This window comes from Clytia hemisphaerica, unplaced genomic scaffold (assembly GCF_902728285.1).
Source record: "Clytia hemisphaerica strain Z4C2 unplaced genomic scaffold, Clytia hemisphaerica genome assembly, whole genome shotgun sequence".
Lineage (NCBI taxonomy): Eukaryota > Metazoa > Cnidaria > Hydrozoa > Leptothecata > Clytiidae > Clytia > Clytia hemisphaerica.
In genome coordinates this window covers 757908-829996 of record NW_027104506.1, presented here as the reverse complement: position 1 = coordinate 829996, position 72089 = coordinate 757908, and the positions used below count along the sequence as shown (strand labels likewise).

At 33.4% G+C, this 72089-nt stretch overlaps 2 protein-coding genes and 1 long non-coding RNA gene across 3 annotated transcripts; all 3 read left to right on the top strand.

The window, feature by feature from the left end:
- Nucleotides 1-20726: 20726 nt before the first annotated feature.
- On the top strand, nucleotides 20727-54309 carry LOC136821858 (uncharacterized). The gene is made up of 28 exons (XM_067078101.1): nucleotides 20727-20870; nucleotides 21677-21736; nucleotides 21868-21924; nucleotides 22183-22269; nucleotides 22400-22486; nucleotides 23036-23113; nucleotides 23394-23450; nucleotides 24926-25012; nucleotides 25307-25363; nucleotides 25696-25755; nucleotides 25941-26176; nucleotides 28571-29195; nucleotides 29369-29456; nucleotides 32237-32764; nucleotides 32947-33002; nucleotides 40800-41084; nucleotides 41665-41703; nucleotides 41863-41907; nucleotides 42330-42659; nucleotides 43689-43736; nucleotides 44250-44309; nucleotides 44425-44658; nucleotides 45580-45813; nucleotides 46735-46971; nucleotides 47893-48129; nucleotides 51358-51594; nucleotides 52517-52750; nucleotides 53606-54309. The coding sequence occupies exons 1-28, from the start codon at nucleotides 20744-20746 to the stop codon at nucleotides 54217-54219; spliced, it is 5124 nt and encodes a 1707-aa protein (XP_066934202.1). The 5' UTR covers nucleotides 20727-20743; the 3' UTR covers nucleotides 54220-54309.
- Nucleotides 54310-56033: 1724 nt separating this feature from the next.
- On the top strand, nucleotides 56034-67020 carry LOC136821857 (zonadhesin-like). The gene is made up of 10 exons (XM_067078100.1): nucleotides 56034-56494; nucleotides 57419-57651; nucleotides 58574-58807; nucleotides 59730-60101; nucleotides 60887-61120; nucleotides 62042-62278; nucleotides 65521-65754; nucleotides 66045-66131; nucleotides 66439-66485; nucleotides 66760-67020. Exons 2-10 carry the CDS (start codon nucleotides 57597-57599, stop codon nucleotides 66874-66876), a joined length of 1617 nt encoding a protein of 538 aa, XP_066934201.1. The 5' UTR covers nucleotides 56034-56494; nucleotides 57419-57596; the 3' UTR covers nucleotides 66877-67020.
- A 385-nt stretch (nucleotides 67021-67405) lies between these two features.
- Nucleotides 67406-70896, top strand: LOC136821841 (uncharacterized). Its single transcript, XR_010848808.1, has 3 exons — nucleotides 67406-67563; nucleotides 67892-68084; nucleotides 68865-70896. It is a non-coding gene; the product is annotated as an uncharacterized lncRNA (long non-coding RNA).
- The last annotated feature ends 1193 nt before the right edge of the window (nucleotides 70897-72089 follow it).

Here is a 72089-nt window from a genome sequence, read left to right as displayed (position 1 = left end):
AACAAACTTGTTTTGTAGTTGAAGTTAGGGTCATGGCATCAAATTCCAAATCTTTTGTGACTTTTTTCACATCCTTAATCGACATGTTAATTAGGTTAGATGCACGGACTGCATTTTCAATTGCTATCACGATCATCAAGTGATTTCTCGCAGCTATTGCATATTTTTGAGAGAACTGGCTGCAATTATCATCGTTGATTTTGTTCAAAACATCAGTAACATCTCGAACCGGCCGACTTTTTCCGTATACATCCATATCAGAAGGTGTAATAATCCGGCTTGATTGCATAAATCTGAAGTTAAAAATGAAAGATTGTTTGACTTTCACTTCATTGAGCACCCTAACAAATTACGTGTGCCGAAAACAAGAAATAAATTATACAGTAAAACATTTTTCAACAATTAGCCTCCGTCTCGGAAGAGGACTGGGCCTGAATTTGCGGACGTTTTCACAGTTTCACTTTCGTTTTCGGCTATGCGACAGCGTTTTCAAGCAGAAAGCAGAGGAAATCTGTGAAATTATGGCAGGGAATGCTAACCTATTTTTCCAGTGTTTCTCAAGATTGGAGCAAGATTATTGTTCTAGAAAGTTAATAAAGGCCTAATAGTTTCAGATTAGTATGATTTCATCAGAAAAAACATTTACACCAAAGCTCCTTATTGATATGTGAAGGCTACCAAAAATAGCAATGTCCTCCATCAGAACAACTTTAACATAATGGACAAGGACAGTCAAGAAGTCTACTTTGTTGAAAATTTGCACAAAATACTTAGAGAAAATAGTACTATGGAAGCCCATTCTATACTCCTAAATGATAGTTGAAAGATCAGCAGTTGAGAGGGTTGATTAGAATAGAACTCAAAGCACACAATAAAGTATTTGTATTTGTCCAGAAAGAACTGGCATGTTGTTTGCTTTGTTTTGGTGTTTAAAAATATGTACTTATCAGTCCTAAAAAAATACAAATTGCAATGAGTCTGCTGGTTAAATGTTACTATATTTACAAGAAAAGATTACTGAAAAAAATACTACTGTGTGTACTACTGATGAACTAAACTCAAAAACTAAAACTTTACCATAAATTTACATTACGACAATTTAAAAATCTATCTTTAATAGCAACAAAGAAAAAAACATGGCTCAAAGTTTTAAAAACAGAGCTAGTCAGAGCTTCAATTCAGTAGGTATAGAGCTTTCAAAATTTGAAAACAGACACTGCATTGGTATTACTACAAGACATACTAACCACACGGTTTTTTCGATTCATGAAAAAAAATAAAGTATATATCAAAAAAAGGTTCTCTTTTTTTTGGTAATCAATTCCAACAAACAACAATCAATATAACAGTTTGTTGAAAACCATCCCACAGTGTAAACATTATCAACCAACTAAACCCACACCGCCAAAATTGTAAAAATAAGTCAATATAATTTCTATCAACAATTTCTCGTAAAATGTTTTTTTTCCAACATTCTGATACCAATCATGGCTGGAGGCATCATGTGTAGAGTGACTGTGTGGTATTTCATTGCTTTTAATGATCACGATACCAAACATCAACCAAACAAAACTGACGCAAAGCCAAATCTGTCGATAAAAATTTCCATGAAAATTATAATTGAAACTTATCTCGTAAAATGCTTTTTTCAACATTCTGGAGGTGTTCAAAGTTAGAGGTATCATATGTAGAGCCAAGAAATACATGAAAAGTCATTTGCTATCCCATTTGCCATGAGATATATGAGTCAACAAATCAAACAAAAACCAACAAATCATGTCTCTTCACTTTCATGTCACATCGTGTTTATATGGAGTATCAGAAAGCCACAAGAAGAGCCATCTTCCTTTATTATGGAGTGAAATGATCTACCAAATGATGACCTTCATCAAATCAAATCTCTTGTTACCTTTAAATTGTTAACTTTTAAAAGTCAAAGCTCATTTCTTTGGTAATTAATTAATTATTCATTCATTGTTATCGTTCCTGTTACTTGTCATGCTGTGTTTTAAAAAAACTCACTTTCTCATCGGTGAAACCCTTGATACTCTTTAAAAACTTTCGAAGTGGCTCATCTTAGATATTTGAAAGACTTTGATTTTCATTGACTACCTTAAGGGAATAAATTAAGGCAAGAATAAATTATAATTATCAAACGCAAGAGGGGGAAGTAAGTACAAAAATGAAAGTACAAAAATTAGCATCAAAACGTCATTAAGTATCAGCATGTCATCAAGTGTGGATATTCTAGTTCATGTTTTGTCAAAATTCATTACAATATAATCACAAGAAAAAGCAGATTTTCCTTGGTTTAACAATCTGAATTTGTCCTTCAAACTGATATTTGTCCTTCAAACTGATATTTGTCCTAGACGGATGAAAGTTGTACTCTTCGAGGATTTTTGACCAGTTACCAGCCCCGTGTACCTTAACACCATCCAGCAATTGTTGTTCTTCGCTTTTGGTGAATCGAATTCTTCTTGTAAGATCGATACTTGAGTTTTGAATTGAATTATCGATACTTTGAGCAGTTGTGACATCAGATTGACCTAATTAAGAAACAATTAAATTTTGATTACTACGACAAACTGCCTAAAAAACATCCTCAACCGGCCTACCACTATTTTGGGGACAAAAGGCTCACAAAGGGTAGTGTATGCAAAATTTCAACTGAAAAGCAGTGATTAAGATACCGTATTAAATTCAAAGGGCGGTGGTATAGAACTTTGGACTCAAAATGCACTAACTACTAATTATAGTAATCATGACCCCCTGGTCCTTTGAGTTATTTTATGGGTCCCATCTTTTTGATATTGTATTCGATAAATTTATTCAAACCTTCCGCAAAACCTGTCTATTCTAAGACAAGAAATTTAAAAAGGAAGGAAAAACTATTTTTAGACTTATCGAGCTTACTATCTTTCTTAGAGGTTTTTGTGGTTGTTTCTGAACATTTTTTGGTCGATACGTCACTCTTTGATGACTTTGATGACTTTGATGATGATGATTTTTCATCATTCTGAACAGGTTTTTTGTTCGTATCTTTTGAAAGATCATCCAATGTACGTTTTCTACTGAAAAAAACACGATAATAATAGCTAAAGTGTTACTTTTTCAAGCCTGAGAAACGAATTCTTTCTAATACTCAATTAAAAACCTCCTCGTGGGAAATTTATGCTATTGGAAAGATTACAACATATATGAAAGAAAATTTATACCTAGGGATACTCATTGTAGAAACACTGGAATTTGTGGAGTTTTCGTCAGCAGATGATTTTTTCTTGGAACTTCCGAAGGGAAACTGGCCTTTAAACATAACATCTTGGATAAGACTATTAGAGAGAATTTAAATGACAAGTATGTTACAAATAACCATAAAACGTTCCCATCTTTTTGATATTGTATTCAATAAATTTATTCAAGCATACCTCAAAACCTGTCTCTGCTAAGATAAGAAATTTAACAAGGAAGAAAAAACTTTTTTTAAACTTACTATCGGGCTTACTATCTTTCTTTGATGTTTTGGTGGTTGTTTCTGGACATTTTTTTAACTTTGGAGATACGTCACTCGTTGATGACTTTGATGATGATGATTTTTCATCATTCTGAACAGGTTTCTTGTTCGTATCTTTTGAAAGATCATCCAATGTACGTTTTCTACTGAAAAAACGATAAAAACAGGCCATTCCAATATCTATGCGTGAAACTATGAGTGCCTCCTCGTCGCTACCCTCTTGCGGGGGCAATAACGACAAATTCGATTTTCAATTAACGTATGTTTCCGGCTGAAATTGCTAGATATATGCCGGAAAACGGGTTATTTAGCATTTTCTGAAGATTTCATCATTAATAGACCATATTGCATTTAGATAAAAACGATGCATTGTGGGATTGCTATGGGAGTATTACAATAAAATTTCGAGGTTTCTATTCTAATACTCCGATAACAATCCCAGAATGCATCGCTTTTTCTAAATGAAATAAGGTCTATTCCGTCTGATTTTTTGCACAAAGATGTGTATTAGCGATGGCCAAAACATGGCCGAGTCCAACTTTTTAAGAAAAACTGTTTTCTGGCCGAAAATGACAGGAATTTGCCGCAAAACGCTGTTTTGGCAAATTTTTATTGGGCTTTTTTTTTTTTTTTCACATAAAATATACAATAGCAATTTTTAATGTTTTCAAATCATGAATTTTTTGCTCTATTATTTCACTCGCTCTTTCATTTGTTTTCTCGATTAATTGTGCAGACAATATGTCTGGAAAAGAGCGTGCAACAGAATTTTTATAAATGAAAACCCCCGAAAAACCTCATAATTCATCGCACTTTTTAATTTTTCAGAGATTTCCCAACTTACTGCCATAATTCCAAACTCAGTTAAAGAAAGTGTTGAGACATAATGTCACAGAGAATTGGTTTCAAAAGATCTAAAAATGTTCCGATCGATGTTTCTCCAGTTTAAGCTTGCGTGGCTTCACCATCGTCTCCAATTCTGTAAGCCTGTGTCGCTTCTCCGCCGTAAGCTTGGGTAGAAGCACCGGCGTATGCCTGCGAGAGTCTTGATATTCTGAGGTGTGCCTCTGAGCCGAATCTCAGCCATATACTTACCCTTTCTAAACTGGCCCGGTAATGAAAATGAGTGTAAACAGGCCCGATATGTACTGTTTTGATCTTTCTCGATTAAAATTTGTGATACATAAATATCGGGCCATTTCCTACATTGTTATAGATAAGTTATTTTAAACTCTCCAAAGCTCGTTGATCCATGTTATAAATGTTGAGATAAAATAAACAATATTTTTAAAGATATGACGTTTTAAAGGTGACCCGGTAAGTCATGGTTTACATATATTTACATGGTTTTTCATACTCCATATTGGCGTCATCATTGATATGACAAAAATGATACAAAATAACTTAAAATGACTGCGTAAAATTAATTGTCAAGAGACATAAACAATAGACTCACGAAAAATCATCACCGTCAACATTCATGCAGAGCTGAATCACTCACCTGTTCATTCAAATCAATATCGACGCATGCTGCTCAGGCAGAAAAAACGTGTCAACTACAAGGAGCTGAGTTCATCCAAAGACGAAATGGATACTCCTCATCTTGCACCGCACAACACCTCAGTAAATGAAGAACGCATTGCCATCGAAGTAATGTGTGACAAGATTCCAGATCTCATCAACGAACATTAATTCGAAAACGTACAACTAGAGGACTTCAGATCGTTACCGGCAAAATTCGAATTAATGCGTAAATCAATCCGTACCAAATCACGCAGAATCGTGTCATCGGGAGAAGCCTTATCGGACGATCTCCAACTTACAATCAAGACAGGCCTGGATCAAATCACCAAATACATACAGGACTCTAAAGAATACAACTCCAAAATCACTGTCACCAAGGAAAAGAAACGAGTCGACGAGTTCATTGCGCACAAAGAACAAACACTGGAATTCAACATGCAATGGGCCAAAGGAGCCATCGATGAACTGGAACTGAAGTTTAAAAGGATCCCTGCTGATTCAGAATCAATCGACTTCCTGAATTGGCGAAAAGAGATACCGTCAAACGAAACAAAGCTCAACAAGATTTCACATTCCTACAAGGAATGCCTCCAAACATCTACCACTAATGCACTGATCAAAACCACAATCAAACAACTTTGTGAGAGATATTTCAAATTAGACATTTTACGTCAAAATTTTATGAACAACTTGAGCATTGAAATAAGTAATCGTAAACTAGACGTACACTCAGAATTCAAACGAAATAAACTGAACATTCATCTTGACAAATTCACTGGATATGATTCCAAATCGAAAAAGTTCATTTAACATCAACTCCTAGGAGCTATCTACCAGATCTGTTAGTCAACAATTACCTTGCTGATCCAGCATATACCATGGTCAAAAACCTTGAGTCGATTGACGAAATTTGGAAACACCTCGAACAAGCGCTCGGTGACACCAGGATGATGCTCAAGAAAAATTTCAATCAATTCAAATCCCTTGAAATTTCAAAGAAAAATCCAGAGAAACTCGTATCTGATATCGGCAATCTCATCAGCATGATGCAAGAAATGGCAGCTCTAGCTAAAAAAACATGATATCGAGGAACACCTTTATTATGGAGACACCCTCACTCACATTCAAAATCTTCTTGGTGATGGCAGAACGACGCGATTCCTTTCAGAAACCTATGAAGAAGACTTCACACCCAGAGAAACTTTTCGAATCGCAAGAATCGCATCAAAAGTATTCAGTCCGAAAACACGTCTTGGTTTCCGAGGAGCACAAGGAGGAGCCTGCCCATGTCGAGTTGCTCGAGAAATTCGAAGAGAGGTTCTTCAGAAATCCAGATCTTCCAAGCTTTACGAAAAACATCAGTTTATCATCTCACACTGAATCGTTCCAAACCGTTGACGAAGATGGAGACAGAGGTATCTATATGCTCCAAGAAATTCAAATCAATCAAAACAAGCTCCTCATTTTCTTTGATAATGGTTGTAATGACTTTGTTGTCAGCCAAAAAGCAATCAAGCCACTTGGATCAAATGCAATCAAAGCGTCGTCAAAATCAGTCATTCTTGGTGGTGTTGGAAACAGTATTACAAAATGAACACTTGGCCGTTATATCGTCAAGCTTCCACTGAGCAATGTAGAAATGGTTTCGTTTACCGGACCCTGCATCCCAAAAATCACATCAACATTTCCAACTTTTTCACTCATCGAAGCTCACAAAAACATTGACTAATCGTATTATTCACTTCAATCGAAGTTCTAAACTTTGTCAGTTTATTTCCGTGCACAACACCAACTGATTCATTTTTAGGCCTGGCTGAAATGACGCAAAGTGAAGATATTTGATTTGTGATTGTTGCGTTATGTAAATTTAGCATATCATATTTCCTGTGCAGATAAACATAAAATTCAAGACTCTTCTAGTGCAATTACATTGTCCTTTCAACGTATAATTATAACCTATGCGGAATATTTTTTTCTTCGTCGGTCATGTTACAAAATATGTAGTTGTCTGAAAAAAATTCTGAATATTGTGCATTTACAATCACCAAATGATTTAGCAAATATTGATGGACTGCGATGCGATAGACATTTTTTCAGCTAAAAGATCTCAAACAGGCTGACACGAAATTAATTGAGGTTTATACTGGTAGTCTTAACTGAAAGAAATTATACGGATCGAGTGATTGATGGTGTAAAACCCACCAAAGTGTTAATGTACTACTCTATAAAATATAAACGTAAGATAATGTAGAAACAACAGGATTGTTGACATTCCCACTATTTCTTTTGTCCTAGAGAAATATATCAAAAGAATATACTAATATAAACTAAAGAATGCAGCTCCAGAGCTGTCCTTATAAGCAAACCAATGACAACAAAAACAAAGCCAGACAAACCAACTTCTATCAAAAACACATGGCGACATGCCTACTTTTACATGCCCCTATGGCAGCATTTTTATAAATGCTCCGAAAACACTTTCAAAACGCTTTTATCAATAAGCACCAGTATTATCCAAATACTGTAAGTAAATTTCATCAAAACCATCAAGTATCAAAACAAGTCATCAAAACATTCAAACAATACACTTTCCACATTCCAAAACATTCAACAGCTTTTTCGCATCTGCTCCCTGTTTTGTAAGAGAGTCAGCAAGTTGGGACTCACTAGGCAACCATTTTAACGATACAATTTTTTTTTGGAGGGACAATATAAACATCACGTTCGATAGGTTTACCTTGTAAGAACGCAGCCTTGATGTTTGTAGCGTCCAGTTCTTACTAGCCACGATGGAAAGAATTAAGCGATTGCTTTCTTTGCTACCAGTTGGCGAGTCAGCAGGGATTGAAGATCCCTCTTGAAAACCTTTCACAACAAACCTTGCTTTAGGGAATGTTTCACCATTAACAGTTTTACGAGTGCAAACCTATCTGCCTGACAATGTTTCTTGGCCGACATCATCAACTTCAGTGTATGCTCCATACTTTTTCCACTTTTCAAGTTCTTGTAATTTAGCGTCTCTGAATTCATCAGGAACGGAAAAGGCTACGGAAACACAAATCTCATCTTTGGAAGGATCGATATTGCTAGATAGTTTCCACTCGTCCACCAAACTCCAATCGATCGAATAAGTTGATTCGTCACTTCTGACATTCAACCAGTTTTGATGGACTCCTCCTTTCTTTCCAGCCGGTCCTAGAACTTTAACGGTTTTCCATTGACTGGTTTCTGGACATTTGTATGACACGGTCTATTTGGCAACATAATTTGGTCAATGATAACTGGAGCAGTTTTGTGTCCGTCAGCATCTTGAACCACGTCCTCAGTTGGCTTTTCGGCAGTATTTTCAATACTTTCATCAGGGATTGGAGCTTCGGGATCAGTTTGGGTCTCAATGTTTTTTATTTCCGTTTTTTCATGTTTCTCAGAAGTCTTTGGTTCTGTTGTATACTGCAGTCTACATGGATGTACTCGACGAACAACACTTCCATGTCTTAGCATAACAACCTTTCCGTCTACTCCAATTACTGTGGCGGGTCCTTGCCATCTACGGTCATCGGGCAATTTATAAAAAACATGATCACCATATTGATACACACGATCACAATATTCACGAATGGGATGTTGTAAGGCTTTCCTGAGTTTCGAGCTTGTCTGGGCATGAATGAAAGCTTTCCGAGCAGAAGCAATAGCATTTAGATGGGTAGCAATGTTTGGACTAGTTGTGACTCCTTCAAGAGCAGGCAAATCGTCATGGAGTGCTGATGGTAATCTTGGGTTTTGTCCAATGGCGAGCTGTGCTGGGGTAAAACCATGTACAAACATGCACGTGTTACGGATGGATGTGGCATATTGCAGGGCAAGAGATTCCGAGAGCTTTGGATTGTCCTCTAGCATTTTCTCCATCATAATGTCCATGGTGCAATGATTTCTCTCGTTAAGACCGTTAGCCCACGGGCTTTATGCTGCGGTATGTTTGATCGATATGCCAAATTGATTTCCAAGTTCTCTCATTTCATCATTTGCAAATTCTCCCCCGTTATCCATATGAAATGTATTTGCAGCTCCAAAAATTGGTAACCATAGTTCAATAATTTTTGAAATAACAACATGCTTTTCCTTTGATTTGACGAAATCTGCTCGAGTGTAACGCGTTACCATATCAATGAGGTACAGTATATCTTTACCGTTTCTTTCTTTGAGATCAATGCTGACAACTTCATTAAATTTCATTTTATCGGGAGTAAACAAATTACCGACAGCTGGTTTTGGAATCGATGGTTTGTAGCGTTTACACACTTCACAGTTCTTGGTGTAATTTTCAAGGATGTTCAAAAATTCCTAGTCAGGATCATTCAAGCCACTCAAGACTTTTTTCATAAATTCGAAAGTTGGATGGCAAAACTGTCGATGAATTTGTTTGGCTGCATGCGTTTTTTGCTCTCTGGACATTTCTTTGACGGAAAACATAACATCAACTACTTCAACGGGAAATCCAGGTTGAATATTAATACACCAGTGACCAGACGGAGCATTAAACAGCTCTACATTGTTCTTAACCGAATTTATTGTAATTTCTGCAGTGTCATCACCTGTATTTATCAAAACGTTCCACTCTTTCATGTTGTGTTTCCCAAGAAGTAGTGGAAGATCGGTTTCAACAACATCAAATTCGATGAATGTTATTTGATTTGAAATCATGATAGGTGCTTTGATTTTCTTTATCGATTTAAAAACTCGTCCACCACCAAATTTGAATTTATTACTACTACTCTGTTCAGTGACCTTTTTACGCATACTGTCACTCATTGAATCAAGAAAGCAATCAGTCCATACAGATCCTGCAACATTCTGTGGGCAACCTGTGTCTAGGATCATGTAATTCAAAGCTCCTCCAGCAGATGTGTCAGCAGATCGACATTCAATGATGTTGTCGTTCTCGGTTTTACTCATGGATGCAACAAATGTATGGTTTTCATCTGAAGAATTGTCTCGATTTTTCTTCTTTTCACGATGCGGGCAATCTCTTGCAAAATGTGCGATGGATCGGCAGATACGACATGTTAACGGTCAACCATCCGAGTTTAGTGGATTAGTGCGAATTGGGGAGCGTGGGGTATATCGGTTGTTTGGTGGCGGTTTATCCTTTGATCGATATTGTTTCCATGCCACATACGATTCATATTCTTCAACGGATGTAAACAATGTTTCTGTTTTAACATTTACAGCTGCAGATTGCTCCGGTTGCGGTTGGTTACTCGAAACGGCAGATAACCCAAAATATTTCTTTAGTGCTTTCTTAGCTTGTTTATACATCTCATTTGGTTGGTCACCGTCAACCTCTCTCATAGCTAATCTTAGGTCAGAGTCATTTAGTTTGGCCCCACAAAGAAGATTCAGGCCATGAATTCTATCACCCAGGTTCATGTTGTATCTTTCCATTCGAACTTTGTACTTTTCATAGTGCATTATATATTGTTCAATTGTTTGTTCTTCTTTCCGAGAAAGAGTTCGAAATTCCTTCCATGTTTCAAATGCGGAAGTATTATCATCCTTACAATAGTAAGTCTCAATCAATTCAATGACTCTCTCCCAGCCATTATCTCCTTTCATTTCATTAGTATCAAAGGTGTCAAAAACCTGGCGACGAATTTCACTATTGTTCGGTAAGTGTAATGCCAGTTGTAAACCATGAACATTTTTAAGTCCTGCAACTCCTGCAGTAGCCTCTTTCCAGGCTTTCACTTCACGTAACCATAAAGAAAACTCCTTGTTTTCTTCGTCCCACTGAGGTGGGTTTAGAAAACCACTACTTGCCATCACAACCAACGTCTGCTACCATGAAAGAAATGATACGGATCGAGTGATTGATAGTGTAAAACCCACCAAAGTGTTAATGTACTACTCTATAAAATATAAACGTAACATAATGTAGAAACAACAGGAATGTTGACATTAACTTCATTTGTAGTCTGGTAATTAGGAGATTTTAGGAGAGTTCATCAGTCATATTTTGGAGGGATCCTATAAGATAAACCCAAAATTAAAAACGTACCTCCTACTTTCTGGTTTCCTTCCAATTGAATTTCCTTCGTGTTTTCCAAGCTATCACTTTGGAGCGTCAAAAACGCTAAATTTCTGGTTTTCTTCGCTGCTTTTTGTTGTTGTTATTCTAAGCTATGACTTTGGAGCACCAAAAACGCTAAATTTCTATTCGCGTGGTCGATCTAGCTTAAAAGCTCACCCGCAAGGCGATCTATTAGATGTCGCCACTTGGTTGCATCGTCCCGCTTTTTTTTCTTGCACAATTTTGTGAAAGCTCGATCCCCAGCCGCCTCGTGAAGCAACAAAGCTCCCTTCGGGAGCAATAACTGATTCTTGTAAGTTTTACTTTTCTCTGGTAAAGAGTACTCTGTACATTTATCCTTCTTTTATGTTACGGAATTGGAAATTGGAAATGGTGCTTCAATCTTTCTTTTACTAACATATTTGTGATTGACAAAGAAAACCACGAGAACTTTTAAAATCTTTATTAAATAAACCTGACGTAACCAAAGGTGTTTAGAAAACAAATAATATCACATTCGCATCCATTCGGATCGGTACCATTACAATTATTTGATTGTTGGAGAACGAAAATAAATATTCAAATCAAAACAGAAATCGAATCTTAAAAATAATATACGAATGTAACTCGATTCGTAACACCCTGGGATTTCAATACAAAACTATTCATTTGAATGTTGTAAATTGAAATTCGTTTTGATTTTTTTTTTACTATACTTGTGATCATGGTGCAAAGAAGACACCAAAACGTCAAACAATGAATAAAATTAAATTTTTAGTTTTCACTATTTTTATCAAAACTATTCAGCTCATCCATAACCACCTTTGCAGCGTCTGGACGACCAATCACCAAAAGTGCAGTATATAACTGTTCCTTCGTAGGGTTTTCCCCCGTAACATAATCATCCAAAAACGATCTTTCGAGGATTCAAGCGTATATAACCAAGCTTATCCGCGAGGTGCATGTAATTTGAACCCAAGTAATCCGTACCTTTATCTTTGAAGATCCAATTTCCAAAGTCAGAATCACTGAATATCAATGAAATTGGAGCAGCAATTTCATTTTATTTTATTTTATTTTATTTAAGGGCTCTGACCATTGGGAATTTTTTTTTACCATGCATAATATATCAGTTTCTGCCTGATATAACCAGCAAAACTACGACATGTTATACATGTTCTGTTAGACCATTATTCAAGATTCTGAAAATTTAAACTTTATGTAGAAGAAATGTCTGTCGGCTTACCCTGGAGTGACATTGTTTATCATATAGATTCGAATATGATCTCATTCAATCAGGGGTAAACTCTGAAGGGGGACTGACCATAACGGCCGACGGAACCGCGCCGATAGAGTATGAAAAGTGGACTCTGTTAAATATGATTTTTTGATAAAATTATGACCCTGTAGAACGAAAAATCTTTCCCAATTTGTAGTAATGTAAACTTGACATGTTTTATGTGTAACTCTTTCTAAAATCCATGAATCTAAACTTGGTCCTCGTTTGATGCCATGTTGAATCTTTTTCGCACGCTTTACTGAACTTTTTTTGAAGTTGCTGTAACTTTGTTTGTCTTTGAAATTTCTCTTGTGAACCTTTCTTTCTGCCAAAGATCTGGTAACCCTATATCATGCATCAACTTGACTCACCACGTGAGACATGTAAGACAATATTATATCATAAAACTCTTCAGTGTCCAAATACTCAAGTTTTAATATTATATCACTATCATAAGAAAGCGTAGAACTTCTTTATTCCACAGTTTTTTTTCTTTGTGTTTTTTCAACATCTTCCGTCAAGACGCTTGTGTCGTATTTTCTTAGTTGCAAAGGTACTAGAACACCCCAAATGTTCAAAGAAATGATTTATGATTTTAAAGGGTGTAAAGTTTGGAGGTTTTGACCCACTACATTTGGGTTAAAACATAGTATTTATGTTGCCTTAGCTTCTTTCTTCTTTCTTAATTTTTTTCACAAAGGGAGGGGTGAGAAGCACTTCACATTTTTTGGGGGGACCTGTGTAAACGTTGTCAATTTAACAAACAATGGATTAGCTTCAAAGTAAATTTCAATTTTCAACTGTGATTGTTTTTCATTATTGCGCCTCTTTTGATCGGTGTTTGTTCCGTCTACAGCTTCCTTCATTACATCTTTTGGTTTATTTTCAATATTGAAATATGATTCACTTGTATTTTCATTTTCTATTACTCCTTACCATCTGAGGGTTTTGTTTCGGTAGATCTTTGGCTGCATTCTTGTATGTCTTTTAACATTACATTCGGCTAAAGTAATAAAATCCAATAGTAATAGCGACCGTCTTTCAGCGAAATTGTGGGGTTTGAGCGTCGTTTTGAATCATGCGATCCATAAATCTCACTGCTACTTTCTTATTACGTTGATACCGTTCTTGGCATATTGAACATCGAAATTCTGCATCTTTTTCATCCAATGGTCGTCATCTTTCTTTTACTAACATATTTGTGATTGACAAAGAAAACCACGAGAACTTTTAAAATCTTTATTAAATAAACCTGACGTAACCAAAGGTGTTTAGAAAACAAATAATATCACATTCGCATCCATTCGGATCGGTACCATTACAATTATTTGATTGTTGGAGAACGAAAATAAATATTCAAATCAAAACAGAAATCGAATCTTAAAAATAATATACGAATGTGACTCGATTCGTAACACCCTGGGATTTCAATACAAAACTATTCAGCTCACCCATAACCACCTTTGCAGCGTCTGGACTACGAATTACCAAAAGTGCAGTATACAACTGTTCCTTCGTAGGGTTTTCTTCCGTAACATAGTCATCCAAAAACGCCTCTACAGGATCTTTCGAGGATTCAAGTTTCTTTATGAAAGCGTATTTATAACCAAGCTTATCCGTGAGGTGCATGCAATTTGAACCCAAGTAATCCGTATCTTTATCTTTGAAGATCCAATTTCCAAAGTCAGAATCACTGAGTATCAATGAAATTGGACCAGCAATTTCATTTTATTTTATTTTATTTAAGGGCTCTGACCATTGGGAATTTTTATATTTACCATGCATGATATATCAGTTTCCGCCTGATATAACCAGCAAAACTACGACATGTTATACATGTTCTGTTAGACCATTATTCAAGATTCTGAAAATTTAAACTTTATGAAGAAGAAATGTCTGTCGGCTTACCCTGGAGTGACATTGTTTATCATATAGATTCGAATATGATCTCATTCAATCAGGGGTAAACTCTGAAGGGGGACTGACCATAACGGCCGACGGAACCGCGCCGATGGAGTATGAAAAGTGGACTCTGTTAAATATGATTTTTTTATCAAATTATGACGCTGTAGAACGAAAAATCTTGCCCAATTTCACCCTCAAAGGTGACAATGGTCGAACGTGCGCAACGTACGGGGCTCAACTTTAGTATTTTTTAAATGATTTGTAGGCCCGGTTATAACATTGATATTCCAAGTTGAGTCGAAATTTTCAGCCAAATCTGAACGACTCTTGACATCTCCAGACTGCCCTGAAGTTGAAGCTCTCTGTTTAAGTCTTAGTATTAAGTATAAGTTTAAGTCTCTGCGAAATACCTGGGGAGGAAAGTTAAAATTTTAAGAAAGTGAAAAGAACATCTCTAGATATTCACTCAAGGATGTAAGTATGCAAGTACTTCAGTTTAAAGAATTATTTTACAAGATTTTTCAAGTCTGACTGAAGATTGTTGTTGTCTTCATTTTCTGTTGATGATAAAATCTAAAGGAAAATTTCTTTGTCAATGTATTTTAACTTTATTAGAATAAAATAGAACTTTCCATAAAAATTTGCCACAGAAATAACCTACTTTCCAAAAAAACTACTTCCCTTTAAAAATTACCCTACTTCCCTTAAAAAAATTACCCTACTTTTCTTTAAAAATTCTCCTACTTTTCTTTAATCAATTACTCTACTTTCCATAGAAATTTGCCACAGAAATACCCTGCTTTCCAAAAACACTACTTTCCTTTAAAAATTACCCTACTTTTCTTTAAAAATTTACCCTATTTTCCATAAAAATTTTCCACAAAATAACCTACTTTCCAAAAACACTACTTTTCTTGAAAAATTACCCTACTTACAAAAATGTTGCTACTTTCCGTATAAAATTACACTATTTTCCTTGAAAATAACACCCCTTTCCTCAAAAATTTACACGACTTTTCTTTGACAAAAATACACATCTTTTCTTTGAAAAGAATCGCACTATATTCGTTTTCATAAAATGCAAACCTTTCCTTTTGATCAATATCAGCCACTTTCCTTTGATTATGCATGTGGGATCTGTCAAGATCGAATAAATATATACTTCTTTACAACAATAACCGATATTAAAATAATTTTTCCTCTTAGGCACTTCTTTTTAGTTCATATCAAATTCACTACTTTATCTTTTTTATAGAAGACGATATATTACTGACTTAACAAACGGATTGAAGTCCCCCCCCTCCGGACAAAAACCTCCCGACCCCGGTGGTAAAAATTGGGTGCCCAGGCTGTCTCAAAATTTTTGCTGAGCTGTCGTAGAGGAAACTGTAAGGGCCTCGAAAAATCCGTTCATTATACTCGACTTAGGTTTTCGTTTTGATAAGTGCCTGAAAGGAGCTAGTCTTTATTTACATAGAAACCTTCTACTGAAAATAATACTCAATGCACCTTCGTATTGTTATCTCTTGCTGCACCCTCACAGCACCATTCATAAATTCTTGCTGCACCCTCACAGCCTAAAATACAATAAATTCCTGCTGCACCCTCACAACGTAAAAATACATAAATTCTTGCTACACCCTCACAGCATAAAATAAATAAATTTCTGCTGCACCCTAACAGTGTAAAAATACATAAATTCCTGCTGCAGCCTCACAGCGTAAAATATATAACTCTGGCTGCACCCTCACAGCATAAAAAAATATAAAAAATACTTGCTGCCCCTCACAGCGGAGAAATAGAAAAACACTTACTCACATCGTAAATACATATATTCCTAATGTACCCTCACAGCGTAAGAGAAGCCTTGAAGCAAACTCAGTATAAATTATCCTTACTTCTATTCGTTCAAAAACTAGCCGGTACCCGGCGTCGCACCCGCCGAGTAGGTGTTGCTTACGCACGATAAAGCCCTTTGGATGGTGGAGAGGGTAATAAAATTTGATTTATGTCAAAAAACGAAAAAACGCATACTTAAAACTGTTCAAAACTCAAAAAATCGTTTTTCATGCTTTGTGACGTGAATTCGGCCCTGAATGACGTCATCTGAAGGGTAATAAATTTTTTACCTAACTAAAATTCTTCTTTTATTTATCCAAAATATTCTCTTGGTGATTTCCGATTTCTGATCCGATGAGGTCATCTATTGCTTAAATCCTTCTCAAACACGGGATATTGTAATTTTCAGGTTTTGGTGACGTCATCGGACCCAAAACGCCTCAGTTCGAATATATCTACTTTTGAAAGTCTCTTTCTAGTCATAAGCCCGATGATTTAGAGAAGCTTATCTAGCCACATAGACCCTTTTTCACGTGTTTGACATCTGCGTAGACTATTCTCTTTGATTGCATCACAAGATGCGAATAACAGTTCTCATCAAATAAAGCACTACATCTTCTTGTAATGAAAAAGTGTACATACGTATGTTTCTATAGAAATACTCAGCTTGCTGTGTCGTAAGACCACATCGCAACATTGAGAGGAATTTGTACGTCAACGGCTCCAGCACATCCATTTGATATGTAAAATGTATTTTGATAAAATGGTCTTTTACTGTTTCATTCATACGGCTGATCACATTCTGAGGCAAAGAATCTGAATGAAAGAAAACAAAAGAAAAATTGATTTCCAAATCTTAGATCTGCTGTAATTTGATAATTTAAAAACAGCTATTTAGTAAAGTAAATGAAAGTAAACAAAAGACCTTTAAGTACTGGTACAAAAAGACATGTAGCCAAAATACCATAGAAATCAATTTTGAAACCCAAGAACTTTGTTTGAAATTAATGACATAATAAAGCAATAAAGAAACGTACAATTTACGTGAAAGCCAAGATCTTTTTTGGTTATTGCTTTACCGTCAATCTCGTATGTTTGTGTTGATTTGCGATGGAAAAGATTATGTCGCCATGAGAATGTTTTGTTCTCTATTATTTTGACCAACGCTCATTTTATCTGGGGCCAGTGTTGATCAAAGGTTTCAATGGTAGTTTCTTTCAATGCAGTGTCACACCTCTTCATGTCCTCCTCGGACTTTTCAGATGCTATGGAAGATTGATTTGAAATATCAACGGCTCAAAATTTAGCTTAAAATATTCTAAAAGACTAGAAATTAAGAGATCGGATTAAGTTAATGGAAAGTATGGAGACTGCTCAGACTAAGATTGTGCATACAAAGGGGTTTTAATAACGCTAATGAAAATTTGTTGACAGAATCAATTTTAAAGTAACATCACTTACCCTCGAACTGATCAGAAAGGCCTCGTGACGGTACATCATTTTTTTCATGTTCTTCAGTCGAAGGAAGTCGAGTGGAAGGGGATGGTAACGTCGTGTCCTCTGCAAGTAAAAGAAAATTTTTATTTAAAAAGCTCTGAGTACTCATCAAGTCAACACAGTGACGGATGTTAATCTAGTGGATCGGAACTTTTCGAACTAATACCCACTACCTTCCTTCCTATTCTTAACCGTTATTGGTTTAAATGGGAGAATTGACACAAAACATGACCACTTTAGGTTGATTAAACATTCGATCCTAAAGTACACGTTTTTTTTTTTAAGAAACACACTTTTAAGAAACATGAGGCTCAGAATGCCTAAAAACTAAGAAACATCTAAGAAACATGCTGAGGCTGAAAATGAAAAAATGACATTTTTAATTCGTTTTTTTAAGAATAACCTTCCAATCAAAACATCAAAAATAGGCTGATTATGTCAAAAAGTTTAGAAACATGTAAGAAACATTTAAGGCTCAAAAGGCTGATTTCTTAAGAAACATTGAGGCTGCTTGGTAAAACTAGTTTCTTAAAAAAAAACAAAAACGTGTAATCATTGGGGCGATTTCGATGCCTTGACTACTTTAGGTTTGTCATGCATCGTTGTATGATACTTCGAGGGCTATGTATTTCTTTGCCATGCAAACAGAGTGGACGCAACCCCTTTTATATTGATCTGATATATTTCTCAATTCTTTTTTCGATATCTGAATATTCTTGGTAAGATACTTGATGCGATCTTTTACTCAGTGATCGTGTTAACTTGGCTCGTTTAGAGCCGACATCAACTTGGTTTTTGAAAGTCTTAAATAGTTTGTCTTTCTTCAAACTGTTCTTTGTGTCTTCATTGTCCGATATTTGTCTTTGATTGATGCATTTGTCTTTGATTGATGCATCGTTTGGAAGAACAAGGATTATTTTAATATCTTTGCCCAATAACCTGAGCCATATTTCTTTCATTTAATATTTTAACTCTGAGAATTTCCAAACAGGATGTTGCTCTTGGTATTTTCCGTATATTTTCCAATTAGATATCATGATCTATAATAAGATTACGAATTTGGTGCTGTCGCGCTAGATCATCTGACTGCACATGCATCGAGCCTTCTAGTTCTACTCTGTTCCGTTATTTTGCTCTTCCTTTGAGTCTAAACTTTCCTGACTTTTCTTCTCGTCTATTGGTTTTCGAAATGTCGTTTGAGCAGCACAAAAAAAAACGATTCCTATCAGGGGTTCTCTTAGACCAGCTTTTACAATGTCTTTATAGTACTGTGTGTAGTTTCAGATTCAAAACATAACGCTCGTGATGACAATCAGCATCAAGAAGAACCTTTACATTTCTCATTTTGAATAACTTTGTCTTCATAGACTCGATCGAGGATTAAATTTACAGTTTTAACTAACGGTACATTAGTGAAGAGTGATACCACGTCCAGTGAAATAAATGTGTATTCGTCGTTATCAAGAAGCTCCTTTGCTCCACTTGTGTCATTCTTGTTCATGCTTTGAATTTTGTAGTTTTACAAGATGCATATTTATGGAGTTACTTTTTTGCTTTTTATTCAAATGGAATCTTCATTAAATGTCAAGCTCTAATAGCATCATCGTGATCAATGTGCAAAACTTTCATTCTTTGTAATATTGGCCAACTTTTTTCATAGAATATTTTGAAATTAAAATCACAAGTGTGAAGCTCAGGGATTGGTCGGTGAGCGTGATTTATAAGGAAATGAAATGGCAGTTCCTTAAACCTCATACAATTCCAAATCCTTGGTGATAATAACATTTGGTTGGGCTTTCTGTATTCCATTGTGAAAAGTAAAGTATTCAATTTCTTTTTAATCAGATCCTCTGATTTGGTCTTGATTTGGATTATTTCTTAGTTTTGCGCTGGCATGATGTTATCGCATGCTATGTTATCGCATGCTTTAATGTCTTTTTGGAGCTTGTGGACTTCTTTGATTTTACATTCTGTATGTTTTTGACTTGAGTCAAACCTTTTTAGCATGTCTGGTGATATTTTTACACAGTTTCGACATTGAAATCACCTTGCTATGTAGGCGAGGTTAAGTTGAATTTGATAAATTGTTAGCTCAGAGCAAGCAAAGTCGATGGCATGTCCTACATTCTAGCGTGTCTTTTTCTGAAGATTCTGGGCTTGTAACGCAATTTTCATGCTGCATGTTCCATTATTCAGTGTTGATTTGTCCTTTTTTTGCTTTGATTTTGTCGCCATTTTCATTTTCTTTTCATGAGCATGACCGTTCAGATTGTCGTCAAATCAAATCTATTAGTTCGAATCACCCATTCCAACCTAAAAGTCATTCCTTAAAAGGGCGTTACTTGTTGGTAGAATTAGATAACACTTAATTAACACTTAAGTTCTGTAAGGATTGAAATATCATAATAATCGGATTTTCTCTGCTTTTATTCGTATATCTATTTTTATTTATTAGAGCAGTACGAAAGATCTCATTATGACTCATAGTTCTATATTAAATTAAAATTATTTGTTTTACCATAATTTATTGCTGATGATAACACATACAATAAGATGTCAAAATATTCTTTATAAGATCGAGATAATTTCCTTGAATTTTGAATCTTAAAATACGGAAATGCTTTTATTCGGTTTTTGCTTTGTTTTATTTTATATCGAATTTTATGGCAAAGATGGTTCTTGATTTTACCAAAGATAGGCAATTTTAATATTTCTGAACCTCAAAAATTAAGATATCCAATTACCGAATATACCGGAAAATATCCATTGGTACCTTTTGTATCTTATATAAAAAAGCTGAAAGTTTTTTTTCCTGTAAAATGCATATTTACAGTTAGTTACTTCAGTGGCTCTGTTTAAACAATTTATATATATATATATATATTGCAGAAATTTCTAGAATTTCTAACAATGAAAAATATTTAAAATTTTTGTATCTATTTAGCCCATCAAATTTGAAAAAAAATCATTGTCTTTAATTTTTATAGTTATCTCTAAGGAACCCATTTGCGACGTTTTAATAAAAGCTCATCAAAAGCTTTTTTAGTTGAGGTTATCATTTTGGTCTATGTAATTTTTATGCATTTTTATTTTATAGAAAATTAAAAAGAATATAGCAATGGATAATAAAAAATGCATAAAATGTGGTAGAAGGTGTGAAATTAGCAATATCCGAAAGTTATGTGCAAGTTGTAACCAGCAAAGGACACCAAATGTTAAGCTAAAAAAAAGAACAAAACTACAAGGTATTTTATCTTTTAAATATAAAAGAGACAATTCTTCTGCGTTGCCCAATATTTTATTCCACCTGTGTGAACACAACTCAACCCTCGTTTTCTTGCATACGTGACGTAATCAAACGGGGAAGTTACAAAAACAATGAGAAAGAGAGAAAGATTTTTCAAATAGTTTAATGTTTCTTTCGACTCGGTTGAAAACGTTGGGTACTCCATTTTAGCACCCAAATTTGGGTGTCTATTTACTTGGGTAATTAAAATCTGCAGACCCAAAAATTTAATTATAATTATGATAATATACAATATAATATACAATAAAATTTATGAAACCCAGAACAGATTGATTAGATGATCTCTTTTGTAATTTGAAAAAACATTGATAAATGTAACACATGCGTAACTATTTAAATTATATACGCCGCTACTATTTAATCTTTACCCTATTTAAATTACTATTTAATATTTTGAAATAATAAACTAACTTGACATTGCTACATAGTGTTTCATGCTATGTAATCGTCAGGCGATTCGGTTGCGGCTTTATTTTGCAACCTCAAAAACATAATATGCTATGACACATTATTACACATTACATTTTGTGCTATCTTATCTCACATTATAAAAAATGGAACATGCCAAAAATTTTCCTAGCTTGTTCTTAAGATGAGATGTACCAAAAAAGATATTCAAATTTGGGTGCCAAATTGGGAACCCAAAGTGTTCAAACGATCCGTTTCTTTCCGATAGAAGATTTGCATGAGATATTTTCTGTTATTTACGACAATAATTAAATCTTTCAATGCTCATTTTTTCAGAATATACAGAAGACAGCAGTGACGATGATTATATCCCTCCTTCTGCCTCTTCTGAGAATGGTAAATGAGTAGTTTTGGTCATTCTGAAAGGAAATTCTACATCTAAAATTAGTCATTGATGTAACATCTGTAACTTTTGTAAGTTTGATGCTTGTAATAATAATTTAAAACTTTAATTTTATTTTTTTCAGAGTCTTCAGACAACAGTAGTGACGATGATCGCATGCCTTCTCCCTCTTCTGCAAGTGGTATATAAATACTTTCAATTTGAAATAATACACTTAAGCGAATTCCCTTGATTAATTTTACTTAAGTTTGTTTTCGCCTTGTCCTGATTGTTATTTTCTGACGTGTAATTTATTTCGTCATGGGGAAAACGGGACGTTTTGCATGACGTTTCTTTATTTTTTTCGTTGAAGTTAGCTTTAAAATATTTAGTTTGCAACAATTTTATGATATTTCTTGTCAAATATCAATGTATAATTTCTTATTTTTAAACACTTTAGCTAAAAGGGCTAAATTTACAAAGAAACCATGGACAGACGATCAAGTAAAGAAGAAAACAAGTGAAAAGAAACTATTTAATAAAAAAGGTATACTACTTGAGCTCATTAGTCTGGAGACAAAATGGCATTTTTCTCTATGGTCAATTTCCAAGCCAAAAAATTGTAAAAATGCTAAGAGCAGTGACGATGAGTGCATCTCTTCTTTTCCCGCTTCTAGAACTGGTAAATGAGAAGTTTTGTGAAAAAAAAAACAGTGAGGACAGCAGTGATGATGATCGTTTCCCTTCTACTTCTTCAGGGAATGGTAAATAAGGACTAATGTCAATTTGACATTTTACATTTAATCGTATTCCTTTGATTTATTTCACTTAAGTTTATTCTTGCGTAAAACATGATCGTCATTTTCTGGTTTGTACTTTATTTTTTCAGGGGAAAACGATACGTTGTGGATGATTTTTTGACGTTTTTAACCTAAATTCTTTCGGCTTTTGAATTCACATTATTCTTAAAACACCCCGATAAAGCTTTTCGAGAGCTTCCCGATGGTATACTAATAAAGTTTACTAAAATTTGGTCTCTCTTTCTTCACTTTCTTTAGGTTAGGCTCCTTGACTGTAGTACTTAAAAATTGGCGCACTGACTTCACAAAATTTGTCTTTAATTTTAACATTCCTAATTTCAATCTACATATATGATAGAGTATTTTTTTAAAGAAGCCAGAATTTCTCCAGAAAGCAAAGATTTTTTTGTTAACAAGCCTACTTTGAAGGTTAGCTCTAAAATGTTTAGTTTGCAAAATTGTATGATATTTTGTCAAATCTCAATGTATGATTTCTACTTTTATTTGCTCAAGCTAACAGGACTAAAGTTACAACGAAGAAGAAGAAAAGAAAGAAGAAAACAAGTGAAAAGAAACTATATAATAATAAAGGTATACTACTTGAGCTCATTAATCTGGAGACAAAATGACATTTTTCTCTATGGCCAATTTCCAAGCCAAAAAATTTAAAAAATGCTAAGAGCAGTGACGATGAGTACATCTCTTCTTTTCCCGCTTCTAGAACTGGTAAATGAGAAGTTTTGGTCATACTGAAAGGAAATTTTAATATTTAAAAGTGTTTCATCGGGATATGATAGCTGTATGCCATGAACCAATTTTATCACGTTTGATGTTTGTAATAATAATTTAAAACTGCCATCATAATTTTTAGAATCTTCAGAGAACAGCAGTGATGGTGATCGTATATCTTCTACTTCTTCAGGAAATGGTGAGTAAGCACTTTGAATCTATTCGAAATTTTACATTGAAACGTATTTCCTTGATTAATTTTAGTTAATTTTTTTTCGCCTAAACCTGTTTGTTATCTCTCTTCTGGCCTGTTATTTCGTCAGGGGGGAATCAAGTTGTATTGAATGACGTTTCTTGTTTTTTTGCGTCAAAAAGTGCTAGAATTGACATTCAGTAATATTGGACCAGCAATTCTTTATTTATTTTGGACAATATATTTCGAATAATTTAATATTCATCTTCCGGTCTAAAAATATACAGTGTAAAAAAACAGTAAAAACCATTTGATTAGCAACAATATTTTCATCACATCTACATACAACAACGATACTCTAGAAATGAGACATCACTAAAAAACAAATCACATAAAAATTGAATTTGTCAGAGGCATCACTAGGAAATTAAATTTTAATTGTTAATGTTCTGCTTTTATATTCGTCTTTTGTATTGAGACGTGGTTTTAATTTGTCTATCCACAAAGCTTCAAGAGACATTAGACATTGTTCTGACTTTATTGTTCTATCAATTATCGACACATTATCCATTGACAGTTCTGAATTGCAACTTTGAAAATGACTGCCCACGGGAATTTTCTCGTTTTGGTGCTCTTTAATTCTGGTAAGTAATAAGATGCCGGGCAGTCTGCCCAACATAGTTCAATTGGCATCGAGGACACTCAACTTTGTAGACTACCATACTTTTGAGCTCTTTTTCAACCTGTTGTTTCACAGATGGAAGAACATGTTTCGTCTTTTTCAGTTTTTTAACAAGTTTATATGGTGCATTCATACTCTCAAGGATTTCTCAAACTTACCTGTCGCATTTCCACAATACTGGACAAAGAAGAGTGTTGGTTTTATTCCTTCTTTTTCGGTCTTTTTTTTTCAGATTTCGTTTCTAGAATCTTTGAGATAGTACTTTTGATGATTTCATCATAGAACACAGCCGGGTATTGATTGCGTTATAGAATCGCGTTTGCTTTTATAAGACTTATGGATGTTTTCCCACGAATTACAAATGTTAAATATACGATGAACGAGATTAGAAACAACGTTTTTCTTGTATCTAGTAAAATAGACATTTTTTGACGGTTTTTATCTAAATATCCTCAGGTAGAAGAATCGATCATGTCCACAAACCACCTCTATATAGACATTTCAGAAACTTTTTGATGGTTTATCTTAAGTTAGATCATTCTTTCGGGACTTGTTTTGGGTTAGGATCCTTTGCTTGAAAGCCGGAAAATAGGCTCAGCGACTTCACAAATTGGTCCAAAATTTTTCACTTCTTCTAATTTAAATCTACATAGTATTTTTGATAAAACAAAATTAAAATTTTTTCTTAGCAAGCGTAGTTTTATTCAAGCTCACCTCGAAAATGTCTAACTAGTTTAGAAAAGTTGTATAATTTTTTTGTCAAATGTCGATGCATGAATTCTTCTTTTAAACATTCAAGGTAAGAGGCGAAAAGTTACGAATGAACCACGTCGAGATGATCAAAATAAGAAAAGAAGAAGGGGACAAAAACCATACAATAGAGAAGGTATGCTACTGGAGGTTATTGTATTGAGGATAAGATGTTATTTTTTAAAATTTCTAATGGAAAATAATAAAAATAAATATATTTTTTCAATTTAAATTGTAAAACGCTAAGAACAGTGACGATGATTAGTTTCTCTTTTTTTTTAAACTCTGATGGATAGTTTTGGGCATTCTAAAAGGAAATTTTACATCGAAAAGTATGTCATTGGGATATGGCAGCTGTATGGCATGAACCAATTTTATCACGTTTGATGTTTGTAATAAAAATTTAAAACTCCCATCATATTTTTTTTAGAATCTTCAGAGGACAGCAGTGATGATGATCGTATCTCTTCTACTTCTTCAGGGAATGGTAAATAAGGCCTAATGTCAATTTGACATTTTACATTTAATCGTATTCCTTTGATTTATTTCACTTAAGTTTATTCTTGCGTAAAACCTGATCGTCATTTTCTGGTTTGTACTTTATTTCTTCAGGGGAAAACGTTACGTTGTGGATGATTTTTTGACGTTTTTAACCTAAATTCTTTCGGCTTTTGAATTCACATTATTCTTAAAACACCCCGATAAAGCTTTTCGAGAGCTTCCCGATGGTATACTAGTGAAGTTTACTAAAGTTTGGTTGAAAATTGTATGACACATTGTGAAATATCTATGTATGATTTCTTCTTTAAAACAATCAAGCTAAGAGGAGAAAGATTGAAAGAGGACCAGAAAACGCGAAGAAGGCAAACAATATAGAAGGTATACTACTTGAGCTCATTGTCTCGAGCTGAAACTGGCGTTTTGCTTTATAGATAAGTTCCAGACCAAGAAACTATAATTGAACACTTAAAAATAAGCATATTTCTTTCAATACCAAATTGTACAATATTGCTTTTTCATAATTTTTCTTTGAAAGCTGTTTGCTTTACTATTTCTTATTTTAGTTACTGAAGATATTATCAAACATTTTGGAATCAGAGATCCTTTAACTCGGAACAAAAAGCAATATAATTTTAAATGCCCATACAAAGATTGTCCCTACGACAACAGAGATTTAAAAAGGCACCTAACGACAGTACACACCTGGACTGAAGAACGATCAAAACTGGAAGTGTCTTGTCGTTTAAAAATGTTCAAATATTTAAACAAAAGAAGCAAGACAGGAGTCTACAAACCTCGTGTAAGAATTTTTTTCACGAAGATAAATGTTCTCATTGACCCTGTTTCTGAAACGGAACACGTCTTTTCCTAATTAAGAATTATTTTTTACTTCGATAAAGTAGAAATTTAGCTTTTATGTCCTAAAAACCCCCTCTTTATTCGTCAAAATAAGCTGGCAATGGCAGATGTTGCTAAGTCAGAAAAATATGTCAAACTCAAACTCAAGACCTAGCAATGGAAACCCCCTTACTCTTAAAATTGTTGTCTTCTAGCTTCTACTGTTGTTTATCCCTTTAATACAGCTATCTAATTGAAAATCTTTAACTACCATAAGTTTGTTACATCAGTTGATGCTGATAGTTTTCTTTGAGATCCTTTGCAACTTCCTTGTTATTGATGATTTTGATTTGGAGGATGAATATCATGGTGATAATTTTAAATTCGTAGACGACACTTGATTTTGGAAAACTTGGTATTTTATCTTTCATATTTGTAAAGTAACTTGCTTATAGAATATATCACTTTCAAGTTTATTTTTTGTCCGGCTGTACTGATCTTATTTTCAAGTCTATCTAGAAGTTGCTCTCATTGCTTTCTTGATCCAAATAGTTATTTCGTTTTCCCGATCGGTATCACGTTCTTTTGCACAATGTTTTGAAGAATTCGGATCTTGAAGAAAATTATCAACATCGACTGATTTAACGGACTTATTGAAGTTAGAAACAAGTTATTTGACCAATATACCGAATGTCCCGTAAACATAACGTAACATGAAATTAAATGCCGATATCCTGAGCAATCTTTTTAGAAAAATAATGAAAAATTTGAAAAAAAGTTACTCGTTTACTAAAATGTACAGTAGGTTTCTTGTTTTTGAATACCTTAAAGGAAGAAATTTTGGCGGGAACTTGATTTTGCCCAATCCGCCAAATCAAGTTTCCGTTAAAATTTATTTTTTTAACATCCGCCAAATTAAATTTCAGCCAAATTTATGTATACTTTTTCTTAACTCAAGTTTGTGCTATTTCAGGCCATAAAACAGGTTTTTGGCTCATTTAATATCCTTTTTTGGCAAAAAGATCCTTCATCAGCCAAATTAATTTTTTTTCAGTTGTCCGCCAAATTAAATTCCCGCGAAAATTTCTTCCTTTATCTGCAAGTTTTAAAAGCCTACATATGGTAGCAAAAAATACAAAAATGAGGCCGAATCATAATTTTACTTACCAAGACTAAAGTTGTTTACAATGGAAATTTTATTCGATTTTCCTAATTTCAAACTGATTGAACAAAAAAAACGTCAGTTTATATCTGAAAAAGCTTATCAACCATATAAAACAGACAAAATGGCAAAAATATAACCTGTGCAAGGAAGAGAAATAATTCTTGAATTATAAACAGGAACAACCCAATCACAACTAAACAAAGAGAAATCCAGTAAGAGAGTAAGTAAAAGTAAAAGAAATAAATGGAAAATGGAAAGATGAAGACCTAAGCCTGGGATTAGGTTTGGCCATGTGTGAGCATACCCTGCTAATCGAGTGACCCGTCATCCAACCAAGAAATAGAAAGTGCTGATGCCTACACAGTTAAGAAACAAAGGAAATAGTTAAGAAAAATTGGCTGATAACTCGATGCACATCATAGGACCAAGTGGCCTAAAGTCTACTATTGGCTGTACTTGTGTTGTTGATGATGTTGATGACACTGAGTCCAGTAAAGTAGACCAGGGGCATTTCGCAGATGCCATTTTTCAGTTTCGTTTTCAAACGTTCACCCAAACTTTATGTAAGAAACTAGCCCCTACATCTTTGATCTCTTTCTAAATAGGACTGGGTCGATACAGTCATTTTTCGAAGGTATTGGACTGGTATATCGTCAAATACTACCAGGCCATTTATCAGCGTCATCCAATCTTTCAATAAGCGGTAGAAGGGTGAAAAGGAAAATAAATAAAATTATAAAATTAAAATTACAAAAAAAAATATAAATATATAAAAATATAAATATATAAATTCACAGAGTGCTCAAGAAAGAAATCGAGCAAAAATAGGAATTTTGAAATAATAAACTTATTGCTACACGGTGTTTCATGCTATGCAATCGCCAGGCAATTGGGTTGCAGGTTGTTTTTTGCAAAATTAAAATTATAATTATAATTAAAAAATTATTGTTTTAAAGACATCTCTAAAGCAGTCAGTTTATTAATGAATACACTTCGTTTATGGTATACTGCTTTTATCTCATATAAATTATGAGAAATTTTCGACAGTCTATTGTGCGACTGTCATCATTCAGCTCGACTGATGAATCTGAATTGTAACGACAATTTTATTGACGTCAATTTTAATTTCTCTGAGCCATGTTTGATTTTTTGGAGACCTTATACATAATAGCCTAACTTAATCTTTCATAGGTTTGTAAAAAATGCAACATATGCGTGGAGAGGTTCACAAAGCATCTACAAAATTCACACAAGAAACAAGTACAAAAGGAAAAATGCATCAAGAAGCTCACCAAGCGTCTCTCTTCTGAGCCCAAGATAACAATTATTCAACACGAAGTACGCAGTGACCAGACATCGACATCTAGTGACTCTGATTCTGAGAAATCTGAATCTTATGAACTTGGAGGTTATATGTCTGTCATCAAAAACTCAAAAAAACTTTCAGAAAGGAAGAAAAGAGAACTGAAAATACAAAAAGGAAACTTCTGCTTTTTATATGAAACATATGATAAACTGGCTACCGACTTTATAACTTGGGTAACATTGATAAAGACAGAGAAAGGTGCCAAGCAAGCCGCATCAAACTTGTCTAAAGTTTGGAAATGTATAGATTCTGAGCTGAGTTTATACCCAAATATGTTAGCAGATTCGGCGCTACTTGAGGATAAATTCTTCCTCCCCCTTTTCATTAAAATAAGGAACAATAGTAAAAATGGAGTCCAAAATAATGACTTAAAACCATCCACCGTAATGGGTCGCCTGTCAAGTATCAAGCTGCTCCTTGACTTCGTAACATCAAGACGGCTTTACATAGGTATGCTTTTATTTTGAGAGTTTGATGTTGAAAAGAAATTTTGTGTAAGGGCTAAAAAGATACAGAACGTGCAAGAAATTTCCCCGAGGCATAATGAGAATGATAATTCTTCATGTCAGCAAACCAGACTGAATCGAGTTTTATTTATCAAGTTTTACATTTTTTTTATTCAGGATTGACATCTCATGCTATTCAGATCATAAGACTCAAGCTGAAAGAATTTCATGACAGACTAAAAATCTATCATAAGGCTAGAGAAAGGTAAAGTTTGGTTTTAATTTGTTTTCTTTTTTTCAGATTTGAAAATAGTGTGTGGACTGTACACTTCCATTTCTAATCTTTTAAATGTTTGTCAAACGTCAAGTTAACATCGAAAATGTCCAGTCTAGAAAATACAAGGCAAATTATATATCATTTTCTGGAAACTCCAGATAAGCAACGGGTGTTATACGTTTTTCAGTCCTATCAACTTCTATAAAATAGCTCCTCACTCGATGAAGGCAAAAGCCTAACTGAATAACTAGTAATCTAAGGCTCTATTTATACTACAATGATTAAAAATCAATTATGTCATTAACTACCTGGTTGGGGAAGACAATTTTTACATTGTTAAATTTCTTTTGTGTATATAGATTATTTCATGACAAATAAAATTCCCCAACCAGGTAGTTAATGAGATAATTGATTTTTGATAACTTTAGTAGTATAAATAGAGCCTTAGATTCCAAGGCATTCAGTTTAGGCTTTTGCCTGCATAGAGTGAGGAGCTATTTTATAGAAGTTGATATGACTGTTTTTATATTGAATCTTTTTCACGCTGATTCAATGTCCATATGAAAAGCTGATCAGATATTATTGTAGCTTTATTAGAAGAACTGTCGGCAATTTTTACCGATGATTTCGCTCAATCTCTGCGGAACGCTAAGGTTTTTTCAACAATTATGCACTTTTTTTCCCTTAAGTTAATATCAATACAAGATGTCTAGGGGAATTGGTAAATTAAACTCATTTGAATAGCCAATTCGGGGCGGCCCCAACCTCTATTTTGACAACGATTCATATGAAGATAAAGTGACACGTTTATTTCTATTTTTTCACATTGTAGTACGTTCTCATAAAACGCAATGTTAGAAATATGACGGTACTATGTTTTTGATGTAGATATTTTGCTGAACCCTGTTTTTGGGCCACTCGAAAAATGTGACCCAACTGTGATTGAATGAAAAGCCTGCAAAAAGAATAATCTTCAGAAAACTTTATTATGGGAACGAACACATTCCCTAAAATAAAAGACAAGTCACTACTGTACCACAGATTTATCGATGATATTTTCCTGATATCAACATCTTCGACAAGCGAACTAGAAACCTTTCTACGTGATATCAACCAAATTCATAACTCCATCAAATTTACGACCGGAACATCAAAGACCGAAATTAACTTCCTCGACACTACAGTATAAATAAAGAACAACCGTCTCTACACCAAAACGTATAAAAAACCATCAGGCAGAGCATCTTATCTCCATCACACATCTTACCACCCCTTTTCCTTAAAAAAGAACATTCCCTACGGACAAGCCTTAATAATGAAACAAATCAACACGAAACAACAAGAATACGACAAATCGATCGAAAACTTAAAAATATCCTTCAGGAAAAGAGGTTATAAAGAGAAAGAAATCACAGAACATTTCCATAGAGCATCGACCAAAGATAGGAACGATCTACTCAAAAAGAAAGACCCGAAAATAAAACCGGACAGAGTACCCTTTATAACTACCTACAACGACGCCCTACCCAACATAAGACAAGCGATCAACAAAACGTGGAATATATTACAAATTAATGATGAAATCAAAAAGTCATTCTCCGAAGAATCTTTCATTGCATACCGTCGAAACTCTTCTAAGAGATATAATAGGACAGACAACAATCATCAATGACAAAGTCCGCAGGAACCTTAATAAAACAACCCTAGGTAAATGTACCCCATGCCTCACACCCCAAAGGAGTCTATGCTGCAAACAGGTAAAAGAAACAAAAACATTCACCAGCAACACCACCAGCAAAGAGTATAAAATATACCATAAAACATATTGCCGTAGCATCTGTGTTATCTACTTGATGGAATGCCGTAAATGTAAAATACAATACGTAGGTAAAACGAAAACTACATTCAACGTAAGACTGAACAAACACCGCTCGGCAACAGCACACCCAACACCAACCTCCATACCAGCCGATCTACACTTCGCTAACCCCCAGCACAACTTCCTAAACGATGCGAAATTCACCATCATTGAAGAGATAAAGCGAAAGTCAAAACTGATCGAAGAAAAAGACAACATCCTATTAAAACGCGAGAACATTTGGATCACCAAACCAAAGACCTTGAAACCCCTCGGATTGAACCAAGAACTGAACAACGTCTGAACCACCCCAAGCGCCAAAATCTATTGACCCTTAGTACCCAAATTCGACGTCACCTCCAGATGGCTTTTAATTCTAGTAGAAAATGACGTCATTAATTGACGTTAAATACTTTTTTTAATGTATAAAATCGAGTTTTTTTAGCAAGAAATACACCTTGAGAACGGCGATCAGCCGAAACTAATCGGAAAATTTGTTTATATTTATTGCCTTTTCTCCTTCTTCTCCGTACAATATATATACTACCAACCCTAGTCATATATGAATACTGAAAACTAAAAGTGCAAAAAATAAATAAAATGAAAAAAGGAGAAAAATGGTGTTGGATGTATTTCAATTGCCATAAACGATTTTTCTGAATTTTGTCTTTTTTCAGCATTAATTTTTTTAAATCATATTTGACTATAATATATTTTAAGTGGACTATTATTATCATTAATTTTATCGAAGTATTCTTATAAACTTCCTTTTCAAATATTAAAGTAAAACAACCTTATTACTTTTTCAATTTCACATACACACAATTAATATTTTTTCAGGACTACTTTACAGGTTACTTTTTAACGACCGAAGAAGTAAAGAGCTAAGTTTTTAAACTTTTAATCTTAGATTCATGCAGACATTCAAATCAAATCGAATACTTACCCCGTCAGATATGGAAGTGTATGGGGGAGCTCCACAAATTCAGGAAACTGTTAGCATCCTTAATGAGATCAATAAAGATAACAGTCACCAGTATTCCCAAAAAGAGGCTGTATGTGCCAGAAATCATCTAATGGTTATCATAACGGTTGGAAATGCTGCCCGTGCTTCTAACCTGATTAATCTGTCTGTTGAAGATGTAGAAAATGCTGTGCGAGAGGAAGAATTCGATGCTTTTGCAATTGCATCTATTAATTACAAGACAAGTCTTTTATATGGAATAAAGAAATTACTGCTGGGCAACGATTTGTTACAACAATTGAAAAACTTCATTGAATATCTGAGGCCCAAAATAACCATCAATGACCCTGCTGATAAACATTCACAGCCCGTCTTCACCTCTTGTAGAGAAAAAGGTCCGATGTCTCACTCCGCCATCTCAAATGCCATGACTTCTATATTCAAGCTGATACCAGAATTTGCATTGCAAGAAAGGTAAGTTTCCGTTATTTTTACATCAATTACTTTCGAAAGAATGCTTGTGCCAATCACTTGTGGCATACCTGCTTTTCATCTAGGTTCATAAAACAGGATTATCGACCTCGTCGATTCAACAAACATTACTTTGAAATTTAGTACAATCTATTTATTTCAAAACTTTTTTTTTTTATTTTAAGGTTTCAGAGGATATCACCAACGAAGTTGAGACATTCTGTTGCAACTCAGCTTGCAGGTAGTTTTTACTTCCCTAAGAAATCTTTTAAGCACGTTTTTTAACTATTTAAGTGAATGTTCTAAAACCATGAGTTCCATAAACATGCAAACGTTGCATACAATGCGTCCATAAAAAACGAAACAGAAAATGGTATATAAAAAAATTCTCATGAATTATTTTATTTGTCATCATAATTTGGTTTTAACGGTTTCTTAATTAAACGTTTTAATGATTGTGTTAATTATTACTTTCACAAAAAGAACATAAAAGAGAAAAGTCATGTCATCAGCTCTCAATAAATATACGCTTTTAATTACATTGTTAAAAACACATAATTACAAGCTATAAAAATAATTTATGAGGATTTTTTTATATACCATTTTCTGTTTCGTTTTTTTATGGATGCACTGTATAATTCCTTCGAACTACAATACATATCATGACCATGGGTGAATGAAATACTGAAAAAGTGCTGATGTCAGCGATAAGACCATTTATAAATTTGGCGCTCTCAGCCAAAAAATTTTGAATGCAGTATACTACATACTTACAAAGTTTGAAACACCTTACTAGAATTATCGTAAAGATATGACGTCTCAAAGTTTTGTCTGATTAGCCTAATTTGACGTCATGGAGAAACTTTAAACCCGGATAACTTTCCGTAGGAAAATGATAAACAAATAAATAATACCCTTTCCAACTATGGTAAGATTTTTTCGAAATTTCGAAGAAAAAGTTACCGTTGCTATGGTAATTCATAAAACCGTTATTTCCGTTGCTAAGGGTAACTAAGGCGTTTTAAATTTTGGCGCTTTCAGCCAAAAGTTTCTAATTTTACCCATGACCCTCTCTGCAAAATTTCAGAACTTTGACTTAATTTGCAGTTTTTTAATGATTTTTTTATGACCCTAAGCCTCTACACTGAAAGGGTGAATTGATGTTTGAAAAATTACAAGCAGTCAAATGATTTTTGAATTTATCAAGCCCTATTGTTTCTAAAAAAGAAACTTAAAGGGACATACCGTCAGTTAAAATGTAAACATTGCACACGGTGCGAATCAAAACAAAATTCGACAAAATCAAAACACAAAAGTCACGTGTCAAAACATTAAAAGTCATAAATGGTAGGTTTGTTCTCGCGTGAAATTTTGTATCTCTATTAATCATTTACATACCTTATGAAATTAAATGCAATTTGAGTTATAGTATAATGTTGTAACTAAAAGGAATTCTAGACCATTCACTTTGGTGTTATGTACAAGACTGAATATTTTTCAAGTAATAAGGGACTGTCAGGGTAAACCCCAATATAACAATAATGTACCATACTACCGGGTGCACCAAAAGAAGTATACAACTTTGTCGAGATATCGTGAGCTTCAGGATTTTTTTTTTTGTTCATTCTTTTTTTATTGTATAGAGGATGCTCTAACTTGAATTTTGAGCTATCATACATTAAATTTGAAAAAGTAGTTCGGAAGTTATAACCAAAAAACTGACTTTTTTTCCACGTCGAAATTTCAAAAAATCATTAAAAACAGCGAGCAAACTTTTCTCTTGACACTTACCTTCTTTACTCATGAAAATACCAAAAAATGCAACTGTGTTCATCAAAACTTACGGAATTTAATAGTATGGTAAAACAAGCTATTCCCACGTGGGATAATATTTTTGGAAAGGCTAAAAAAATTTTTTGGAAATCTCCAAGAGAGGAGGTTTTGATGCTATGTATGTGTGCTATGTGAGAAGACCTTTGAAAAAATAGATCACCATTTCTAGACTAGTTGCTCAAAGAACTTGGGTCTGCATTGAGTTTGCTGGTGTTGGAAATGTTCATGACGTGCAAATAAGATGGAGAAACTGTTGGCAAAATAAAAGATAAGAGAAACAGGAATAAAAAAAACAATGAAGTTGTGTTTTTTTCATTTTGTCTTATTTATAGCGTGATTGCTGTTTTTAATGATTTTTTGAAATTTCGACATGAAAAAAAAGTCAGTTTTTTGGAAATAACTTTCGAACTACTTTTTCAAACTTAATGTATGATAGCTCAAAATTTAAGTTAGAGCATCCTCTATATAATAAAAAAAGAATGCACGAAAAATTTAAATCCTGAAGCTCACAATATCTCGAGAAAGTTGTATACTTTTTTTTGGTGCACCCGGTATAATCAATTTCATTTCTCCTTTTCTCTCTTTTTTTCGCTCTCCCTCTCAGCTGTTTAGTGAACGTTCGTTCGAATACGGTTCGAATAAAAGAAATGTCATTTCAAAAAGAAAAAGGGTGGAGAGCGATGTTGTGTTTCGTAATTTTTTTCATTCCAATTCCTGAAAACATAAACATAATTTTTGGTTGGTGATACATGTAAAAGCAAGAAGAAAAAAGTATAAACTGCAAGAAGAAAATACTATTGACATTATATTGTGCGTGTACAACAAATCTATCTTCTGGGATGTCGTGTGTAAAAATACATGTTGCCGAAAAGATTCAAATCTTCGTAAATGCACAAAAACAGTACAGAAAAATGCTCATGTGATAAAATAAAAGAGGTGCAGTTGTTGGTCATTCTAAAATCAGAGTCCCAGTTGTAGTAAGTGTTTTCTTGTTTATTTGCAGAAAAAAACAGTCCTAAACATTTCAACTTGAGAGAGAATCGACCCTTTAGAAAAATATTTGTCAATGAGAATAAATTGTATTCACAGAGCTGACAAAAAGTCTTAAAATGGAAAGCACAAGGTAAAAACAAAATACCCAAATAATTTGCATTACACAAACCTTTTTATAGCTCAAGAAGTATTGAAAAATACATCCTGAAACTCTGAAACCATCAAGCTTAATAAGCCTCCTCTCTTTTGAATATATTACCCAAGCAAGAAATCAATGAGCAAACATTTTCCAAATCAATTAATAAAAGTTTAGAAATTACTCCAGAAATTCGCATATTTTCGACGCCATCTTGCAAACATGGAATAAATTTAATCTACAACATAAGCGTTTTCGGCTGGAAAAATGAAGCGTGTAATCTATTGACAGCCGATAGGCCTATAGCATGATCGTCATCAAAATAGATATGGCTGCAATTCCTCGATCCTAAAAACTTAACAACTGGGTGCGTTTACATGTAAATTTCAACCCGGGTTGACTTCATCCCGGGACGAAACTTTTTTTGTTTACATGTGGCTTTCAACCCCGGGTTGAGATGAAAAAAAATTTCAACCCGGCTGAATAATTTTCATCCCGGGTTGAAATTTTTTGCTCTTTTGATGAATGAAAATGAATGGGATGTCCCTTTAAAAATGACTTTAAGCAGGACTTTAAATTTTCTCCTTTCCTTTTAAATCGTGGCTCGTGACAAGAAAGGAGTAGTTTGCGATATATTTTTAAACACTATTGTCCTCCCGTATCGTTTTTGATAGTGCTATGAATTAAAAACGCACAACGGAAACGATTGAGAACTTTGGAACAAACGAGCCATGAACGAAATATGGCAAGAGAACGCTCTCATAGAGAAAGAGATGGGTAGGTGAAAACCTTCAATAATCATATACGTTTATAATAGAAGCTGTTTTATAGCGTTAAATTATGACATTTTACAGATTACAGTACTATGTACTATAACAAGTAATAATTCCAAAATAAAGAATACCCACTCGAATCGTAATACCCATGTGAAAGTTTGAAATATCCCGCTTATGTTTTTTTTAAAAGAAAATCAATTTCAACAAAACTAAACGTTCTAACTTTTTAATACGTCTAAAAGCATTTCAGGCCTCTTTTATGCATCTCGAGAAGATTGTATTTATTAAAACCATTTAAAATATCGACCTTTAAAGTTCTAAACAAACGAGAGGAATGAAAAATCAGAAAAGATAATGAATTTATTGCGAGGGTGTGATATGAAAGAAGACGAACAACTTTCGTGGTTTATGTTTTTTTGGCAAAATAAAAATCTGTCATACAATTAATTAACCAGGAATGATATGATTTTTTGTGAAATTTTGGAAAGAAACACTTTGAAATAGCACGAACCAACTTCCCCCCCTCAAAGCTTAAAGTCATATCATATCATTACTAATTAATACAAAATTACAAGCTTGATATATTAGGTTCTGAACAGATACTTAACATGAAAAGCTATTATCTGTTATCTGTTCTAATATAAAAATTCTAGACCGAAAAGCGTAAGTTGGTCAACTTTCAGCTTTTTAAAATGGAAAAGTGGTTGAAATGCTAGAATTATTATAAAACTAGGTCACTGTTTCAACAGTGATAGCGACCGCTTCAAGAAGGAGTATGACATTTGTTCAGTAAGACAAATTAGATAAATGTACTCTTTAACCTTTAAATTTATCAAAATCAAGATAGATTTTATCTCCCCTTCAAGATTTACTTTCCGTATCTGTATATATTTCTTTGCTTGAGATGGGCAAGCACAAATAACGAGAAAAACAATCAAAAATAACGAGAACATACTTACATGTTAATAAATTTTCAACTTTTCCGATAGTACGCTTTCCGATAGTATATTTCACACTAAATAATTACTTACAAGGAAAGAGTAGTTTGAGATATATTCTTTTAACACTACAGTATTGGGATATCCCACTATTGTTTGACGTTATTAATACTGTAGTCCTCCAGTATCATTTTTCCTTAGTCCAAAAAGCGTCAGCTGGAAATCTTTTATCTGTTCTTAGTGCAATTGCATGACCGATTTTATTTTGCTTGTGCATGCGTCCTTATATCCTTCAGCGGGTTATTATTCTGTAATACCCGCTCGAATCGTAATACCCATGTGAAAAAGTTTGAAATATCCCGCTTATGTTTTTTTTTCGAAAAAAAAAAATCAATTTCAACAAAACGTTCGAATCTTTTAATACACTCTTCTCGACATGCCTAAAAGCATTTCAGGCCTCGTTTTCAAAATATTTTCTCAATATAATTATCGCTTGTGAACGTTTGCGCCCGGTTTGGGCTTTTGTTTTAAATTTGATAATAGCCTTTTGGGAATACATTACGTCTATGCAAATTCAATGTTGAAGTAATTACCTTATCGGGGAAAAGTGACGATGTAAATGGTGTAAATGGTTCCAATGACAACCAATGTCAATTTGCTTGATGTAAATGGTCAAGAAGTATTTCAAAGAACGATAAATGATTTCCATAGCTGTGTTAGTATAGGGGTAGGGGTATGTAAATGGTGTCATTTGTGTAAATGGTGTAAATGGTTCCAATCACAACCAATGGTAATTTGCGTGGTGTAAATGGTTAAATAATATTTCAAAGAACGATAAATGATATGTATAGCTGTGCTAGTATAGGGGTAGGGGTATGTAAATGGTGACAATGGTGTAAATGGTGTAAATGGTTCCAATGACAACCAATGTTAATCCGCTTGGTGTAAATGGTTAAATGATATTTCAAAGAATGATAAATGATATGTATAGCTGTGTAGGTATAGGGAAAGGGGTATGGAAATGGTTACATTGGTGTAAATGGTGTAAACGGTTCATTTATCGTTCTTTAAAAATTATCGTTCTCTAAAAAGATATTCAACCATTTACACCAAACAAATTACCATTGGTTGTCATTGGAACCATTTACACCATTTACACCAACGTCACCATTTACATACTGCTACCCTTACACCAACACAGCTATACATATCATTTATCTTTCTTTAAAATATCATTCAACCTTTTACATAAAGCGAATTACCATTGGTTGTCATTGGTTGTCATTGGAACCATTTACACCATTGTCACCATTTACATACCCCTACCCTTATACCAACATATATCATTTATCGTTCTTTAAACTAGTATTTAACCATTTACATCAAGCAAATTACCATTGGTTGTCATTGGAACCATTTACACGATTTACACCAATGTCACCATTTACATACTCCTACCCTTATACCAACACAGCTATACATATCATTTATCTTTCTTTAAAATATTATTCAACCTTTTACATAAAGCGAATTACCATTGGTTTTCATTGGAACCATTTACACCATTGTCACCATTTACATACCCCTACCCTTATACCAACATATATCATTTATCGTTCTTTAAAATAGTATTTAACCATTTACATCAAGCAAATTACCATTGGTTGTCATTGGAACCATTTACACCATTTACACCAATGTCACCATTTACATACCCCTACCCCTATACTAACACAGCTATACATATCATTCATCGTTCTTTGAAATACTATTTAACCATTTACATCAAGCAAATTACCATTGGTTGTCATTGGAACCATTTGCACAATTTACACCAATGTCACCATTTACATACCCCTACCCTTATACCAACATATATCATTTATCGTTCTTTGAAATACTATTTAACCATTTACATCAAGCAATGGTTAATTGTATGACAGATTTTAATTTTGCCAAAAAAGAACACAAACGATGAAAGTTTTTCATCCTTTTCATATCACAACCATCGCAATAAAAATTCGTTGTCTGTTTATATTTTTCGATTTTCCACTCCTCTCGTTTGTTTGCTACTCTAAAGTTCGAGGTTTCAACGACTTAAAGCAATTAAAGAATTCGAACGTTCTATTTTGTTGAAATTGATTTTTTTTAGAAGAAAAAGCACCAGCGGGGTATTTTAAACTTTTCACAGGGGTATTACAATTCGAGCGGGGTATTACAGTATAATAACCCGCTGAAGGATAAGGACGCGCAAGCAAAATTAAATCGGTCATACAATTATTTGTGAAATCACCTCTAGCTGGAAGATCTGAACAGATACTTAACATGAAAAGCTATTATCTGTTATCTATAAAAATGCTAGACCGAAAAGCTTAATTTGGTCAACTTTTAGCTTTTTAAAATGGAAAAGTGGTTGAAATGCTGGAATTATTAGAAAATTAGAAAGTACCAGAGGAAATCTTTAACCACATCTTTCACGACTCTTGTTTTTATTATTTAAACTAAAATGCGAAGAAAAAAGCAGATATTTAACAAATTCCTGTTTACATGTCTTTTGAACACCCGGGTTGAAATCTCAACCCTGTCTTTTAGACCGGGTTGAAAACTGCCCCGGGTTGAAATTCAACCCGGGTGTTACATGTAAACGAGTAAGGTAATTTGTGTATTGACCGGGTTGAAAATTTTTACTTCAGCCCGGGTTGAAATCACATGTAAACGCACCCAAACTTTAGACAATAGAAGAGAATAAGGATCGCGATACTGGGATATTTATATTTGTTTTTGACATCTGTGATAGATAATTTCAACAAAAAACCACTGCTTATCTTTTTGTGTTTAAAAATACACTACAATATGTATTAACAGTTTGATTAACGTTTTATTGTTAAAGTATGACATCGAAACGTCATCTTGTTTCGAAACTTTCAGACTAGACGATGTTTGAAAATAACTATGCAATGTGTGAAAAAATGCTTCGATCAGACCTCACGCTTCTTTCAGATTTCAAAATAACGACCATTTTGGTTTATAATTTTGGCTGAGCAAATATTATTGACAACAGTTTAGAGTGATTATTTTACACACCATTCATCATGTATATGCCTGCAAGGTCCTTCTATTTTTTAACGACATAATCTAAGTTGTCCGATTTTTACTTGGGTGGTATGCTCCGAAAGATTCCTTAGCTTTTAGGCAGCTAAAAATTATTTCCATAGAGGGCCACTAGTAACGAAGTAATTTCTCAAAACTGTCATGAAATCCCTTTGATTGTACAATTTCAATTACACTCCTTATGAAATAGATCTTTGTATTCCAACCCCAATTTGACAGAATCGATATCTTTGTTTCTTTTGTTTTTTAAGGTATTGAGAAAGAGGATTTAAAGACAGTTGCCATGCAGTTCATGAAAAACAGGCCATCGACTACATCGAGGTATTATGTTTGCATATGGGCGCAGAGAGAGGCGTCCCGACTTTCCATGAAATGTTATGGGGCTTTTAATATCTCCGACACAGCTTTAAAAAATGCAAAGGTTCCCACGCCCGATGAAACGAAGAAATGGTTCACTCAGCACAAAGCTGCCATCAAAGCCGACTTTGGAGAAGAAATCGAAGATGAGGAACTAATGAAAGAAATATCAAAAGATGGTATGTTTAATCAAATTAAATGGTGTTTGATACGTTTGCCGTCAATGGCATGGTGTCAAAACAGTTCCCGACATAATTGGGTAGCTTGATAAAGCAAAATGTAACGTGTTTTATATTATTTCCTGAAATGGAATTTATCCAAACTCCATAAAAAACATTGACATTTTGAATTAGGAGAAATGTTTTTCTTATTTTATAACGTACCGGGTGTTTCAGAAAAAACGGAACAAGTCTGATTTAAAACTGTGAAAAATCTAGAAATGCTATCGACTTGATATTTTCACAGTTGGAAAGGGGAAAGGCTAACTTAAATTTGAGCGACTGTGAAAGAATTAAGTCGATAGCATTTCTAGATTTTTCACAATTTTAAATCAACTTTGTTCCGTTTTTTTTTTGAAACACCCGGTAGTTTAAAAAGTGTACATTGGTAAAAGGGAACAACGCGGTCACGCGGTTCTATCATTTTATATCAATTTTAATGCTTTTGCAGGATATTAGATTTAATTAGCAAAGTAAACGGTACGATAACAATGACAGTTTTCTACATTTTTTCTGATCATCCTGACTTTTTTTATTTCAGATGGACTTGATGCATTAGATGACGAAGAGTATCTGTTAGGTAATGGTAAAAAAGTTATTAATTCTTGTTGCAGTTCTTTTGATAACTGTTTGGTTTCATGAGTAACAAAACAAAGGACAGTTTCTTTAAAAATAGGCACTAAGGTAAACATAAAATAATATACTTCAATTGGCGATAATGTTGTCAATTTTTTTGTAGATACTGACAGCTGTAGAGAAGATTCACTTAAAACATGTAAAACAGGTATGCCTCTTTAATCCCTCATTCAAAAGGTTTATTTAATTACCCTTTGATGCAGCAGGTTATGTTTATGTAAGCTTTTGAAAAGAATAAAGAATTTTTGTCATTTTCATTATTAAAGTTCCGCTAACTTTCATTATTAAATTTTTCTTTACAAAGTGGGAAACGAAGTCACATACGATTTAGGGAGGCACTTTTTGATAAAATCAATAAACCAAAAACTAATTAAACTAAAAAAATTTCACTTTTAAGCCTGGGAGTTTTTACTATGTTTAGCACACATCAAGTAAATAGAGCACTAAAATGGCAACGTGTCTTACAATTATATCATTGTTCCATTTTATTTTATATTTTTTACTGTGCTATAGTTTTTGACTTGCTTTACTCATTTTTATCAATAATCACTCTATTTTAATATAATTTAGATGACGATAGCAATGCTGCGAACAACAAACTTGAAAAACAAAATTCACAGAATGACTGGTATCGTCCTCGAAATATCAAGCGAGAAATTTTTTTGAAAGTTGTTTATTTATGTTCCGGATGTATCACTGGCACCGAAAAAATAAGTGAATCTGTCTGGAACAAGAAAAGAACGGATTTTAATGATGACGAATTAAAAAGAATTGGCTGGCCTACGATAAATGAACTCTTAAAATCAATGAGAAAAAAATACAACAGAGAAACCGATCATTTCTCATTTGATTCACTCTTGCAATGTTCTACAGCACACGTGAAAGATTTGCTGTATCAAGGTGCTCTTTTATGTTCGATTTTGTTATGCCATCTGTTAAGAAGGACAGATATCTAATTAACAAAGTGGTTTGTTTTAGGTGGAAGTTTTAAGCAAGATTTAACATTCAATTATTTAAGTATCTCCTTTAACCCTTTCAGTCCGAGTATTCCACGGCTAATGTCCCAGACCGAGTTTTGTGATTTTCACCTACATGTAAACAATGAAGGATATCTTGATGCCAAATCGGTTTTTTTCGATCAAATTTGTATCCTTTTTTTCTCGTAGAATTTCTGTACACTAAAATCATCCCAAACAAGTCTCTCAATCTTCTAAAAACGCTGCCAATGTGACCATCAAAATCAATTTTTATCGAAAATTTCGACTTTATCGACATAGATAAATGCCTAAAAAAATTATACATAGATCGAATGGCCAAACTTTGAAAATATAGGTTATCATCTACCATCTTGCAAAGAATTAACGAATATAACTGTCAAATTCACCCATAATGAAGATTTGAATTTCAAAAATTAACCATTTTCGAGATAGGTCCTTTGGCACGGAAACAATTTCATGTATTTTACATTTGATATAACTTTAGATAGAGGAACACTATTGACATGCGGTTTTTTGTATGGTGCGCCAAAATCTCTCTATTTTTATTTGAAATAGCCCCTAGGCTTTCTAGGGCAGCCAAAACTTCGAATCTTAATATAAAATACACCCCCGCCTAGCGGTTTCGTGGGACACAGAGAACTCACCAGGGTACCCGCACAGCGGGTGCGTGGGACTGAAAGGGTTAAAAACATTTTCCAATCTCTTCATGGAGCCCAATTACCGCTTTTCACTTCATTTTTTGTTTTCATTAAAAATTTTTACAACCTCCATTTTGCAGATTAGGTAGAAGTGATCAATTTACAAATCGAAACGTTTTTCGTTTTAAATACTAACTTATTCCATTTAATTTAATTCAATGGGTTTCAGCTTCTTTCTCAGCTTGAATGCGTTATGATAATTATAATTACTGTTCTAACACTTTCTTCATTAGATGATCAAATCACTCGATCAACAAATGACGATTCTATTCTTTCTCTTGGTAAATTTGAATTGAGATTTCAATTTAGTTAGCGGTAATTTTCTTTGTGGGATGGACATTCGAAAACAATTTAGAAGAGAAATACTCAATAGCCCTAAGGAATTTGATAAGAGACACGGTGAAGAAGGATGCTTGTATAAATAACATTAAGCCTATAATACGATCTAAAGAACGAATATTCTGTTTCTTTGAACTGTTTTGAATCATATTTATTTATGATCTTCTATTCACATCGTGCAATATGGCTTATTTTTCTAGATCTTTTATTTTTGCTGTCATTTTCACTCGACTAAATTCTCGTGAAAATAAGAAAAAAATAAAAGAACTCGAAAAATAAATCTGCTTTTGCGCTATTCACAATATGATAACAAATTCATATCATAATACAGTCTACAAGAATATTATCGTTCTCTTTTTGGCCTTTCTGTGCAGACATCTTATTCAATTTTCTGAAATAGTCCTAAGTATATGAAAATATCTTAATAAATTTTCTTTTCATTGAAAACCTTCCAGCCGAAGATAAAGAAGCTATTGATTTTCAAGTTCAAGATAAAGAAGGTGATCCTGGAATTGGTAAGAAATCGTAAAAAAATCCCTAATAAATGTTGGGAAAACGTAACTTCCACTCAACAATATCTTTCCAACGGTACCAAATTTATTAAGATTGAAACATCTCTCTTTCTCCTAGAAAAGACAAAATTGCTCTTTGATGCAGCCCTTCCGGAAGAAGATTCGTCGTTTTCAGATTTGCAAACTGTCTCATCTCTTCAAAAGAAACCAGCTTCCATCAATACAAAAAGTACAACATCTCACGAATCAACAAAATCAAACAAAGAGCTTTCGTCTCCTATCCAAAAAGATCAAACAATGTCAGAAGAATATATGTTACCTTTTAAGAAGAAATCGTCTTCAAATGAAAATAGTACGTTTCCTTTTCCACTTGAGCCATCTTTATTAATTACATCTGCTGCATCTCCTTTAGAAAGCAAAGCAACTCGGCGAATTAATTCTTTTTCATCGACCCAACAAGAACAATCCCATCATAGTGCTGCACCTAAAGGTAGTTATTACTAAACTTTTGAAAAGCGATAGATAGTATCATGACAATTGTGCAACACTTTTCAGTCATTGTGAAATGCCTTAAGGGAAAGTATGGCGGATTTGGTGCATTTTGTTTCTTTTCTCTAATGGTTCGTCACTAATTGACGTTTTACAGAATTTATCATGTTTCCTGTTGTACTAGAAAAATCATTTTCAATTACAGATCCTGATTCTCCTTCAGAAAAAATATCAACTTCGCCAATCAATTCTTTCTCATCGATCCAACAGGAAAAATCATGTCAAAGTTCTTCACCTAAAGGAATAAATTTTTAAAAAGCGATAGGAACATAACATAAGTAGTGTTATTTAACCCCTTTTAAGGCTGCTCTACCCACGAGAATAATAAGATGAATTCGACTAGAATTTTCTGTTTGAACTGTTATTCTTGTGCAAACTACACGCAGGAATTGAAAAAAATGTAAATTAGATAATACTTGAAGAATTTTCTAATATCCCTTTATAATGTTGAATTCTTCTTCAAACTACCCATGAGAATAAAAACCACGTGTCCTTTTAAATGTCCGGTAGAAATCAATCATATACTCCACTACAAAGTCTTGTTCTAAGATTGAAGTTTCATTCTTGTGAAAATGGTAATTATAGCACTATTATACAAGAAGTTCATTTCATCTTCATTTTTTGAAGTTTTTCAAATAACTTTTTATTTAAAATTATTCCACTCAACAATATCTTTCCAACGGTACCAAATTTATTAAGATTGAAACATCTCTCTTTCTCCTAGAAAAGACCAAATTGCTCTTTGATGCAGCCCTTCCGGAAGAAGATTCGTCGTTTTCAGATTTGCAAACTGTCTCATCTCTTCAAAAGAAACCAGCTTCCATCAATACAAAAAGTACAACATCTCACGAATCAACAAAATCAAACAAAGAGCTTTCGTTTCCTATCCAAAAAGATCAAACAATGTCAGAAGATTATATGTTACCTTTTAAGAAGAAATCGTCTTCAAATGAAAATAGTACGTTTCCTTTTCCACTTGAGCCATCTTTATTAATTACATCTGCTGCATCTCCTTTAGAAAGCAAAGCAACTCGGCGAATTAATTCTTTTTCATCGACCCAACAAGAACAATCCCATCATAGTGCTGCACCTAAAGGTAGTTATTACTAAACTTTTGAAAAGCGATAGATAGTATCATGACAATTGTGCAACACTTTTCAGTCATTGTGAAATGCCTTAAGGGAAAATATGGCGGATTTGGTGCATTTTGTTTCTTTTCTCTAATGGTTCGTCACTAATTGACGTTTTACAGAATTTATCATGTTTCCTGTTGTACTAGAAAAATCATTTTCAATTACAGATCCTGATTCTCCTTCAGAAAAAATATCAACTTCGCCAATCAATTCTTTCTCATCGATCCAACAGGAAAAATCATGTCAAAGTTCTGCACCTAAAGGAATAAATTTTTAAAAAGCGCTAGGAACATGACATCAGTAGTGTTATTTAACCCCTTTTAAGGCCGCTCTACCCACGAGAATAATAAGATGAATTCGACTAGAATTTTCTGTTTGAACTGTTATTCTTGTGCAAACTACACGCAAGAATTGAAAAAAATGTAAATTAGATAATACTTGAAGAATTTTCTAATATCCCTTTTAATGTTGAATTCTTCGTCAAACTACCCATAAGAATAAAAACCACGTGTCCTTTTAAATGTCCGAACTGAAATTAATCATATACTCCACTACAATGTCTTGTTCTAAGATTGAAGTTTCATTCTTGTGAAAATGGTAATTATAGCACTATTATACAAGAAGTTCATTTCATCTTCATTTTTTGAAGTTTTTCAAATAACTTTTTATTTAAAATTATTCCACTCAACAATATGTTTCCAACGGTACCAAAATTATTAAGATTGAAACATCTCTCTTTCTCCTAGAAAAGACAAAATTGCTCTTTGATGCAGCCCTTCCGGAAGAAGATCCGTCGTTTTCAGATTTGCAAACTGTCTCACCTCTTCAAAAGAAACCAGCCTCCATCAATACACAAAGTACAACATCTCACGAATCAACAAAATCAAACAAAGAGCTTTCGTCTCCTATCCAAAAAGATCAAACAATGTCAGAAGAAGAAGATATGTTACCTTTGAAGAAGAAATCGTCTTCAAATGAAAATAGTACGTTTCCTTTCCACTTGAGCCATCTTTATTAATTACATCTGCTGCATCTCCTTTAGAAAGCAAAGCAACTCGGCCAATTAATTCTTTTTCATCGACCCAACAAGAACAATCCCATCATAAGTGCTGCACCTAAAGGTAGTTATTACAAAATTTTTGAAAAGCGATATATAGTATCATGACAATTGTGCAACACTTTTCAGTCATTGTGAAATGCCTTAAGGGAAAATATGGCGGATTTGGTGCATTTTGTTTCTTTTCTCTAATGGTTTGTCACTAATTGACGTTTTACAGAATTTATCATGTTTCCTGTTGTACTAGAAAAATCATTTTCAATTACAGATCCTGATTCTCCTTCAGAAAAAAAATCAACTTCGCCAATCAATTCTTTCTCGTCGATCCAACAGGAAAAATCATGTCAAAGTTCTTCACCCAAAGGAATAAATTTTTAAAAAGCGATAGGAACATGACATCAGTAGTGTTATTTAACTCTTTTTAAGGCCGCTCTACACACGAGAATAATAAGATGATTTCGACTAGAATTTTCTGTTTGAACTGTTATTCTTGTGCAAACTACACACAGGAATTGAAAAAAATGTAAATTAGATAATACTTGAAGAATTTTCTAATATCCATTTTAATGTTGAATTCTTCTTCAAACTACCCATAAGAATAAAAACCACGTGTCCTTTTAAATGTCCGAACTGAAATCAATCATATACTCCACTACAATGTCTTGTTCTAAGATTGAAGTTTCATTCTTGTGAAAATGGTAATTATAGCACTATTATACAAGAAGTTCATTTCATCTTCATTTTTTGAAGTTTTTCAAATAACTTTTTATTTAAAATTATTCCACTCAACAATATCTTTCCAACGGTACCAAATTTATTAAGATTGAAACATCTCTCTTTCTCCTAGAAAAGACAAAATTGCTCTTTGATGCAGCCCTTCCGGAAGAAGATTCGTCGTTTTCAGATTTGCAAACTGTCTCACCTCTTCAAAAGAAACCAGCCTCCATCAATACACAAAGTACAACATCTCACGAATCAACAAAATCAAACAAAGAGCTTTCGTCTCCTATCCAAAAAGATCAAACAATGTCAGAAGAAGAAGATATGTTACCTTTGAAGAAGAAATCGTCTTCAAATGAAAATAGTACGTTTCCTTTTCCACTTGAGCCATCTTTATTAATTACATCTGCTGTATCTCCTTTAGAAAGCAAAGCAACTCGGCCAATTAATTCTTTTTCATCGACCCAACAAGAACAATCCCATCATAAGTGCTGCACCTAAAGGTAGTTATTACAAATTTTTGAAAAGCGATAGATAGTATCATGACAATTGTGCAACACTTTTCAGTCATTGTGAAATGCCTTAAGGGAAAATATGGCGGATTTGGTGCATTTTGTTTCTTTTCTCTAATGGTTTGTCACTAATTGACGTTTTACAGAATTTATCATGTTTCCTGTTGTACTAGAAAAATCATTTTCAATTACAGATCCTGATTCTCCTTCAGAAAAAAAATCAACTTCGCCAATCAATTCTTTCTCGTCGATCCAACAGGAAAAATCATGTCAAAGTTCTTCACCTAAAGGAATAAATTTTTAAAAAGCGATAGGAACATGACATCAGTAGTGTTATTTAACTCTTTTTAAGGCCGCTCTACACACGAGAATAATAAGATGAATTCGACTAGAATTTTCTGTTTGAACTGTTATTCTTGTGCAAACTACACGCAGGAATTGAAAAAAATGTAAATTAGATAATACTTGAAGAATTTTCTAATATCCCTTTTAATGTTGAATTCTTCTTCAAACTACCCATAAGAATAAAAACCACGTGTCCTTTTAAATGTCCGAACTGAAATCAATCATATACTCCACTACAATGTCTTGTTCTAAGATTGAAGTTTCATTCTTGTGAAAATGGTAATTATAGCACTATTATACAAGAAGTTCATTTCATCTTCATTTTTTGAAGTTTTTCAAATAACTTTTTATTTAAAATTATTCCACTCAACAATATCTTTCCAACGGTACCAAATTTATTAAGATTGAAACATCTCTCTTTCTCCTAGAAAAGACAAAATTGCTCTTTGATGCAGCCCTTCCGGAAGAAGATTCGTCGTTTTCAGATTTGCAAACTGTCTCACCTCTTCAAAAGAAACCAGCCTCCATCAATACAAAAAGTACAACATCTCACGAATCAACAAAATCAAACAAAGAGCTTTCGTCTCCTATCCAAAAAGATCAAACAATGTCAGAAGAAGATATGTTACCTTTTAAGAAGAAATCGTCTTCAAATGAAATAGTACGTTTCCTTTTCCACTTGAGCCATCTTTATTAATTACATCTGCTGCATCTCCTTTAGAAAGCAAAGCAACTCGGCCAATTAATTCTTTTTCATCGACCCAACAAGAACAATCCCATCATAGTGCTGCACCTAAAGGTAGTTATTACTAAACTTTTGAAAAGCGATAGATAGTATCATGACAATTGTGCAACACTTTTCAGTCATTGTGAAATGCCTTAAGGGAAAATATGGCGGATTTGGTGCATTTTGTTTCTTTTCTCTAATGGTTTGTCACTAATTGACGTTTTACAGAATTTATCATGTTTCCTGTTGTACTAGAAAAATCATTTTCAATTACAGATCCTGATTCTCCTTCAGAAAAAAAATCAACTTCGCCAATCAATTCTTTCTCGTCGATCCAACAGGAAAAATCATGTCAAAGTTCTTCACCTAAAGGAATAAATTTTTAAAAAGCGATAGGAACATGACATCAGTAGTGTTATTTAACTTTTTAAGGCCGCTCTACACACGAGAATAATAAGATGAATTCGACTAGAATTTTCTGTTTGAACTGTTATTCTTGTGCAAACTACACGCAGGAATTGAAAAAAATGTAAATTAGATAATACTTGAAGAATTTTCTAATATCCCTTTTAATGTTGAATTCTTCTTCAAACTACCCATAAGAATAAAAACCACGTGTCCTTTTAAATGTCCGAACTGAAATCAATCATATACTCCACTACAATGTCTTGTTCTAAGATTGAAGTTTCATTCTTGTGAAAATGGTAATTATAGCACTATTATACAAGAAGTTCATTTCATCTTCATTTTTTGAAGTTTTTCAAATAACTTTTTATTTAAAATTATTCCACTCAACAATATCTTTCCAACGGTACCAAATTTATTAAGATTGAAACATCTCTCTTTCTACTAGAAAAGACAAAATTGCTCTTTGATGCAGCCCTTCCGGAAGAAGATTCGTCGTTTTCAGATTTGCAAACTGTCTCACCTCTTCAAAAGAAACCAGCCTCCATCAATACAAAAAGTACAACATCTCACGAATCAACAAAATCAAACAAAGAGCTTTCGTCTCCTATCCAAAAAGATCAAACAATGTCAGAAGAATATATGTTACCTTTTAAGAAGAAATCGTCTTCAAATGAAAATAGTACGTTTCCTTTTCCACTTGAGCCATCTTTATTAATTACATCTGCTGCATCTCCTTTAGAAAGCAAAGCAACTCGGCCAATTAATTCTTTTTCATCGACCCAACAAGAACAATCCCATCATAGTGCTGCACCTAAAGGTAGTTATTACTAAACTTTTGAAAAGCGATAGATAGTATCATGACAATTGTGCAACACTTTTCAGTCATTGTGAAATGCCTTAAGGGAAAATATGGCGGATTTGGTGCATTTTGTTTCTTTTCTCTAATGGTGTGTCACTAATTGACGTTTTACAGAATTTATCATGTTTCCTGTTGTACTAGAAAAATCATTTTCAATTACAGATCCTGATTCTCCTTCAGAAAAAATATCAACTTCGCCAATCAATTCTTTCTCATCGATCCAACAGGAAAAATCATGTCAAAGTTCTTCACCTAAAGGAATAAATTTTTAAAAAGCGATAGGAACATGACATCAGTAGTGTTATTTAACCCCTTTTAAGGCCGCTCTACACACAAGAATAATAAGATGAATTCGACTAGAATTTTCTGTTTGAACTGTTATTCTTGTGCAAACTACACGCAGGAATTGAAAAAAATGTAAATTAGATAATACTTGAAGAATTTTCTAATATCCCTTTTAATGTTGAATTCTTCTTCAAACTACCCATAAGAATAAAAACCACGTGTCCTTTTAAATGTCCGAACTGAAATCAATCATATACTCCACTACAATGTCTTGTTCTAAGATTGAAGTTTCATTCTTGTGAAAATGGTAATTATAGCACTATTATACAAGAAGTCCATTTCATCTTCATTTTTTGAAGTTTTTCAAATAACTTTTTATTTAAAATTATTCCACTCAACAATATCTTTCCAACGGTACCAAAATTATTAAGATTGAAACATCTCTCTTTCTCCTAGAAAAGACAAAATTGCTCTTTGATGCAGCCCTTCCGGAAGAAGATCCGTCGTTTTCAGATTTGCAAACTGTCTCACCTCTTCAAAAGAAACCAGCCTCCATCAATACACAAAGTACAACATCTCACGAATCAACAAAATCAAACAAAGAGCTTTCGTCTCCTATCCAAAAAGATCAAACAATGTCAGAAGAAGAAGATATGTTACCTTTGAAGAAGAAATCGTCTTCAAATGAAAATAGTACGTTTCCTTTTCCACTTGAGCCATCTTTATTAATTACATCTGCTGCATCTTCTTTAGAAAGCAAAGCAACTCGGCCAATTAATTCTTTTTCATCGACCCAACAAGAACAATCCCATCATAAGTGCTGCACCTAAAGGTAGTTATTACAAAATTTTTGAAAAGCGATATATAGTATCATGACAATTGTGCAACACTTTTCAGTCATTGTGAAATGCCTTAAGGGAAAATATGGCGGATTTGGTGCATTTTGTTTCTTTTCTCTAATGGTTTGTCACTAATTGACGTTTTACAGAATTTATCATGTTTCCTGTTGTACTAGAAAAATCATTTTCAATTACAGATCCTGATTCTCCTTCAGAAAAAAAATCAACTTCGCCAATCAATTCTTTCTCGTCGATCCAACAGGAAAAATCATGTCAAAGTTCTTCACCTAAAGGAATAAATTTTTAAAAAGCGATAGGAACATGACATCAGTAGTGTTATTTAACTCTTTTTAAGGCCGCTCTACACACGAGAATAATAAGATGAATTCGACTAGAATTTTCTGTTTGAACTGTTAGTCTTGTGCAAACTACACGCAGGAATTGAAAACAAATGTAAATTAGATAATACTTAAAGAATTTTCTAATATCCCCTTTAATGTTGAATTCTTCTTCAACTACCCATAAGAATAAAAACCACGTGTCCTTGTAAATGTCCGAACTGAAATCAATCATATACTCCACTACAATGTCTTGTTCTAAGATTGAAGTTTCATTCTTGTGAAAATGGTAATTATAGCACTATTAAACAAGAAATCCAATTCATCTTCATTTTTTGAAGTTTTCCAAATAACTTTTTATTTAAGATTATTCCACTCAACAATATCTTTCCAACGGTACCAAATTTATTAAGATTGAAACATCTCTCTTTCTACTAGAAAAGACAAAATTGCTCTTTGATGCAGCCCTTCCGGAAGAAGATTCGTCGTTTTCAGATTTGCAAACTGTCTCACCTCTTCAAAAGAAACCAGCCTCCATCAATACAAAAAGTACAACATCTCACGAATCAACAAAATCAAACAAAGAGCTTTCGTCTCCTATCCAAAAAGATCAAACAATGTCAGAAGAAGAAGATATGTTACCTTTTAAGAAGAAATCATCTCCAAATGAAAGTACGTTTCTTTTTCCACTTGAGCAATCTTTATTAATTACATCTGCTGCATCTCCTTTAGAAAGCAAAGCAACTCGGCCGATTAATTCTTTTTCATCAACCCAACAAGAACAATCCCATCATAGTGCTGCACCTAAAGGTAGTTATTACTAAATTTTTTACAGAATTTATCATGTTTCCTGTTGTACTAGAAAAATCATTTTCAATTACACATCCTGATTCTCCTTCAGAAATAAAATCAACTTCGCCAATCAATTCTTTCTCGTCGATCCAACAGGAAAAATCATGTCAAAGTTCTTCACCTAAAGGAACAAATTTTTAAAAAGCGATAGGAACATGACATCAGTAGTGTTATTTAACCCTTTTTAAGGCCGCTCTACACACAAGAATAATAAGATGAATTCGACTAGAATTTTCTGTTTGAACTATTATTCTTGTGCAAACTGCACGCAGGAATTGAAAAAAAATGTAAATTAGATAATACTTGAAGAATTTTCTAATATCCCTTTTAATGTTGAATTCTTCTTCAAACTACCCATAAGAATAAAAACCACGTGTCCTTTTAAATGTCCGAACTGAAATCAATCATATACTCCACTACAATGTCTTGTTCTAAGATTGAAGTTTCATTCTTGTGAAAATGGTAATTATAGCACTATTATACAAGAAGTTCATTTCATCTTCATTTTTTGAAGTTTTTCAAATAACTTTTAATTTAAAATTTTTCCGCTCAACAATATCTTTCCAACGGTACCAAATTTGTTAAGATTGAAACATTCCTTAAATGGTTACAGCCGAAACAAAAAAGATTAGAATACATTGATTTGATAATTTCTTGTTTTGTTTCTGTTTCTAGGCATGTCAATATGGTATCAGCCAAGAGCGTTTAAGAAGAAAACAATAATGAGTGTCCTTTATCTTGGACACGATATTGTCGTTGGTAGAGAAAGCCTTTCCGAATGTGATGACAATAAGATGGTAAAACTTTCTGGACTGAAAATCAAACAAGCAAAAGAAATACTAAAAACTATGAGGAAAAAATATAATAAGGAAAGTGACCACACATTGTTTCAAGCCTTTTATGAAAAGGCAAAATTGCTCTTTGATGCAGCCCTTCCGGAAGAAGATCCGTCGTTTTCATATTTGCAAACTGTCTCACCTCTTCAAAAGAAACCAGCCTCCATCAATACACAAAGTACAACATCTCACGAATCAACAAAATCAAACAAAGAGCTTTCGTCTCCTATCCAAAAAGATCAAACAATGTCAGAAGAAGAAGATATGTTACCTTTTAAGAAGAAATCATCTCCAAATGAAAGTACGTTTCTTTTTCCACTTGAGCAATCTTTATTAATTACATCTGCTGCATCTCCTTTAGAAAGCAAAGCAACTCGGCCAATTAATTCTTTTTCATCAACCCAACAAGAACAATCCCATCATAGTGCTGCACCTAAAGGTAGTTATTACTAAATTTTTGAAAAGCGATAAATAGTATCATGACAATTGTGCAACACTTTTCAGTCATTGTGAAATGCCTTAAGGGAAAATATGGCGGATTTGGTGCATTTTGTTTCTTTTCTCTAATGGTTTGTCACTAATTGACGTTTTACAGAATTTATCATGTTTCCTGTTGTACTAGAAAAATCATTTTCAATAACACATCCTGATTCTCCTTCAGAAATAAAATCAACTTCGCCAATCAATTCTTTCTCGTCGATCCAACAGGAAAAATCATGTCAAAGTTCTTCACCTAAAGGAATAAATTTTTAAAAAGCGATAGGAACATGACATCAGCAGTGTTATTTAACCCTTTTTAAGGCCGCTCTACACACAAGAATAATAAGATGAATTCGACTAGAATTTTCTGTTTGAACTGTTATTCTTGTGCAAACTGCACGCAGGAATTGAAAAAAAATGTAAATTAGATAATACTTGAAAAATTTTCTAATATCCCTTTTAATGTTGAATTCTTCTTCAAACTACCCATAAGAATAAAAACCACGTGTCCTTTTAAATGTCCGAACTGAAATCAATCATGTACTCCACTTCAATGTCTTGTTCTAAGATTGAAGTTTCATTCTTGTGAAAATCTATATATTAATACGCTTAAACGTGTGTGTTTACAAGGTTTTGTAAAAAGTTTTCGAAAATCTAACAAAGCTCTACAAAGCCTCCTCTTCATGGCGTTGAACCATCATCTTTTTGCACTTTAAGCAGATTTCCTACCACTAGACTAAATTTGAGACACCAATATGCTATTTTCTATTCACCAAGTTTGGAGCTTGATCAGTTAAAATCAACCTTCTTTCCAAATTTCTTTTGTCAATTTAAAGAATTCTTATTCAGATATTCTTTAAAACTTTCTGTTTACAATAGCGGCTCCCTATCACTTTCAAAACTTTTTAAAACATTTTTATATAATCTTTTGTCCCGGTTTCAACTTTGGTTTTTTTGAAGAATGTGCATTCTTCTGAACCAGTAAGCCAACTGTGGCTTGCATAAAATTAGTTACTTCATTCAAGGATATAGTAAGAGTGTCTTTCAAACTTTCACTTTGAAATTGTCTTTCTAATCTATATATTAATACGCTTAAACGTGTGTGTTTACAACGTTTTGTAAAAAGTTTTCGAAAATCTAACAAAGCTCTACAAAGCCTCCTCTTCATGGCGTTGAACCATCATCTTTTTTCTCCTTAAGCAGATTTCCCACCACTAGACTAACTTTGAGACCCCAAGATACTATTTTCTATTCACCAACTTTGGAGCTTGATGGTTTTTTTCTGTTTACAATAGCGGCTCCCTTATCACTTTCAAAACTTTTCAAAGTCTTTCAAAGTCACCCTCGAATGTCCAACTACGATGGCTAGCCACGATGGCTAAGACGATCTAAAATATACTTTTGCTAAGTCATTTATTTAATTGTGGTTTAAAATTGCAATGCAATGTTAATTTTTTTTCTCTTTTATTTCCTAAAATCAAAATCAAATCATCGATCCTTTCCGTTAGAATTTTGTAGTGATTCACTGGATTGGTTCACGCAGCGTGCGACGCTGCGCATACGGCTAGTGGTAATTATAGCACTATTAAACAAGAAGGTCATTTCATTTTCATTTTTTGAAGTTTTTCAAATAACTTTTTATTTAAAATTATTCCGCTCAACAATATCTTTCCAACGGTACCAAATTTGTTAAGATTGAAACATTCCTTAAATGGTTACAGCCGAAACAAAAAAGATAAGAATACATTGATTTGATAATTTCTTGTTTTGTTTCTGTTTCTAGGCATGTCAATATGGTATCAGCCAAGAGCGTTTAAGAAGAAAACAATAATGAGTGTCCTTTATCTTGGACACGATATTGTCGTTGGTAGAGAAAGCCTTTCCGAATGTGATGACAATAAGATGGTAAAACTTTCTGGACTGAAAATCAAACAAGCAAAAGAAATACTAAAAACTATGAGGAAAAAATATAATAAGGAAAGTGACCACACATTGTTTCAAGCCTTTTATGAAAAGGCAAAATTGCTCTTTGATGCAGCCCTTCCGGAAGAAGATCCGTCGTTTTCATATTTGCAAACTGTCTCACCTCTTCAAAAAAAACCAGCCTCCATCAATACACAAAGTACAACATCTCACGAATCAACAAAATCAAACAAAGAGCTTTCGTCTCCTATCCAAAAAGATCAAACAATGTCAGAAGAAGAAGATATGTTACCTTTGAAGAAGAAATCGTCTTCAAATGAAAATAGTACGTTTCCTTTTCCACTTGAGCCATCTTTATTAATTGCATCTGCTGCATCTCCTTTAGAAAGCAAAGCAACTCGGCCAATTAATTCTTTTTCATCGACCCAACAAGAACAATCCCATCATAAGTGCTGCACCTAAAGGTAGTTATTACTAAATTTTTGAAAAGTGATAGATAGTATCATGACATTTGTGCAACACTTTTCAGTCATTGTGAAATGCCTTAAGGGAAAATATGGCGGATTTAGTGCATTTTGTTTCTTTTCTCTAATGGTTTGTCACTAATTGACCTTTTACAGAATTTATAATGTTTCCTGTTGTACTAGAAAAATCATTTTCAATTACAGATCCTGATTCTCCTTCAGAAAAAAAATCAACTTCGCCAATCAATTCTTTCTCGTCGATCCAACAGTAAAAATCATGTCAAAGTTCTTCACCTAAAGGAATAAATTTTTAAAAAGTGATAGGAACATGACATCAGTAGTGTTATTTAACTCTTTTTAAGGCCGCTCTACACACGAGAATAATAAAATGAATTGGACTAAAATTTTCTGTTTGAACTGTTATTCTTGTGCAAACTACACGCAGAAATTTAAAAAAAAATGTAAATTAGATAATACTTGAAGAATTTTCTAATATCCCTTTTAATGTTGAATTCTTTTTCAAACTACCCATAAGAATAAAAACTACGTGTCTTTTTAAATGTCCGAACTGAAATCAATCATATACTCCACTACAATGTCTTGTTCTAAGATTGAAGTTTCATTCTTGTGAAAATGGTAATTATAGCACTATTAAACAAGAAATTCATTTCATCTTCATTTTTTGAAGTTTTTCAATTAACTTTTTATTTAAAATTATTCCACTCAACAATATCTTTCCAACGGTACCAAATTTATTAAGATTGAAACATCTCTCTTTCTACTAGAAAAGACAAAATTGCTCTTTGATGCAGCCCTTCCGGAAGAAGATTCGTCGTTTTCAGATTTGCAAACTGTCTCACCTCTTCAAAAGAAACCAGCCTCCATCAATACAAAAGTACAACATCTCACGAATCAACAAAATCAAACAAAGAGCTTTCGTCTCCTATCCAAAAAGATCAAACAATGTCAAAAGAAGAAGATATGTTACCTTTTAAGAAGAAATCATCTCCAAATGAAAGTACGTTTCTTTTTCCACTTGAGCAATCTTTATTAATTACATCTGCTGCATCTCCTTTAGAAAGCAAAGCAACTCGGCCAATTAATTCTTTTTCATCGACCCAACAAGAACAATCCCATCATAGTGCTGCACCTAAAGGTAGTTATTACTAAATTTTTGAAAAGCGATAGATAGTATCATGACAATTGTGCAACAGTTTTCAGTCATCGTGATATGCCTTAAGGGAAAATATGGTGGATTTGGTGCATTTTGTTTCTTTTCTCTAATGGTTTGTCACTAATTGACGTTTTACAGAATTTATCATGTTTCCTGTTGTACTAGAAAAATCATTTTCAATTACACATCCTGATTCTCCTTCAGAAAAAAAATCAACTTCGCTTATCAAATCTTTCTTGTCGATCCAACAGGAAAAATCATGTCAAAATTCTTCACCTAAAGGAATAAATTTTTAAAAAGCGATAGGAACATGACATCAGTAGTGTTATTTAACCCTTTTTAAGGCCGCTCTACACACGAGAATAATAAGATGAATTCGACTAGAATTTTCTGTTTGAACTGTTATTCTTGTGCAAACTGCACGCAGGAATTGAAAAAAATTGTAAATTAGATAATACTTGAAGAATTTTCTAATATCCCTTTTAATGTTGAATTCTTCTTCAAACTACCCATAAGAATAAAAACCACGTGTCCTTTTAAATGTCCGAACTGAAATCAATCATATACTCCACTACAATGTCTTGTTCTAAGATTGAAGTTTCATTCTTGTGAAAATGGTAATTATAGCACCATTAAACAAGAAGTTCATTTCATCTTCATTTTTTGAAGTTTTTCAAATAACTTTTTATTTAAAATTATCTCACTCAACAATATCTTTCCAACGGTACCAAATTTATTAAGATTCAAACATCTCTCTTTCTACTAGAAAAGACAAAATTGCTCTTTGATGTAGCCCTTCCGGAAGAAGATTCGTCGTTTTCAGATTTGCAAACTGTCTCACCTCTTCAAAAGAAACCAGCCTCCATCAATACAAAAAGTACAACATCTCACGAATCAACAAAATCAAACAAAGTGCTTTCGTCTCCTATCCAAAAAGATCAAACAATGTCAAAAGAAGAAGATATGTTACCTTTTAAGAAGAATTCATCTCCAAATGAAAGTACGTTTCCTTTTCCACTTGAGCAATCTTTATTAATTACATCTGCTGCATCTCCTTTAGAAAGCAAAGCAACTCGGCCAATTAATTCTTTTTCATCGACCCAACAAGAACAATCCCATCATAGTGCTGCACCTAAAGATAGTTATTACTAAATTTTTGAAAAGCGATAGATAGTATCATGACAATTGTGCAACAGTTTTCAGTCATTGTGAAATGCCTTAAGGGAAAATATGGCGGATTTGGTGCATTTTCTTCCTTTTCTCTAATGGTTTGTCACTAATTGACGTTTTACAGAATTTATCATGTTTCCTGTTGTACTAGAAAAATCATTTTCAATTACACATCCTGATTCTCCTTCAGAAAAAAAATCAACTTCGCCAATCAATTCTTTCTCATCGATCCAACAGGAAAAATCATGTCAAAGTTCTTCACCTAAAGGAATAAATTTTTAAAAAGCGATAGGAACATGACATCAGTAGTGTTATTTAACCCTTTTTAAGGCCGCTCTACACACAAGAATAATAAGATGAATTCGACTAGAATTTTATGTTTGAACTGTTATTCTTGTGCAAACTGCACGCAGGAATTGAAAAAAAATGTAAATTAGATAATACTTGAAGAATTTTCTAATATCCCTTTTAATGTTGAATTCTTCTTCAAACCACCCATAAGAATAAAAACCACGTGTCCTTTTAAATGTTAGAACTGAAATCAATCATATACTCCACTACAATGTCTTGTTCTAAGATTGAAGTTTCATTCTTGTGAAAATGGTAATTATAGCACTATTAAACAAGAAGTTCATTTCATCTTCATTTTTTGAAGTTTTTCAAATAACTTTTTATTTAAAATTATTCCACTCAACAATATCTTTCCAACGGTACCAAATTTATTAAGATTCAAACATCTCTCTTTCTACTAGAAAAGACAAAATTGCTCTTTGATGCAGCCCATCCGGAAGAAGATTCGTCGTTTTCAGATTTGCAAACTGTCTCACCTCTTCAAAAGAAACCAGCCTCCATCAATACAAAAAGTACAACATCTCACGAATCAACAAAATCAAACAAAGAGCTTTCGTCTCCTATCCAAAAAGATCAAACAATGTCAGAAAAAGAAGATATGTTTCCTTTTAAGAAGAAATCATCTCCAAATGAAATTGCGTTTCCTTTTCCACTTGAGCAATCTTTATTAAGTACATCTGCTGCATCTCCTTTAGAAAGCAAAGCAACTCGGCAGATTAATTCTTTTTCATCGACCCAACAAGAAGAATCCCATCATAGTGCTGCACCTAAAGGTAGCTATTACTAAATTTTTGAAAAGCGATAGATAGTATCATGACAATTGTGCAACACTTTTCATTCATTGTGAAATGCCTTAAGGGAAAATATGGCGGATTTGGTGCATTTTCTTTCTTTTCTCTAATGGTTTGTCACTAATTGACGTTTTACAGAATTTATCATGTTTCCTGTTGTACTAGAAAAATCATTTTCAATTACACATCCTGATTCTCCTTCAGAAAAAAAATCAACTTCGCCAATCAATTCTTTCCCATCGATCCAACAGGAAAAATCATGTCAAAGTTCTTCACCTAAAGGAATAAATTTTTAAAAAGTGATAGGAACATGACATCGGTAGTGTTATTTAACCCTTTTTAAGGCCGCTCTACACACGAGAATAATAAGATGAATCCGACTAGAATTTTCTGTTTGAACTGTTATTTTTGTGCAAACTACACGCAGGAATTGAAAAAAAAATGTAAATTAGATTATACTTGAAGAATTTTCTAATATCCCTTTTAATGTTGAATTCTTCTTCAAACTACCCATAAGAATAAAAACCACGTGTCCTTTTAAATGTCCGAACTGAAATCAATCATATACTCCACTACAATGTCTTGTTCTAAGATTGAAGTTTCATTCTTGTGAAAATGGTAATTATAGCACTATTATACAAGAAGTTCATTTCATCTTCATTTTTTGAAGTTTTTCAAATAACTTTTTATTTAAAATTATTCAACTCAACAATATCTTTCCAAAAGTACCAAATTTATTAAAATTGAAACATCTCTCTTTCTACTAGAAAAGACAAAATTGCTCTTTGATGCAGCCCTTCCGGAAGAAGATTCGTCGTTTTCAGATTTACAAACTGTCTCACCTCTTCAAAAGAAACCAGCCTCCATCAATACCAAAAGTACAACATCTCACGAATCAACAAACTCAAACAAAGAGCTTTCGTCTCCTATCAAAAATGATCAAACAATGTCAGAAGAAGAAGATATGTTACTTTTTAAGAAGAAATCATATCCAAATGAAAGTACGTTTCTTTTTCCACTTGAGCAATCTTTATTAATTACATCTGCTGCATCTCCTTTAGAAAGCAAAGCAACTCGGCCAATTAATTCTTTTTCATCGAGCCAACAAGAACAATCCCATCATAGTGCTGCACCTAAAGGTAGTTATTACTAAATTTTTGAAAAGCGATAGATAGTATCATGACAATTGTGCAACAGTTTTCAGTCATTGTGAAATGCCTTAAGGGAAAATATGGCGGATTTGGTGCATTTTCTTTCTTTTCTCTAATGGTTTGTTACTTATTGACGTTTTACAGATTTTATCATGTTTCCTGTTGTACTAGAAAAATCATTTTCAATTACACATCCTGATTCTCCTTCAGAAAAAAAATCAACTTCGCCAATCAATTCTTTCTCGTCGATTGAACAGGAAAAATCATGTCAAAGTTCTTCACCTAATGGAATAATTTTTTAAAATGCGATAGGAACATGACATCGGTAGTGTTATTTAACCTTTTTTAAGGCCGCTCTACACACGAGAATAATAAGATGAATTTGAATAGAATTTTCTGTTTGAACTGTTATTCTTGTGCAAACTGCACGCAGGAATTGAAAACAATGTAAATTAGATAATACTTGAAGAATTTTCTAATATCCCTTTTAATGTTAAATTCTTCTTCAAACTACCCATAAGAATAAAAACCACGTGTCCTTTTAAATGTCCGAACTGAAATCAATCATATACTCCACTACAATGTCTTGTTCTAAGATTGAAGTTTCATTCTTGTGAAAATGGTAATTATAGCACTATTATACAAGAAGTTCATTTCATCTTCTTTTTTTGAAGTTTTTCAAATAACTTTTTATTTAAAATTATTCCACTCAACAATATCTTTCCAACGGTACCAAATTTATTAAGATTGAAACATCTCTCTTTCTACTAGAAAAGACAAAATTGCTTTTTGATGCAGCCCTTTCGGAAGAAGATTCGTCGTTTTCAGATTTGCAAACTGTCTCACCTCTTCAAAAGAAACCAGCCTCCATCAATACAAAAAGTACAACATCTCACGAATCAACAAAATCAAACAAAGAGCTTTCGTCTCCTATCCAAAAAGATCAAACAATGTCAGAAGAAGAAGATATGTTACCTTTTAAGAAGAAATCGGTTTCAAATGAAAATAGTACGTTTCCTTTTCCACTTGAGCCATCTTTATTAATTACATCTGCTGCATCTCCTTTAGAAAGCAAAGCAACTCGGCGAATTAATTCTTTTTCATCGACCCAACAAGAGCAATCCCATCATAGTGCTGCACCTAAAGGTAGTTATTACTAAATTTTTGAAAAGCGATAGATAGTATCATGACAATTGTGCAACACTTATAAGTCATTGTGAAATGCCTGAAGGAAAAATATGGCGGATTTGGTGCATTTTGTTTCTTTTCCCTAATGGTTTGTCACTAATTGACGTTTTACAGAATTTATCATGTTTCCTGTTGTACTAGAAAAATCATTTTCAATATTTACACATCCTGATTCTCCTTCAGAAAAAAAATCAACTTCGCCAATCAATTCTTTCTCATCGATTCAACAGGAAAAATCATGTCAAAGTTCTTCTCCTAAAGGAATAAATTTTTAAAAAGCGATAGGAACATGACATCGGTAGTGTTATTTAACCTTTTTTAAGGCCGCTCTACACACGAGAATAATAAGATGAATTTGAATAGAATTTTCTGTTTGAACTGTTATTCTTGTGCAAACTGCACGCAGGAATTGAAAAACAATGTAAATTAGATAATACTTGAAGAATTTTCTAATATCCCTTTTAATGTTAAATTCTTCTTCAAACTACCCATAAGAATAAAAACCACGTGTCCTTTTAAATGTCCGAACTGAAATCAATCATATACTCCACTACAATGTCTTGTTCTAAGATTGAAGTTTCATTCTTGTGAAAATGGTAATTATAGCACTATTATACAAGAAGTTTACTTCATCTTCTTTTTTTGAAGTTTTTCAAATAACTTTTTATTTAAAATTATTCCACTCAACAATATCTTTCCAACGGTACCAAATTTATTAAGATTGAAACATCTCTCTTTCTACTAGAAAAGACAAAATTGCTTTTTGATGCAGCCCTTTCGGAAGAAGATTCGTCGTTTTCAGATTTGCAAACTGTCTCACCTCTTCAAAAGAAACCAGCCTCCATCAATACAAAAAGTACAACATCTCACAAATCAACAAAATCAAACAAAGAGCTTTCGTCTCCTATCCAAAAAGATCAAACAATGTCAGAAGAAGAAGATATGTTACCTTTTAAGAAGAAATCGTTTCAAATGAAAATAGTACGTTTCCTTTTCCACTTGAGCCATCTTTATTAATTACATCTGCTGCATCTCCTTTAGAAAGCAAAGCAACTCGGCGAATTAATTCTTTTTCATCGACCCAACAACAGCAATCCCATCATAGTGCTGCACCTAAAGGTAGTTATTACTAAATTTTTGAAAAGCGATAGATAGTATCATGACAATTGTGCAACACTTATAAGTCATTGTGAAATGCCTGAAGGAAAAATATGGCGGATTTGGTGCATTTTGTTTCTTTTCCCTAATGGTTTGTCACTAATTGACGTTTTACAGAATTTATTATGTTTCCTGTTGTACTAGAAAAATCATTTTCAATATTTACACATCCTGATTCTCCTTCAGAAAAAAAAATCAACTTCGCCAATCAATTCTTTTTCATCGATTCAACAGGAATAATCATGTCAAAGTTCTTCTCCTAAAGGAATAAATTTTTAAAAAGCGATAGGAACATGACATCGGTAGTGTTACTTAACCCTTTTTAAGGCCGCTCTACACACGAGAATAATAAGATGAATTCGACTAGAATTTTCTGTTTGAACTGTTATTCTTGTGCAAACTACACACAGGAATTGAAAAAAAATGTAAATTAGACAATACTTGGAGAATTTTCTAATATCCCTTTTAATGTTGAATTCTTCTTCAAAATACCCATAAGAATAAAAACCACGTGTCCTTTTAAATGTCCGAACTGAACTCAATCATATACTCCACTACAATGTCTTGTTCTAAGATTGAAGTTTCATTCTTGTGAAAATGGTAATTATAGCACTATTAAACAAGAAGTTCATTTCATCTTCATTTTTTGAAGTTTTCAAATAACTTTTTATTTAAAATTATTCCACTCAACAATATCTTTCCAACGGTACCACATTTATTAAGATTCAAACATCTCTCTTTCTACTAGAAAAGACAAAACTGCTCTTTGATGCAGCCCTTCCGGAAGAAGATTCGTCGTTTTCAGATTTGCAAACTGTCTCACCTCTTCAAAAGAAACCAGCCTCCATCAATACAAAAAGTACAACATCTCACGAATCAACAAAATCAAACAAAGAGCTTTCGTCTCCTATCCAAAAAGATCAAACAATGTCAGAAGAAGAAGATATGTTACCTTTTAAGAAGAAATCATCTCCAAATGAAAGTACGTTTCCTTTTCCACTTGAGCAATCTTTATTAATTACATCTGCTGCATCTCCTTTAGAAAGCAAAGCAACTCGGCCAATTAATTCTTTTTCGTCGACCCAACAAGAACAATCCCATCATAGTGCTGCACCTAAAGGTAGTTATTACTAAATTTTTGAAAAGCGATAGATAGTATCATGACAATTGTGCAACAGTTTTCAGTCATTTTGAAATGCCTTAAGGGAAAATATGGCGGATTTGGTGCATTTTCTTTCTTTTCTCTAATGGTTTGTCACTTATTGACGTTTTACAGAATTTATCATGTTTCCTGTTGTACTAGAAAAATCATTTTCAATTACACATCCTGATTCTCCTTCAGAAAAAAAATCAACTTCGCCAATCAATTCTTTCTCGTCGATTGAACAGGAAAAATCATGTCAAAGTTCTTCACCTAATGGAATAAATTTTTAAAATGCGATAGGAACATGACATCGGTAGTGTTATTTAACCTTTTTTAAGGCCGCTCTACACACGAGAATAATAAGATGAATTTGAATAGAATTTTCTGTTTGAACTGTTATTTTTGTGCAAACTGCACGCAGGAATTGAAAAAAAATGTAAATTAGATAATACTTGAAGAATTTTCTAATATCCCTTTTAATGTTAAATTCTTCTTCAAACTACCCATAAGAATAAAAACCACGTGTCCTTTTAAATGTCCGAACTGAAATCAATCATATACTCCACTACAATGTCTTGTTCTAAGATTGAAGTTTCATTCTTGTGAAAATGGTAATTATAGCACTATTATACAAGAAGTTCATTTCATCTTCTTTTTTTGAAGTTTTTCAAATAACATTTTATTTAAAATTATTCCACTCAACAATATCTTTCCAACGGTACCAAATTTATTAAGATTGAAACATCTCTCTTTCTACTAGAAAAGACAAAATTGCTCTTTGATGCAGCCTTTCCGGAAGAAGTTTCGTCGTTTTCAGATTTGCAAACTGTCTCACCTCTTCAAAAGAAACCAGCCTCCATCAATACAAAAAGTACAACATCTAACGAATCAACAAAATCAAACAAAAAACTTTCGTCTCCTATCCAAAAAGATCAAACAATGTCAGAAGAAGAAGATATGTTACCTTTTAAGAAGAAATCATCTCCAAATGAAAGTACGTTTCCTTTTCCACTTGAGCAATCTTTATTAATTACCTCTACTGCATCTCCTTTATTAAGCAAAGCAACTCGGCCAATTAATTCTTTTTCATCGAGCTAACAAGAACAATCACATTATAGTGCTGCACCTAAAGGTAGTTATTACTAAATTTTTGAAAAGCGATAGATAGCATCATGACAATTGTGCAACACTTTTCAGTCATTGTGAAATGTCTTAAGGGAAAATATGGCGGATTTGGTGCATTTTGTTTCAGGTTTGTTTCTTTTGTTTTCATGATCAATGTAGATAATGATAAGGATTATCAAGACATGACCAATTTTCTAATACAAATGGGTTTGGAAGAGGTCGAGAAACATTTACCTAGTGGAAACGGTAACGATTTCTTTCATTTTTGCTGGCAATATTTCCTTAATAACATCATATAGATTATTGATAATCGTTAATAGTCAGGGTGAATAAGTTTTTAAGAAGATTATTAATGAGAAAAGACAATCATGATAAATCATAAATATTTGTTTAAATATGCTAGTTTGAATCGTATAAGGAGCTTCTTTGTAATACTCACATTTTAACACATTTAATCCGAATTTAATAGAGTCACACTATTCTATGTCAAGTTTTGGATCTTGCATGTGAATATTTTATCGAGGTGATTGAAGTATCAGTTTTTAATTTTTAGATACATATCATACCAGATCGAAATCTGTTTCTTTGGAGGAACACAAGGTAAAAAAAGTTTCTGAACTGTCATGATATGCACTAGAATTTGTTTTCCACACTTTACATAACACCACAACCATGTACTTTTTAGAAAAGTATTGATATACTCAAAGTTTCTAGTTTGGATGGTTCTGATGTTTTTCATGAAACTTTTAATTATAAACGCAAATATTGGTTAATATCGCAATATTGGATTAGCATCAAACCTGGAATTTTAAACTTTTTGTTAGGGTGTGTTTAAATGGCCAGGAAATCTTTTTTTGATTCGTTCCTTTTTTAGTTTGCGCTTGCACAACAATTTTGCAGGAGCAAAAACGATCCTGATTATTTGATGAAATCATGGATCGATGAATATATAGGTAACTTTGGAGAAGAGAATTGCAGCCTTAAATTATAGTTATGAAGTAGCTCCTCCTCAAGATTCAATTGATTGTGGCATTCAAGATTTGTGCATTATATTGCAGATTAACGGCAATCTATATGAAAGATTTGTATCGGGACAGGCTCACATGAATATGAACTTATTCTGAAACTTCTAAGGAACTATTTGTGATTAACGTATATAATATCATTTTCTAAAGGTTATCACAGGAAAAAATCCGCGAATCACATGCGTGTGAAAACCAATTTCCGAGCATGTGATCCTGCAAAAAATCACATGCGTGTGAAAATGTAATTCACAATCCATCTTTTCTCACTTGTTAAATAGAATAGAAGTGAGTTACTTTTAGGGTATTAAACCTCTCTCTCTAAGAAAGACAAACAATCCTATTTGTGATTTTAGATCTAGTCAGACACTCCATTTAAGTTGAGAAAAGATGGCTTGTGAATTGCATTTTCACACGCATGTGATTTTTTGCAGGATCACATGCTCGGAAATTGGTTTTCACACGCATGTGATTCGCGGATTTTTTCCTGTGTATGGTGTGTACGTATTGAAAGATGTTGCTAAGGGAGAGTTCATCTGTGAGTATCCAGGTGAGCTCATCTCTGACACGGAAAGAAATCGACGCATCAAAGAATATGACAAAGAGTGCTTGGGCTCATATATCTTTGATGTTGAAATTGGAAATAACAAGTATATGTGAGTGAATTAACTAATCTTAAAACACCTAAAGTAATGATTAATGTGCTGATTCTTGTTCGTCATGGCAAAGGCAAAATCGAAAAAAAGAAACTGATAATCGATCCATCACCCTGAAAACCAGGATTAGACAATGAAGTTTCACTGTGTAACTCCGAATGTTGTCCATTATCTTTCAAGACCAATTTTAGGCAATGAAATCTGAAAATACATTCAATTTACGACCAAGATTAGGCAAAGAAATCTTACCGAGCATTTATTTGAATGAATCGAATATGCAACTGTTAGTATTATGTTGGAATTATCTTTTGGTTTTTATTTTTTTTAGTCTCGATGCAACACGATCCAATAGAATAGGAAGATTTATTAACGACAGCCCTCCGAGACACCTAAATGCTGTACCAAAGGCGATATATATCGACCATAAAGTACATTTGTGCTTCTTTGCAGCTAAAGACATGCCTCGAGGCAGTGAAGTTAGATATAGTTATAGCTCGAAACATCTCACTTGGAGATCGAAGGTAGTTTACTTTTTTAATACCATTTGTAAGTTTAAGGTCTCGATTTGCCAGGATGTTGATAGTTTGTTTCTCAATGAAACTGGAGCATTTAAACTACTCAAATTGAATAGAGGGCTCACATGATCGCTACTTTTCAATAAATTCTAGAGTTCATTAAATTGCGACAGGAACTGCGTGCTAGAGATCAGATTTTGATTGATTCATATTATATTTCTTTCAAAGCCCTTTTGACGAATTGCTATAATATCAAATACAACATGAATAGATATTTTCCTTTCATGAGCATTGTACTTATAAGCATCTAGGCTGAAAATGGTCCAAACGTTAAGCATACACTAGCATACCTCAAACCATTGAACCTCGGAGCTATTTGGATGAAACGAAACGAATTAGACTGAAAAAGTTTTTTTTTCATAAAAAACATCAAACATAATATAGTGCGATACTAAACTTTTCTAAGAAATGTCACGAATGTTTGAAATGGTCGTGTCACTTTTCTTCGCTGATTTCGTCATGGTTGTTTTCGAAATCAAGGCTAAAGGCTAAATGAAGGCTCCTATTCTTTCACTAACTGGTTATCTTAAAGGAATAACTTAATGCAAGAACTAATAAGTGCGGAGAACTAATTAAGGCTGCAATTAATAAATCCAATTACAATCCAGACAAACAATAGAACTTGTGCTAGGAAACGATGCATTCCATTCCATTAACTTTTCAGGTTCCAAAGTGGTTATTTTGATATTGTTAATTTTTTAACAGTTTTTTCTTTTCTTTTTCTAGGCACATTATGCTCGACCCATCGATAAGAAATAAGAAAATATCAATCGGAGAGGAGATTGTCGGCAATTGGATGTTGTCTTGAGAATTGTATCTATTCAGTTACGTTTGCAGAAATTTGAAGTTGCCTGTTATTGACATTTATTAAGTTTTAAGTTTTTTTAGTATTTCAAGAAAAATGTAATTTTAAAATTTATATTTATATATCTAGTCAGGACGTTAGCAAACTTACGGTTTAACTTTTAACTAAAGAACTCCTTCTTTTGTTTGCTTGGAGAGACGGGGTTTTCAAAGGATCTATTCGGCTAATGAAACCTTTTGGGCTGAACAGAAGATACTTTGTTTCTTCTGGTCTGTCTGGTCTACAAAATTTCAACTCAAATTAATTTATCATGTGTAGATAGCGCAAGATGTTTTTGCTACCGCGGATTCGCACAGAAAATTAAATTTCTAATTTCTGTTGTTTAAAACATCGTGGACTTTTGGAATCGCTTTAATTTCAAATAGAATTAACCTACACATCTAAGGCAATCAAAATTTTTTATTTTTTCAATGTACAGAGCCAAAAATAGGGTAAATAGCTAGTTTTATGTTACATGGAAGTTTTTCAGTTGGTTTTCTTTGTTCTAAATATCATACTGTCATAACAGAGGCGGCAACATGAAATAATGGGAAGTAAAAATAAAAATGAACTCAAATCATGGCGATGTTTTTCTATTCATGTGGCATGTGAAGAAACTTTTAGTTTTTTAATTGTACTTCAAAATTAATAACATAATGGACCTATTATTAAAAACCTCCATGGTCAGCCAAAGTAAAATTAAAGTGACGTTGAAACTGCGCTAAGGTATACTTTTTAGAACAAGAGGAGAAAAAACTCAATAGAAATAAAATAAACAAAGCATGAAACGGTCATTTATAAATTTTGTGCTTTAATCACCTGTTTCGATGAGAATGAAATAAAGCATACTTTAGTGTTCCAGTCTGACTACCCTGACTCCCCCATTGTAGAGAGACGGTTTTTTACTTTTCTTTTTGATTTTATACCTGCACATTTTGGCATCTTTTTACCTATACTTTTCTTGTATATTCGTTATGAAAGTCCTATATATTATTGCCAACGTTTTTTATGTTTATTTTCTTGTTTTAACATTTCCCTAGAATTTTATCCTCTTATTTTGGAAGAAATGCATGTTACTGTCATCTACTTTCATCAAATTTTCTTGTGTCAATTTAGCTACAAAAGCGACTAATGGAATCGTCTCGAGGTCTATTTGCCCGAAAAAAGTAACCCTGTAACTTTGTAACCATGTAACCTTGTAACCCTGTAACCTTGTAACCCTGTAAAGTTGTTACCCTGTACCCCTGTAACCTTGTAACCCTGAAACCCTGTAACCTTGTAACCCTGTAACCATGTAACCTCTAACCCTGTACCCTTGTAACCCTGTAAACTTGTAACACTGTAAACCTGTAACCTTGTAACCCTGTAAACTGGTAACCCTGTAAACCTGTAACCTTGTAACCCTGTAAACTTGTAACCCTGTAAACTTGTAACCCTGTAAACTTGTAACCCTGTAACCTTGTAACCCTATAAACCTGTAACCCTGTAACCTTGTAACCTTGTAACCCTGAAACCCTGTAACCTTGTAACCCTGTACCTTTGTAACCCTATAACCTTGTAACCCTGTAACATTGTAACCCTTGAAATTTGTAACCCTGTAACCTTGTAACCCTTTAACCTTGTAACCCTGTATCCCTGTACCCTTGTAACCCTGTAACCTTGTAACCCTGGAAATTTGTAACCATGTAACCCTGTAACCTTGTAGTTATTCAGATTTTATGAAATGAAAATGAAATTGAAGTACGATTTAAGATTGTCCCACCCTCCTGCCCTTATACAAAAGGTTTAACATATTAACAAGTTTATTTTGCTTCCTTTTCTTTATTCAGGGCGCTGAAGTTTTCAAGTGGATGTTTAATGCAGCTTCTATTTGTTTTTAAAAGAAACATATTTCACCGAATGTTATTCACTTTACATATACACTATGTCTTTCTTTGTTTCCGTCTGGGTTCCAATATTAAACGCGATTAGTCTCCGATTATCTCGAATTAAAATTCAGGTTTGCATCTTAATATTTTGGACATAAAGATGATATCGCCACATTTTGTCTCTTCAGTTTTTTTTTACAGCTATAACACTTACAATTAACATTAAAACCCAAACCTTAGAAATAAGGGTTCTAGATTATCTACTAAATATTAGCAAACTGTTATCCATTTCACTGTCATAATGACATGATAACCCAAAAACTGGTGGCAATACCAATACTAGTCCTAAACCTGACTCTAAACCGCTATACTCTTAGAATCCTACTATTATACGTAAGACTTTCATTTTCAAGTGAAATCTGCTGAAATTCCCTGTTTCCATAGGTATTGTAACATTGAACCTCATTACCCCAATACGAAATATTCTTTTCATAGGTATTGTAACGCTATACCCCATTACCCTAATACAAAAGTACTTACCCTAAAATTTACCCTTTTCTGAAAAAAATTTTTTTCTGTAAATCTAAGCTTAATTTAAAGGTGATATTCATATTTTAAAGCCTAATACAAATCATTATCGGTTGGAGCACAATTGAAATAGAAAGAAATATTGAAAAAAGGGAGTTACAATACCTATTTTAAATAATATATACGGGACATAAAACGAGTGCGTCAAAAATTTACGGTCTGTTACAATGCCTACTCAAAAAGTATAAGTTTTACGCGATAAAAAGGTACGATATAATACCTATTACGATAAAAGAGCGATATAGAGGAGAAAAGCTGTAGAATGTCTACTAAACGATATTATACCTACTTTTAAAGTAGGTATGATATCGCATATGGTGGTTAAACGATAACGAGCCTACTGCGATATGGGGCCTACTTTAGTAGGCATTATAGCGCCATTTTTTAATGGCGCTATAAGGACTACTTTGGCGATATAATACCTATTTCAGACGATACAATGACTACTCGATGCGATGCAATACCTACTAGAAAGACGACCCTAACCCTAACCCTAACCCTAACCCTAACCCTAACCCTAACCCTAACCCTAACCCTAACCCTAACCCTAACCCTAACCTAACCCTAACCCTAACCCTAAACCCTAACCCTAACCCTAACCCTAACCCTAACCCTAACCCTAACCCTAACCCTAACCCTAACCCTAACCCT

Coding starts and splice junctions, on each gene's coding strand:
- LOC136821858 (XM_067078101.1), top strand. CDS start 20,744: ATGGATAATAAAAAATGCATAAAATGTGGTAGAAGGTGTGAAATTAGC. Junction 23,451..24,925: donor TTCTACTTCTTCAGGAAATG/GTGAGTAAGCAC, acceptor TAAACATTCAAG/GTAAGAGGCGAAAAGTTACG. Junction 42,660..43,688: donor GAAAGATTTGCTGTATCAAG/GTGCTCTTTTAT, acceptor TTTCTTCATTAG/ATGATCAAATCACTCGATCA.
- LOC136821857 (XM_067078100.1), top strand. CDS start 57,597: ATGTCAAAAGAAGAAGATATGTTACCTTTTAAGAAGAAATCATCTCCA. Junction 57,652..58,573: donor GAAATCATCTCCAAATGAAA/GTACGTTTCTTT, acceptor TCTTTCTACTAG/AAAAGACAAAATTGCTCTTT. Junction 65,755..66,044: donor GAAATCATCTCCAAATGAAA/GTACGTTTCCTT, acceptor TGATCAATGTAG/ATAATGATAAGGATTATCAA.